This window comes from Mesocricetus auratus, unplaced genomic scaffold (genome assembly GCF_017639785.1).
Source record: "Mesocricetus auratus isolate SY011 unplaced genomic scaffold, BCM_Maur_2.0 Super-Scaffold_100676, whole genome shotgun sequence".
Classification (NCBI taxonomy): Eukaryota; Metazoa; Chordata; class Mammalia; order Rodentia; family Cricetidae; genus Mesocricetus; species Mesocricetus auratus.
This window is the reverse complement of record NW_024429266.1, coordinates 145,188,290-145,259,884: the sequence shown is the minus strand read 5'-3', so window position 1 is coordinate 145,259,884 and position 71,595 is coordinate 145,188,290. Positions and strand designations below refer to the sequence as shown.

The following is a 71,595-nucleotide window of genomic DNA, read 5'->3' as shown; positions in this document are numbered from 1 at the left end:
AGTACACTGGCAAAAGCATGATTCCAGAAACAGGAGCCACCAAGTCTGATATTTCAAGTGACCATGTCCTGTTCAAATACTGAAAAGAGGCTTTTGCCACTCATCACAGTCCATATCAATGTCCAAATGTTTTAAATGGGTCCTTTTTCCCCCAAAGGGAAAAACTGGCAAAATGAATTCTGTTGTTTCAAGTGTGTCAAGGGCAGACAGTCTTTCCAGTTCTCTGTTGGCCTGTTGAGAAACTGGAAATTTGAACCGACTGTTTTCTTTCTTTCTTGGGCTGTAGATTCGATGACATCAAGGGTCAGGAACACTGATTTAGGAGATCTCACTCAAACCGGCTTAGGTAGGCTCCCATGGTCTCAGGTCCAGTTTTTCTCTGCTCCATGCATCTCACCAAATGTTCTGACAGCTGCTGAAGCTTTAGTCTTTTCCTGCAAGAAAACACAAACATGCTCTTGACCCCAAATTAGGGTCTTCTACACTGTCTAGTGCGTGGATGTCTCCATTTGACCTGAGCAATAGTTGCTCAAGTTCCATCATGCCAGAATCTGTCTGAAGCAGATTGCTCACTGGCATTCACATTTTAAAATTTTTAAATGAGGAGTGTATTATTTGATGAGTCATGTGGGGACTGGGGACATTACTCCTCCTTTTTTATTTTCTAAAGTTTTTTTTGAACTGTTGAAGCTGGACCATAACAGTAGAAGGATTTGTCTAACCTCCTTGGTTAACTATCTAGGTGAATTGGAATCACTATCTATATTATTGGTAGATGCTCTTTAAAAAGGACATACCCATTAAGTATTTCCCAAAAACTTCTGAAAATCACTCAAAGAGTGTAACCTATACTGTGTCCCAAATAACTTTTGAAAATTATTTGAAGTCTGTGAGCAGTCTTTCCCAATCTAACCTGTAGAGCTCTCACTAGCTGACAAGGCCTCATTTGTATCCTAACTTTTCTGTTAAAACATTAACAGACTGGCATAGATTTGGTTCCTTTAAGAGAGGCTTCTTGATTCAGTGTTAGCGGCAAAAACCACAAGGCTCTGCTACCAAACAATTAAATGGTGTTTATTGGCAGCCAGTGGCATGCTTCTTGGTGGTGACATGGACCTAGAAACTCTATCAGTGTCTCCACTATGAAGCTAGACTCTCAGGAAGCCAAGGAAGCGGACAGAGCCAGCCACTGCTTTAATTCTAGCCATCATGTTTAGCAGATTAAAGATTCATGTGTTCAGAAAAACAGATATACTGTAGTGGCATCTTGCCTTGCCAGTGAACTTATAGTGGTGGCCACATCTTTTGGGCATGGTTTCAGGTACAGACATGACCCATTATAAGGTAGAGAAGGAGCTGGCTCGCACTCTCTTAGGTTGTGGAGAGCATCAGAAGAACAGAGACTACATCTTCTGGAGCAGGAAGACCATGGCAGTTATTTACTCTTATCTGTGTAAGTCATTCCATAATAAACACCTATTTATCTTGGGTCTGGTAAACTCATTTAAACCCCACCTTCAATTGGCACCCACATGGGTTGATTCCCATGATCATCCCACACCATTGACCAGCCGTGGCATTCCACAATCCAGAGCCAACCTTGAACCAGCCTCACTGCTGGCCCACTGCTTCTGTAGTTTACGCCGAGTCTGCTAAATTACCTGCCAAATAGTTTCTGTGCCTTCAATATACAGTAAAGACTAATTCAGAGGAAAAGAAAAACCTCTAAATGGTTTGCAGTGTGTTTAAAAATATATGTAGGCTTGGAAGAGAAAAGAAAAAGGATAGAGAAAATCCTTTAAAAAGAAATAGAGTAGCTGGGTGTGGTGGCAGATATACTCAGGAGGCAGAGGCAGGTGGATCTCTGTGATTTCAAGGCCAGCCTGGTCTACAGAGTGAGTTCCAGGACAGCAAAAGACACATAGAGAAACCCTGTCTCAAAAAAACAAAAAACTAGAAAATAAGAAAAAAGAATATTATTAAAAATCCACAATGGACTGGAGAGATGGCTTAGCCATTAAAGGCTAGGCTCACAACCCAAAAAAAGCCATGTAAAGATGGAAAATGTCTGGATACTGTATGTTATTGTGTTGTCTTTGAATTGTTTGATGGTTGAGGAAGGAGCAATGGCTGCTAGACATTTGATGATAAATGCTGCTGGATTAATCCAACCTATATATTTTGAAAATGCCATTACTTCAAAATTTAAAGTCAAAAGATATGTTACTTTAGAGAAAAGGTTTTGCTTTGTTTCCACAAGAAATAAGAGTCTGTGGATTTATTCTACATTAAGAAAACTAAAGTTTCATTGAGGAAGACCCTCTGAAAAATCTTCAAAGGGAATGGCCCAGATGATCCAACATTTCAGAGCATGTCTGTTGCAATTTATTCTGAGTTCTGCATCAAGAACAGGCTCAAGGCTGTTGGCTGAGATGATTCAGCCTCACATATTACTCCAGTCAGGACTTGACCATAAGATTACCAGCACCCCAACCAGCAGGAAGTAATCTAGAAAACTACACCCACATTCCACCCCAAAATGGACTGTGAATGTTTGTCTTTGTTTAATGTGTTGATTACAAGTTGTTATGGATAATGGTCAAGAAAAAAATTAAGATTAGAGATTAGATTCAGGGTTCTTGTTTTGAAAAGAAAAATGGGGGATATGATGTGGGATAATGCTCTTGTACACTGTAAAGATTTGTCACTTGTATTGGTTTAATAAAATACTGATTGGTCAGTAGCCAGACAGGAAGTATAATACTGAGAAGAGGAAGGCCTCTAGAGATGCAATCACCAGCCAGATGCAGAGGAAGCGTGAGCAGAGGTACCAAGCCATGTGGCTAAACATAGATAAGAATTATGGGTTAATTTAAGCTGTAAGATTTTTGTTAATAATAAGCTTGAGCAATAGGCCAAACAGTCTATAATTAATATAAACCTCTGTGTGTTTACTTGGGACTGAATGGCTGCAGGACTGGGTGGGACAGAAACTTCCATCTGCGCAGGGCATCTGAAGTCAGACCACTGAACTAAGTCCCAGAGTAGACTGTAGAAACTCATGAGCCACTAGTAAACATTTTACCTTAGTTTGTAATTTCTGGAAGTTCCTTGCATCCACCAATAAGATATTCACAGCAATTTAGATCTGTGTAATCTGACAGAAGTTAGGGTTTAAAAAAAAAAAACAAATGCCAGTGAATTTATTCAGTGAATGAATTGGCAGATGACTGCTAGTTAAAACTGTGGCTGATGGTAACATTTTAGTTGATTTTAAAACCATGTGTATTTTTAACTATGATTAAATTAAAAAGGTCAATACTAGTAGATTTCTAATTGGGAATAGAAGCCATATGTTCCCAGACAAAGTCTGTTTACCTTTGGAAAGAATGCAAGCATGCATTAAGCGCATTTCAAATTGACACCAACAGATAAAACAGTCCTTTGGAAATCACAGGAAATTGTTGGTGCGGTGCCCTAACAACAAACGGTACAGGTGCTGATAGGCAGGAAAAATACCCCACTGTGGCATAAATCTCTCAGGAGCCACAAAAGCCAAGCTGATCTTTTACTTTGATCCTGAAGCACCACACAACCTGAGAACAAATTCGCTATAAACTGACTAAGGAAATTCGGGCTTATTGATGGTCAGAGATGCAACAACTCTTAATAAACATGGGTTCTTCCCAAACACACAGGAATGGTCCAACATATGAAAGTCATTAACACATCAAATAAATGGACTTAAAGACAGAACAAAATCAGTAACAAGATAAGGAGGTCCACTTTCTCCACTCTCATTCAACATTCTTCCTGAAGTCTTAACTAGAGCATTAAGACAAGTAAAAGAAATGAAAGGGGAACAAATAAGAAAGAAAGCCTGGTGTCCATATTTGGAGAGGATAGGAGACTCTATGTGATGTCTAAAGACACCACCAGAAAACTCTTCTGTAGAGCAACACTTCAGTACAACTGAAGAACACAAAATTAACACAGGAAGTGGACATAGAATGCAGGGCAGGGAAGGGAGCAGAGGAACTGCATACTGACTAAGTAACATCCATGAAAACCACCTTTCCACAGGCTGTGTTGGATCAGGAATGCTCACACAAGTCCACGTTTAGTCCCAGCTGAGTTCTATCACAAGGATGGAAACTTTGAAGAGTGAGCTTCTGATAATAGAAAGCTTGTCCTTGGAAGGGACGGAACTCCCCCCCCCCACACACACCATGCACATTCTCTTTATATAGGCAAGATCTCTTGTACTTGCTCTGTACACAAGGATGCCTTTGAACTCTGATCCTCCTGCCTCCACCTTCCAAAAACTGGGATTTTTGAGCACATATCACATGAAGTATTTTAAATTGCTGGAAGCAGAACCAAGGGCTTTGTACACACTAGGCAAGCACACCACCAACTGAACTACACACCTAGGCCCCTCTTTCTTGTTTGTCCAGGCTTGCTTGCTTCACTAAGTGTCCCTTGCATTTGACATCCTCCCTTGCCACAAGAAAATAATGCATAGGACCAAGTAACTTAAACCTTTGACACTCTAAGTTAGATATCTCAGATGTTTTTCATGACAGGGAGTTGACTGTCACACCACAATAAGTTAGGTCTTACTAGACCACCCACCGTCCTGGGCAGCTGTGCATTCTCCTCATATCCATGAGAACACAGGAAAAGAAATTACCATAAATTACAGAAACATCACCTAAGGAGGGTGTGCTCTCATGTGCCTTTAATTCCAGCACCATACAAATATATTGTAGCAACTATTCTTAGCTGAGTGTCTGGGCTCATGGATGAAATTCCAGCTCCCAAGTGGCTGAAGCAGGAGGATTGGTGCTGGTTCATGGCCACTCTAGGATGAATTGTGAGTTATGAGCCACCTCTGGCCACACAGCCTAGGAAATTAGAATTCTTCCAGCACACATACTGCTGACCAGGCTACAAAGGGCTGAGAGACAGCGCTGGGTCCTTTATTTTGTTCCTACCGCCGGAGAACACCAGAGTGTAGAAATCATGGGGCCTCTGTGTTCCTTCAGGAGCATCTTTCAAGCTAAAGCTGCTTCCTCATGGTCACAGTCATTTTCCTCACAGGACACTACTGAACTAGAATCTGGGCCCCTAACTCCAAGTTTGCCCCTGATATATCCTGGGGTTGTGACTTTGCACAGAGTGTTTTCTTTCTTACTAAATGAAGCTTCAATGTGATGGTTTAAAAAAACTTCATTTTATGCTCAGTATCTATCTTGGTACCTACTAGCCATTTGTCTCTGATTCAGTCCCTGGAAGAAAAGTTCCCAGTAACTCTAGACTCAGTGATTCCCACTCAGAAATGCACACATGACCATCTGCTTGCTAGTACATGACGAGCTGCTTTCATTAATTTATTTTGCTGCAGTAAATCTTCTTATGTAGACATTCATTGAATTTTTTAGGTCATCTTGAATATTTAATCTTGGCAAAGCAAAACAATTCTTGTCCTGCTTGTGCAGACACTCAAGCCTTCCAGCAGTTTTTGCCTTTAAGGGTCCCCCTCCTCTCAACTACTGCTTGCAGTAGTCTCTAGTTTGGCTCAGATATTGTTGTCCTGCTAGCAGCTTTGATAAATTTCACCAATTATAATCTTAATTGAGCTGGTGGTCTTTTCCAAAGAGTCTTAAACTCCATAACATTTGGAGGACTCTGTGAGACTCCTGGCAGACCCCAGATTCAGGGCTTGGGATCCCAGGATAAGCCCTAAGTGGGGACAATTCTGAGGTGGACTTGGAGGCCAAGAAGAGCCTGAAACTATGGCTGCCCAAAATCTAAAGAGGTATAGGCCCTAGACAGGGAAAAGTATCACAACTTGGAAGCTCCAGATGATGATGAGCACATTGTGGACTTGGAGGCCCAGGGGAACCTTAGATTGTGACCACTGTAAATTTGTAAATTGAAAACAAAACAAAAGTAAGAATTGTTGGCCAACATACATCTGAAGCTGGACTGGTTGATGAGCTGTACTGTTCTGTTCTGGGAATGTCTGGGGAGAGATGGGGAGATTGGACACAATTGTATGCCTAATCTCCAGGAACAGCAAGAGATGTCTTCCTATCCCCTGGTTCTGGTATCTGAATGAAGGTGGCCTTCACATGTTCATCTTTGTCTGGTCTTCTCTGATCTGTGGACTTGCTTTCTTTTTACATTGTTTTCTTTTGTCTGCTGGATTTGTGTTTTCAAGTTTTGCTGTGGAAATGTGAATTGGATGGAGCACAACCAAGATGCCCTTGAGCTCCATGCTGTTAACACTTTCAAGAATTCTGTTAGGTGAACTACGGAGTTGTCACCCAGTTGTCTTACTCTCTGTGGAATATAACGGCCAACTGTTGATGTGGGCTGGCCAGAAACAAGGTTGTTTGACCCTCAAATTGCCAAGAGAAGCTGTCAAGTGGTCACAGGGAACCCTGGCCACCCAGACCAATTTCTTTAAATTAAACTGACTCTGCTGCCTCCTTGAGCCCTCTCCTTGGCCGGAATGTTGTGACAAGGCTCCTCTGCTTAGTCGCCAAGTTAATGTGTCAGAGGCTGAATAAAAGCCTAAGAGAAATGTCTGGACTCTGTTCTGGCCCCTGCAGAAGAGAAGGCAAGAGACTCCCCTGACAATCTACACATCCAGCCAGTCCTGACTATCCAAAGGGCACCATGTGCTTGCAGTCCCAAGAATCTGGACCTGCCATCACCTCCGCACACCAGGAGCTTGCAGGATTATGCTCCACCCCAGACAAGCCAGGCTTCAGCTGTTCTCCCTGTTAGAGAGGCACCCACTGGTGGGCCCCCACTTGTTGTGTAATATTTTCTTTGTATTTTGATAAATAAAGCTTGCTTGGACTCAGAGGGTGGAGCTAGCCAGCCACTAGTTAACCATAGAGATCTGGAGGACTGTACAGAGAGGAACAGGAAGTGATAAGGCAGGGTGGAGACAGGATCTTGGCCCCTTTTGGACAGAGGAAGACAGGTAGGAAGCAACTGGCAACTGCTTCCAGTTGTCTGATCTTCCAGGTTTTTATCCCCGATATTTTCACTCCTGATTTTTTTATTGATTAAGATACATTAGATTAACATTTCACCCACTTCTACCAGAGAGAGGGACCGATGGGAAGAGGAGGCCTAGACCTCCATTTTCAACATGTGATTTATATAATTGAAAGACCCAGAATCCTCCCCCCTCTAAGAAGCCTCAGGCCCCCATCAGCACATTGGAACCTGTTTTCTTTGCCCATCAACTCACCTGGGCTGGTTTTAAGAATTTTCTAGGTACACTTTTTATTGCAGAGAAGAGGGATCAAATCATGACTGAAGCTAGGGAGGCTGCAAAGGGTCCTGGGGCAAATGGGGTAGATGCTGAAAGAAGAACTCTAGCAAACTGGGATCCCAGCACTCATCAAGGTAAGGGGCATTAGACACCTGTCGCTGGGGCCTCCTGAACAGAATGAGAGAAGCAGCCAAAAGCCAACTAATTCTCAAGGTATCTTGAGAATGACTTAGGGAAATCAGGAATCTCCTGCTGGATTCCCAGATTATTTCAAGAAGCTTACTGGGGATTTGCCCCCATTGATCTGGGTGCTCCAGAAAACAAGCGGGTTATTTATGTTGCTTTTGTCATCCAGTCGGTCCCAGACAGTCATAGGGAGTTACAGAAACTAGACGAGGTCAAGGGAGTGAATAGGTCACAGTCAGTAGAAAGAGCTCAAATGATTTTTAACAATAGAGATCCAGGTGAAAAGACAAGAGGCTATCGAGAATAATGGTGGCTGCATTAGAGAAAGGCCCAATAACAATGAAAAGTATCCGAAGCAACCAAACCAGCCTCAAGTCAGGTCAGAGAATGACCAATGTGCATACTGTAAATGAAAAGGACATTGAAAAGTAGACAGCCAAATCATGGGCAGGAGAGAGGACAAGTCCTCCTTCCAGCAGGCTCAGACTGATGGGGCCAGGGCTCCATACTAATGAGCCACTAGGAATCCATGGTCACAGGAAAAGTAGGAGGTTCCTGGTAAATACAGGGGCAGCCCATTCAGTGCTAACCTAGGTCCTCTCACTAAGAAAAAGACCACCATCCAAGGGGACGCAGGGACTGAGAAGTGAACCTTGGACAAGGTACTGTGACCTGTTTCTTGTTATGCCAGATTGTCCATAACTCCTGCTTGGTAGAGATTTGCAGAGGAAACTTGGTGCCACCATCAAGTTCAGTGAGAATAAAGCCAATCTGGACCTAGGGAGTTCATACTCATCCATTGTAGGCTTCAATGGACGCTGTAACGATACGCGACACACAATTACTGAAAGTAAAGCGAAGTATTTAATGTAGAAATTACTCACAAGATACCAAACAAGTAACCCAGACGATACAAGCCGTTTCCTCTGCCGAGCCGGAAGCCAAACTCCAGGAAAAGAGACCGAGACTTCCTGTGTGCTGTCTTTTATACCTTCCCCCGTAACGCCCCCTAGCCATGCCCAAAAGTGGGCCTGGCTAGTGACGTAGTTCTGCCTACGTACGTACGTATACGTCTTTACGTCCAGCCGTATACGTCTTTAGTCCTGCCTAAAGTGGGTGTGGTTAGCGGTGTGGTAAACCGCCCTTTTATTACCTCATCTGTATGCGCCTCTAATAAGTCACATGTTTAATGGCGGCATCAGACTTCCTCCAACAATCCATCCTTGTCACTTGGCTCTCATCAGAAAAATATCAAATGACAAAAAGGAATACTAAGAAACTGGGAATGGATGATCCCTCCCAAGAGAATTAGTGCTAAAGTTCCCTGGAGTATGGGCAAAGACCACTTCCTCTGGACTGACCTTACACTGGCAGCCAATTGTTTTTTTTTTAATTTTTTTTATTTTAATTTTAAATAGCTTGTTTTACATGTCAATCCCAGTTCCCTCTCCCTCCCTTCCTCCCACACTCCTCCATCCCCCCAGCCTCCCACCCTATTGCCAATTCCTTCCACATAGGGGATATATAGAGTCTGTCATTTCACTCAGGGTAGGGACCAGGCACTCCCCTAAGAGTCCAGGCTGAGAGAGCATCCTCTTTGTGCTATGGGCACATGATGACTGTTTGTATTCCAGGGATAGACACTGATCCACTTCTCAGGGTCCCATAGGTTGCCCAGGCCTTCTCACTGACACTCACATTGGGGCGATCCAGATCAGTCCCATGCTGGCCTCCCCGCTGTCGGTCTGGGGGCCAAGAGCTCTCCCCTGTTCAGATCAGCTGTCTCTGCTGGTTTTGCCAGCCCATTCTTTGCCAATTTGCTCATCACTCCTCTCTCTCTCTGTCACTGGGTTCCTTGGGTTCAGTTCAGTGCTTAATTGTGGGTGTTTGCCTCTGCTTCCATCAGTCTCTGGATGAAGGCTCCCGGATGGTTATAGACATCAAGTTCACTATCAGGAATGGGCATTCAAGATGGTCTCTCCACTACTGCTTAGCTTGCCAATTGGTGTCATCTCTTTAGATCACTAGAGGTCACTCTGGTGCCTGATCTGTCTTCTAACCTATGATTCCCTCTTCCCCCTATTCTACCCCCCCCCCCACTCAACCTTCCTGTTCCCGCATGACCTACTCTCTCTCCCTCTTCTCCCCCTCTCTTCTTCCCAGCTCCCACTCCCCCTGACCCCTCCCCGTGTTCCCCATCCATTCAGAGGATCTTGACTCAATCCTCTTTTCTTGGGTACTATGTATATCTTTTAGGTTCTTTCCTGTTTCCCAGACTCTCTATCAGTGGAAGTGCAGACTGGCACTATCCTGATCCATGTATAAAATCCATATATGAGTGAGTATATACCATGTTTGTCTTTTTGCGACTGGGTTACCTCACTCAGGATGGTTTCTTCCAGTGCTATCCATTTACCTTCGAATTTCAAGATTCCATTGTTTTTTTTCTGCTGAGTAATACTCCATTATGTAAATGTACCACATTTTCTCTATCCACTCTTCAGTTGAGGGGCATCTAGGTTGCTTCCAGGTTCTGGCTATTACAAATAATGCTGCTATGAACATAGTGGAGCAGATGCCTTTGTTGTATGAATTTGCCTCATTTGGATATATGCCTAAGAGTGGAATTGCTGGGTCTTGTGGTACATTGATTCCCATTTTCCTGAGGAATCTCCATACTGATTTCCAAAATGGCTGAATAAGTTGGCACTCCCACCAGCAGTGGAGGAGAGTTCCCCTCTTTCCCCATCCTCTCCAGCATAAATTGTCATTGGTGTTTTTGATTTCAGCCATTCTGACAGGAGTAAGATGGTATCTCAGAGTTGTTTTGATTTGCATTTCCCTGATGGATAAGGATGTTGAGCACTTTCTTAAGTGTCTCTTGGCCATTTTAGCCTCCTCTATTGAGAATTCTCTATTTAGTTCTGCACCCCACCTTTTAATTGGATCCTTTGGTGTTTTGGAGACTTGCTTCTTGAGTTCTTTGTAAATTTTGGAGATCAGCCCTCTGTCAGATGTGGGGTTAGTGAATATCTTTTCCCATTCTGTGGACTGCCTTTTTGTCTTGTTGACTGTGTCCTTTGCCTTACAGAAGCTTTTTAGTTTCAGGAGATCCCATTTGTTAATTGTGGATCTCCGTGTTTGTGCCGCTGGTGTTATGTATAGGAAGTGGTCTCCTGTACCAACTCGTTGAAGAGTATCTCCCACTTTCTTTTCTAAAAGTTTCAGTGTGGCTGGATTTATGTTGAGATCTTTGATCCATTTGGACTTAAGTTTTGTGCAAGGCGATAAACATGGATCTATCTGCAGTCTTCTGCATACCAGTACCCAGTTATGCCAGCACCATTTGTTGAAGATGCTTTCTTTTTTCCATTGTATAGTTTTAGCTTCTTTGTCAAAAATCAAGTGTTCATAGGTGTGTGGGTTAAAATCAGGGTTTTCAATTCTGTTCCATTTTGACTATTTTTGTGCCAATACCAAGCTGTTTTTAGGACTATAGCTCTATAATAGAGCTTGAAGTCAGGTATGGTGATGCCTCCTGAAGTTCCTTTATTGTATAGGGTTGTTTTGGCTATCCTGGGACTTTTGTTTTTCCATATAAAGTTGATTAATGTTCTTTCCAGGTCCTTGAAGAATTGTGATGGAATTTTGATAGGGATTGCATTCTATCTGTAGACAGCTTTTGGCAAGATTGCAATTTTTATTATGTTGATCTTACCAATCCAAGAGCATGGGAGATCTTTCCATTTTCTGGTATCCTCTTTGATTTCTTTCTTTAAAGACTCAAAGTTCTTGATATACAAGCCTTTCACTTCCTTGGTTAACATTATTTGATGCTGTTTATGGCTATTGTAAAGGGTGATGTTTCTATGATTTCTTTCTCAGTCACTTCATCATCTGTATATAATAGGGCCACTGATTTTTTTGAGTTTACCTTGTATCCTGCCACATTGCTGAAGGTGTTTATCAGCTCTAGGAATTCCCTTGCAGAGTTTTTCGGGTCACTTATGTAAACTATCATATCATCTGCAAATAGTGAAAGTTTGACTTCTTCTTTTCCTATTTGTATCCCCTTTGTCTCCTTTTGTTGTCTTATTGCTGTAGCTAGAACTTCAAGTGCAATATTGAAGAGATATGGAGAGAGTGGACAGCCTTGTCTTGTTCCTGATTTTAGAGGAATTGCTTTGAGTTTCTCTCCATTTAGTTTGATGTTAGCTGTTGGTTTACTGTATATTGCTTTTATTATATTCAGGTATATTCCTGTTATCCCTGATCTCTCTAGGACCTTTATCATGAAGGGGTGCTGGATTTTGTCAAAGGCTTTTTCAGCATCTCGTAAGATGATCATGTGGTTTTTCTTTCCCAGTTTGTTTATATGCTGGATTACATTGATAGATTTTCTAATGTTGAACCATCCCTGCATTCCTGGGATGAAGCCTACTTGATCATGGTGGATGATTTTTCTGATGTGTTCTTGAATCTGGTTTGCGAGTATTTTATTGAGTATTTTTGTATCGATGTTCATGAGGGAAATTGGTCTATAGTTCTCTTTCTTAGTTGTGTCTTTGTGTGGCTTGGGTATCAAGGTAATTGTAGCCTCATACAAAGAGTTTGGCAGTGAGCCACCTGCTTCTATTGTGTGGAATACTTTGAGGAGTATTGGGATTAGCTCTTCCTTGAATTTCTGGTAGAATTCTGCACTGAAGCCATCTGAGCCTGGGCTTTTTTGTGTGGGATACTTTTGATGACTGCTTCTATTTCATTAGGGGTTATAGGTCTGTTTAGATTGTTTATCTGCTCTTGATTTAGTTTTGGCAAGTGATATCTATCCAGGAAATTGTCCATTTCCTTTAAATTTTCGAATTTTTTGGAGTAAAGATTTTCAAGTGTGCCCTAATGATTCTCTGGATATCCTCAGAGTCCGTTGTTATGTCCCCCTTTTCATTTCTGATTTTGTTAATTAGCATGCTCTCTCTCTGTCTTTTGGTTAGTTTGGACAGAGGTTTGTCTATTTTGTTGATTTTCTCAAAGAACCAACTCTTTGTTTCATTGATTCTTCTCAATGTTTTCCTGGTTTCTACTTGATTGATTTCAGCCCTCAATTTGGTTATTTCCTGGCATCTGCTCCTCCTGGGTGAGTTTGCTTCTTTTTGTTCTAGAATATTCAGCTGTGCTATTAATTCTCTAGTATCACTGTTCTCCAGTTTCTTCTTGTGGGCACTTAGTGCTATAAACTTTCCTCTCAGCACTGCTTTCAAAGTGTCCCATAAGTTTGTGTATGTTGTGTCTTCATTCTCATTGAATTCCAGGGAGTCTTTAATTTCTTTTTTATTTCTTCCTTTACCCAGGGATGGTGCAATTGTCCACTGTCTGATTTCCATGAGTTTGTAGGGTTTCTGCGATTTGGGTTATTGTTGAATTCTAATTTTAATGCATGGTGGTCTGATAAAATACAGGGGGTTATTCCAATTTTTTTGTATCTGTGGAGATTTGCTATGTTTCCTATTATGTGGTCAACTTTAGAGAAGGTTCCGTGTGGTGCCGAGAAGAAGGTATATCCCTTTGTCTTTGGGTGGAATGTTCTATAGATGTCTGTTAAACCCAGTTGGGTCATAACTTCTATTAGTTCTTTTGTTTCTTTGTTAAGTTTCTGTCTGGAGGTCCTGTCTAGCGGTGAGAGCAGAGTGTGTGAGATTTTATGTGCATTTTGAGCTTTAGTAATGTTTCTTTCACGAATGTAGGTGCCTTTGTATTTGGGGCGGAAATGTTTAAAATTGATACTTCATTTGATGTACTTTTCCTTTGATTAATATGAAGTGTCCTTCTTCATCTCTTTTGATTGATTTTAATTTGAAGTCTAGTTTGTTAGATATTAGGATTGCTACACCTGCTTGTTTCTTGGGACCGTTTGATTGGAAGATCTTTTCCCAACCCTTTACTCTGAGATAACGTCTGTCTTTGATGTTGAGATGTGTTTTTTGTATACAGCAGAAGGAAGGGTTCTGTCTTCGTATCCATTCTGCTAGTCTGTGTCTTTTTATAGGCAAGTTGAGGCCGTTGACATTGAGGGATATTCATGACCATTGATTCATGATTCTTGTTTGTGCTTGATTTATTGTTAGTGAAGTTGTTTTGTGTAGTTTCTCCTCCCTTTTTCTTTTGGTGTTTTGTAAAGTGTGATTATATATTGCCTGTGTCTTTGTGAGTGTAGTTATCTTCCTTGGATCTAGGTTTTCCTTCTAGCACTTTCTGTAGAGCTGGATTCATGGATACGTATTGGCTTTGTCATCGAATATTTTGTTTTCTCCATCTATGGTAATTGAAAGCTTTGCTGGATATAGTAGTCTGGGCTGGCATCTTTGTTCCCTTAGCATTTGTAGGATATCTGTCCAGGATCTTCTGGCTTTCATCATTTCCATTGAGAAGTCAGGTGTAATTCTGATAGGTCTCCCTTTGTATGTTACTTGGCCTTTTTCTTTAGCTGCTCTTAATATTTTCTCTTTACTTTGTAGGTTTGATGTTTTGATTATTATATGGCGAGGTGATTTCTTTTTCTGGTCCAGCCTATTTGGTGTTCTATAAGATTCTTGTATTTTCATAGGCATATATTTCTTTTGGTTAGGGAAGTTTTCTTCTATGATTTTGTTGAATATGTTTTCTATACCTTTGAGTTGTATTTCTTCGACTTCTTCTATACCTATTATTCTCAGGTTTGGCTTCTTCACGGTGTCCCATATTTCCTGGATATTTTGTGTTAAGGATTTGTTGGTTTTGAGATTTTCTTTGGTTGATGACTCTATATCCTCTAATGAGTCTTCAATACCTGAGATTCTCTCTTCTATTTCTTGTATTCTATTGGTGATACTTGCATCTGTAGTTCCTGATCGTTTACCCAGCTTTTCTATTTCAAGCATCCCCTCGTTCTGTGTTTTCTTTATCATTTCTATTTCAGCTTTCAATCCTTCGACTGTTTGAGTTGTTTCCTGTAGGAGGAAGTCTGATGCCGCCATTAAACATGTGACTTAGTAGAGGCGCATACAGATAAGGTAATAAAAGGGCGGTTTACCACACCGCTAACCACACCCACTTTGGGCAGGACTAAAGATGTATACGGCTGGACGTAAAGACGTATACGTACGTAGGCGGAACTACGTCACTAGCCATGCCCACTGTGGGCATGGCTAGGGGGGCGTTACGGGGGAAGGCATAAAAGACAGCACACAGGAAGTCTCGGTCTCTTTTCCTGGAGTTCGGCTTCCGGTCCGACAGCTGAAAACTGCTTGGCTCCTCTGGGTTTGGTATCTTGTGAGTAATTTCTACATTAAATACTTAGCTTTACTTTCAGTAATTGTGTGTCGCGTATCGTTACAGCGTCCATTGAAGCCTACAGTTTCCTTCATTTGTTTGGTTGTTTTTTCTTGGTGTTCTTTAGATTCTTTGAGAGATTTGTTTATTTCTTGATTTTTTCCCCATTTCATGGATTTTTTGTTTGTTTTTTCTTCTATTTCTTTAAGGGATTTCCTCATTTCTTCTTTGAAGGTCTCTATCATCTTCATAAAATAATTTTTAAGGTCTGTCTCCTCTGCTTCGTCTATGTAGTGCTTTTTGGGTCTTGCTGGTGTTGGTTCCCTAGATTCTGGTGGAGTCATGTTGGTCTTTCTATTGCTGAGTGAGCTCTTATTCTGTCTTCTTCCCATCTCTTCTTCCAGTGGGTGCTGGTGGGGTCTTTCCATCTCCACTGGTCTCCTTCCTTCCTGAAGCTGAAGCTGGGGATGCTGACACTGAAGCTTAAGCTGAAGCTGGGGTTGCCAGAGGTTGGGGCCTGGAAGAGCTGATGTCTTTCCTGAAGCTGGGCTCACTGGAGTTTGGGGCCTGGAAGGGCTGATGTCTTTCCTGTGTGGGTGGGTCTTCTGGATACTGGCAGCCAATTGTCATTCAGCTCTCAAGCTCAGTCTTTCCTGTAGGGGTAAAGCAGTACCCTATCTCAAGAACAGCTAAGGCAGATGGTAGAAAGCACCTAACTGCCTTAGGGATGCAGGAAATTTGGTTCCCTGCCACTCCACTGCTCTCTGTCATCGAGTCTTTTCAGGACTTAAGAGACATAAATAGGAAAATGGAAATTATCCCCCAGAGTGTCACAAACCCTTAACACTTTGCTCAGCTTATTAGATCCAGGGAAAACTATATATACTGTCCTGGACTTGAAAGATGCTTTTTTGTATCTACTCCAGGGACCTGTGAGCCAACCTGTATTTGCTTTTGAATGGACAGGGTTCAGTGACCAATTGACCTGGACCTGACTGACTACCACAGGGATTTAAGAACTTCCGTACTCTGGCCAGGCAGTGGTGGCACACTCCTTTAATCCCAGCACTGGGGAGGCAGAGGCAGGTAGATCTCTGTGAGTTCAGGCCAGCCTGGTCTACAGAGTGAGTTGCAGGACATAGTTCAAAACAATACAGAGAAATCCTGTCTCAAATGAAAAAGCAAGCAAACAAACAAAGAACTTCAGTACTCTGCTTCATGAAGCCCTTAGTGCAAACCTGCTTGAGTAACACCAAGGGCACCCAAATGTCATCATCCTGTAGTATGTGGATAATCTTTTCCTCACTGCATGCTCCCTGAAAGAATGCCAACAAGATACCGGGTTGCTGCTTAAAATGCTCTGGAAACTGGGCTACCACATATCTGCCAACAAGGCCCAATTATGTTCGAATAGGGTAATAACTTATCTGGGATATTGCTTAGAGAGTGGCAACAGGACTCTGTCCTCAAGCAGGATACAAGCTATCTTGAATATTCCTGAGTCACAAGATAAAAGGCAGGTGAGTATTCTTGGGTATTGTTGTATACTACAATCTATGGATACCACTTTGCAAAAAAAAAAAATAGCAAGACTATTATACCAGAGTCTAGAAGAGCTGAGGAAACACAGAAGAGGCATTCCAAAAACTCTAGGAGGCTTTGATGTCAGACTCAGCACCCAGGCTACTTGACACTATTATGTCTTTCCACCTGTATGTGGCTAAAGGCATACTGACTCAAACTTTGGGAGCTTGGAAAAGGCCTGTGGCCTATTTACTAAATGCCTAGACCCTGCTGCAGCAGGATGGCCGCTTGCATCGGGACCATTGCCACCACAGCACTATTGCTAAAGGAAACTGATAACCTGATCATGGGACAGGAGCTGGTCGTCACCACTCCCCACTCCATTACAGTGCTCCTTCCGGGAGCTTCTGAGCACTGATTGCGGAACACATGCCTCACCCTTTCAGGCTGTCCTTTTAGATGCACCCAGGATCAGTTTCTCACTGTCAGCAGTGTCGAAACCAGCTTCCTTCCTTCCAGACCCTGAAGAACAGCCAGCCTATAGCTGTGCCCAGGTCATTGACCACCTGCAATATGGAGGACCAGACCTCTGAGGCCAGCTTCTGGCGAAGGCAGATATGATCCTATTCACCGGTGGAAGCAACTATGTCCAAGATGGGGTTACGTATGCAGGGGCAGGGGTAGTGACTCTCATGGAGGTAATCTGGGCCCAGTGTCTTCCCCAAGAGACCTCAGCTCAAAAGGCAGAGCTGACAGCCATGACCCAGGCACTAACGTGGGGAAACAGCCACACGGTCAACATCTACACTGATAACCAGTATGGCTTTGCCATGGCACATTCCATGGTGCTTTGTGCCAGGAGTGGGGCATGTTGACCTCCACAGGAAAGGAGACAAAAAAAAGAGGTCTCTACTCTTCTAACAGCGATTTGGCCTCAGGAGAAGCTTGCTGTTATCTCTTGTTCAGGATCCGGAAAAAGAGACTATGGTGCTTTGAGTATCTGCCTGCAAGGCACCATGCTTCTAACCTTAAGGACAACAGACTAAACCTCTGAAATGTAAGTAAGCCACAATTAAATGCTTCCTCTTATATGAATTGTCTTGGTCAAGGTGCCTCTTCACAGCAATAGAACACTGACTAAGACATGGTCTCAGTTGAAGCCTGAGGAAATAGACTTGTAATAGACATGGCAAGAAGAGCAGCCACAGAGCCAGAGGGGCCCCTGATACCTTTAGGCCCTCCCTCAATCCTCACCCTCCTACCTGAGCCAGACCTACCAGAGCATAGCTCATATCCCACCCAGCAAGAAAGAAAATTGGGCCAGCAGCAGGGGTCCACTAAGAGAACTGGTGGGTCCTTCCAGAGGGCTGCCCCATCACACCAGAAGCCCTGGGGCCGTCCCTTCTCTCACAGCTTCATCAGAGTGCACACCTGGGGTCAACCACGTGGAAAGAATTAGTGAGAGACAGGCACTTTCTATACCAGCTAGATGAGAGGGGTGAACAAGTTACTTTCTACTGTGCAGTCTGTACCCAGGTGAACTCAAGAGGAGGAAAACTGTCGCGTCTGCTGTGCGGCCTGTGTCCGAGAACGTGCGGAGGGTGTCGGGGATTGACAACACAGAGACTTGTTCAACGATGTAAAGAAAACTTTTTTAAGCAGGCCCCAAAAAGGTTCAAGAAAACTTCCTAAGAAAGGCTCCCACCAGAGAAGCTTCTGCTCTCTCCTCTCCCCTGGCTGGTTCTGCTCTGACCCCAGAAACTGATCTGGGCGTGGCAGAAGAGGTGGTTAGTCTTTGGACAAGGTCGAGGTCAGGGTGGTTTCTGTGGGCAGGCCTTTTCCAGGAACTTAATGCCCCCAGGCATTGTATTGTTTTTAGTAAACATGTTTTTAGTAAACATTGTCTTACAGCTGCCTACTCCCAGGCAGAAGGGGAAGTGGGTCTCTGCTCAAGGTCTGGTGTTCCCACAGAAAACCAGCATCTGTGGGTGTTCAAGGAAGAGGACACAGTCCTGGTGAACACTGGGAATTGAACTATACTGATGTTACTTGTAGAGAGCTTCGGAAGTGCCGCACCCTTAAGATGGCGCTGGCTTCCGCCTTCTGGGAGCCCGACAGCAGGTGCTCTCTGTGATAAACAACTCCTTAAGAGCTCCACCTGGTTCGAGGCCAGCCTGGTCTACAAGAGCTAGTTCCAGGACAGCCTCCAAAGCCACAGAGAAACCCTGTCTCGAAAAACCAAAAAAAAAAAAAAAAAAAAGAAAAAGAAAAAGAAAAAAGAAAAAAAAGAGCTCCACCTGTATTTAGTTAAGGCTGGATATCAGGCTTGCTTCCACGTACGTACGTGGACCTATCTGCATGTTCCAAGTCGCATACTGGGGTTGGCCGCCCAAGGGCTTTTAAGGTGTGGGTTGGCACTCCCCAGGGTCAGAAGATTGTTCAGGGTTCCTGAATAAACTGCTTAAAGAAGAGTCCGAGCGTTGCGTCTTCCTTGCTAGTCGAGGTGGTCACGACAGTTACTCTGATAAGGTTTGGTTATTGGTATTTGACAGTATCTATAGATACCTTTTCAGGATGGATAGAAGCCTTTCCCACCAGGTCAGAATCAGCTAATTACTCACTAAGAAGTCACTAATGGGGATCATTCCCTAATCAGGCTTTCCCTCTTCTTTGGGATCTGACAATGGCCTGGTATTCACAGCCAAAGTGTCTTAACAAGTGGCTAAAACTCTAGGAATACATTGGAAATTACATTGTACCCAGAGGCCCCAGAGCTGAGGACAGGTAGAAAGAGTTAAAGAAACCATGAAAGAAACATGCATTAAATTCTGAGCAGAGACTGGGTGAAGTAGACAGGATCAGGGGCTCCCCTACCGGGATAAAACACCATTTGAAATGTTTGGCCTCCTGCCTCCATTTATTTCAACAATGCAAAGATCACAGACTATTGAAGTGTCTAAGTATTCCCTCCTCAAGTCTTCACAGGCATTGCAACAGACCATCTGAGACATCTAGAGTAGTCTGTTACTACCATCACTGGTTTAAACTGAAACAACACACAAGTCCCAACCTGGGGACTTGGAGTGGGTCTCCTGCCTGCCCAACAGAACCCTGGAACCTTCCTGGAAGGGGCTGTAACCCAGTGATCCTAAAAACACCCACAGTTATCAAGGTAGCAAGAACTAAGGCTTGGATCCACCATTCCCATCTAAAAGGAGACACGATGGTCAGGAAAAAAAGATAAAAAGTAGAGGGTAATCTGAGATCTCCAGCACCTTCTAAAGGTACAGTTAGCTCATCTGTATCTCAGAATCAGACTAATAAAAGATTTGGGAATCTTGACAGGTATCTATTATGTTTGACCAGCTGGAAATGTTAAGGTTTGGGGTTGGGAATTGTCCAGGGAACCATGCCTCTTTTATATACATAGTCAACTAGTAGAAAATTAACAGATATTCTCCAGAATATTGCCTCCCAGCCTGTGTTTAAATTTGATTTTTGTGACCTTTTCAAAGGTTATTTAATCACAGCTGACAAAAAGAGACTATGACCAACCACTTCCAAAATGTGGTTTACTAAAGGCAGTATAATTTCCCAGGATATGATGAAAATACACTAAATAAAACTTTTTCCTATATATGCCAGCACATTGCCATCAGGGAAAAAAACTGTGATGCTGGGTTTGTTATCTATTAAGCACCTAGAACCACATATCCTTTTTGGGTGAGAAAGACCACCCAGGATGCACATATGTGACTATGGCCTCTCTAAGAGTCATGACCTGGAATGAATTGAGCACCCACTCCTGAAATAAGGGTCAGAGCTGGGGATTCTGGTTTAACATTACAGGTTATAATTGTAATTGGACTGTGAAATTATCTGCCCAAAAAATGCCACTCTGCCAAGTTAGCCTTACTGGTCCAGGAAAAAGCTGTCTGCTTCAACAAAAGATTAGAATGTCTCCCCTCCTGTCCTCCCCCATAAGACCACTCCACCATGACAATTAAGTCAACTCTTGGTTTCAACCAAGGGGTCTTTGGTAACAGACTCAACCCTAGCCCTAGCACAAGGTCATGAAATAACCTCTCCTGGTGATGTCCCCGAGCTTAAGTTACTACATAGCCGTTTACCTTCCCCATTCTGGGGACTGAATTACTTGTCGCTTTTGCCTAGATCCTAGACTTCCTTTTTATGTGATGATAGGGGTCAACTTTTCTATCACTCCAGACACTACCCCACCAAAGAATTTAAACTGTAAACCACAGAGAACTAATTAACCCTAGGAGACCTCCAAGGAACAAGTACTTGTTTAAACTCTTCCACCAATAATTACTCAACCTTCTTTTTATGGCCAATCCTTCAGTACTCACGTGTATAACAATAAATCGGAATATATTTTCTGGCTCCATTAGGGATATAGTGGGCCTGTACATTTGACTTTGATAGATGTGTAACAGCTGAACATTTAGCACTGGGTCACAGGAAGGAGATCTCTGTATTCTAATCTATATCCTTCCTCAAGTAGACAAACACACTGGAAAGGAAGCTAGAAAAATACTGCCTGCATAAAAACCTCCTACTATGAGGTCCACAGTTAGAAGAAAACTAATAGCAATTTCAGCTATGCCCTTCCTCATGAAAATAGGGATCACAAGCATGACAGGCATGACTGACTGGGGAACATCAGCATTAATTATTCAAGACCAAAAATTTTAAAAACCTAAGTAATGAAGTAGCCAAGATATAGAGCACCTCATGGATTCCATAGGACAGCTCAGAAAACAAGATGATCCCCTGGCAGGGATGGCTTTACAAAAATGTCATGGATGGATTTGTTATTCCTAGAAGAAGGAGGCCCCTGTGCCAACAGCTCAGGAGCCATACAAGACACTTTAGACGTGATCCAGAAAAACTTAGACACAGGATCAAAGGAGCCACACTGAGGCCTCTAATTGGTCCCACTTTATGGCTTACCATCCTTTTATCTGCCATAGCTGGGCCTGTTATTGGTTTACTGTTCCTTGGAGTTGTGATCAACCCCAATATTTTTTTATCATTATGTTTTTCTTCTTTGTGTCTATCACACCATGCATCTTGATCCCACTCATCTCCCCGGCCCTTGGAATCCACTCCTTGCCCTTGTGACTTACCCCTCAAAGTACAGTAAAATAAAATCTAAAGGAAAGAAGAACAAAAAGGGAAAATCTCATCATGGAAGCTTCAGTATGACACAGTAAGTCACTCATAAACCCCTTTGTCCATATATCTTTACTTAAAAATGTTCATTGCAAAGAGTCATTGGTCTGGTTGGAGCCCCCTGGTTTCTGCTATACTATCGATAATGGCCCCTCATTGGGACTGCTCTTGGATATTCTATTGTTGTCCTGTGTCACGGAGATCCCGAAGCTTTGAGTCTGCAAGACTAGCCCCTTCACATGCTTCACAGATCACAGATGAGTTGGATGTTGGGGTGGGACAACTCATAACCCTGGTTCTGGGCCTGGGTAGTTGCAGAATTAGTCCACATGTCAGCTCTCCCCTGTCTTTACCACCAGGGGGAGCTCTCCATCATTGCCCTGGATAGTTCACCCCTTGCAGCAAAGAGCAAGGCAGTTTCCACATTTTAAATTTGTTGCTTACATTAGAAACAAATCAGTTCCATTAAAAGCTCTATAGTCTCAGTACCAGCCTGCACCTAGGCACCAATCAATAATTTAAATCATATGATCTAGAGAATGTGATCCACCTGCCTCTGCCTCCCGAATGCTGGTATTAAAGGCGTATGCCACCAACAGCCAGCCAAAGAAACTCCCTTTTATGTTAAGCATCTATCTTGGTTCCTACTAACCATTTGTCTCTGAATCCTTCCCTGGAAGAAAAGTTCCCAGTCACCCTGACTCAGTAGCCCCCACCCAGAAATGTACAGCCATGACCATCTGTTTGTTGTGATATGACTGCTTTCTTGGCTTCATGAAACTTCTTGTGCAGACATTCAAGAACTATTTTAAAGTCACACTGACTACCTAATCTTGGCAGAGCAGAACATCCTTGACTTGCTTGTGCAGACATTCCAGGTTTTCTCATTTAAGAATCCCTCAGGAAGAACTGTAGGGGCAAAAGGGGTCAAGGACATCACAAGAAAACCCACAGAATTAACTTGGGCTCATAGGGTCTGAACTGACAACCAGGGAGCATGCATGCAACCCTCTTGGGCCTGGGGCTTAGTTAGGACCTGACCTTCAGGAGAGAGAAATGGAACTGTGTTCCCTGTGGTGAGCCTCCAAACAAACTCTCTAAAAGTAGTGTCAGTGCCAGGACTGCTCGTCAGGGGTTACCTCAGCACTTGTGGACTGAGGAAGCTGGGTTACTGTTCTATTCCATGTCCTATTGCTGTGAAGAGACAATGTAGAGTGAAGTCTTCCTGCCAGCCTGGTTCCAGAGCTGCATCAGTCCCAAATGAACACACAGGAGGCTATATTAATTATGAAGCTGTTGGCCGTTTGCTTGGTTTCTTACTGGCTATCTCTGACTTAAGTATTTACCCCATAATTGTTAATCTAAGTATTTCTCTTACTAAAGAAAGGCTCTGGACCTCTTATTTCTATGGCAGCTACATCATGACTGCCTGTGTCTCCTAGTCCCACCTATCTTGCTTCCCTATTGGCCAACAGTGCTTTATTGACAAATACACAGGACTTCCCCATCATCTCCTTTTCATCTAAATAAAAAGAAAGGTTTTAACTTTAACATAGTCAAATTATATATAACAGTTATCAAGTAAGAACATAGTTACAATATTTTGTTCATTAATATTTAGTAATATTTAAGGAAAATATCATCTATCCTATTTTTGTGAGTCTAAAGTCTTATATGTAGCTTATCTTTTATCATAACTAAGGAAAACTATGATTATAACTATCTGTCTTCAACTCCATCAAAGACCACAGAAGGATAATATATAAACACTAGAATTGACAGAGACATCTCAATGCCTGGACAGTCACCTGAAGTTTCTCTGTAATGTTGGGGCATCCATCTTCAGCCCATAGGCCACAATGTGTCCAGAAGACTTCCAAGCAAAGCAGGAAATTTCAAACTGTCCATCTGCATTGGCAGTCTGTCATTTTTCTGTGTCCTGCAGAAAGTCTGGCAGACTCTTCCATGAAGCAGGAACCCTGTAGGACTGTTTGAGTTCAGCAATCACTTTCCTATGGGTCCTGCATGTCCAGTTTATACAGCAATAGTCAAGCAGTCCAGGCAAGAACATTTCTTGCCTAAATGGCTAATCTTGCCATGTTGAAAGCAAACTCCAGTAAATTGGAGCAGTTTTTAAAGTATTATAAAACATGTAACTGGTATACCTTACAATCCCACAGGACAAGCAGTGGTTGAAAGATCTAAGTGAACCTTAAAAGAAATGCTTCATAAACAGCCAGGGGGAACAAAGGCACCCAAACACAGGTTACATAATGCTTTACTAACGTGGAATTTTCTTAATGCTAATGCAAAAGGACAAACTGCTGCAGAATGACACTGGACTACAGAGAAAACTTCTAAACTGAACCAACCGGTGTATTTAAGGATGTTATGACCTCAGTCTGGAAACCAGGATATGTGTTACGTTGGGGAAGGGGTTTTGCCTTTGTTTCCACAGGAGAAGAATAACTTTGGGTTCCATCGAAATTAATCAAGATTTGATCTGAACAGAAGACATCTCAGGAGGAGGAAAGATAACAGCTCATCTACAAAGTCATATTCTACCATGGGTAAAGTGACCTCCTAAAAGGAAAGATAAGTGTTTTGTTTTTTGTCTTCTCAGGAAAACTCAACGAAAAAATACTGGATGTATGGATTCCTGGAGAAGAATGAATAGCTACCCTGAGGACCATCAAACAAACAATAACTCACTGTGTGGTATCAAAGTCTAAATCTCTCTATATTGCTTTTTATAATACCCATTTCTCTTTGTTTCTTAATATGCTTTAGTCTCCATTCATTTAATTGAAGCTGGCTTTGGAGATGGATTGGCTCTCCTACTCTAAATTCAAGCGTATTGTTTAAATACAATTCAGAACTTCTGTATTATATCAAAAGCCATTTATATAAGACAGAAGTAAACAAAATTAGGGACTTTTATCTGTGATTTCTTTTTCTGAAAAGGTTAATCTCCTTCATGTTTACCATCTTCCCTGTTGTCACCTTTTCCAGCATGCATACATATAAAAGTTAAAAATTTCTTTGTTAACATTAATGTTTGCAGAGAACAAGAGATTTCTGACAGCAATCTTCAACTGCTTCTGAAAGAGAAGTGGGCTCCACTTCATCGACCCCACTTGATTCATGCATCTGAACTGCCCTATATCGACTCCACCTGATAAGGACCATCCTGAAACTGGCTTGGAACTACATCACTCTACATCTCCAGACCAAGGAACTGATACAGTGCACCTTCTACAATCTGGCCAGAGCTTCAGACGAGAACTTCAATCAACACTAGGACTCCATTCAGGAACTTCAATCAAGCATCTCCTGCCAAACAGAGACTGTCTAATCTACTTAAGAATTTGTTACACTAACATTTTTGTTCTCACAGGTCCCCATGAGATTGTCATTGTCCCATCTCAGCAGGAAGTAGTTTTGAGAATTCCAGCCCCCCCTTCCCTACTATTGATATTGCAAGATAGTTTACACTTGTTAGTGTTAGTTTTCAATTATTTTAAGGTTGGGACTGGATGGAAGTGTTCAGACTTGGGTATTTCTTTCAGATAAGCTTAGGCTTAGATGGGATAGATGTTTGAGACATTTTTTCATTGACACAAGTTAGTTTTAAGTTTAAATATCTAATTTAGACTAAAAGGGGAATTGTAGGGGGAAACTTAGGACTGCGCCATTAGCCATGTGGTGCTCTACAGGCGCATATGGATGTAGTAACTAAATGGCAGAACAGCGCCGCTAACCACACCCACTTTGGGCATGACTAGAGACAGGGCAGTGAACTATGCCGCTAGCCAGGCCCACTTTTGGGCATAGCCAGAGGTGTGTATGGAAGAAGGGATAAAAGACCAAGTAGCAGAACCTCTTGCCCTCTTTTCAACTTCTGGTTTGGTAGCAAGAGCTTCTTGACTCATCTGGGCTACCCGTTTTCTCTTATAATTTCTACAATAAACAGTTACCTATACCCTCAACAAGTGTGCCATTTATCATCACAACAACAAGATGACATGACCTTGGCAACTCTTAGAAAGGAAAGCATTTAGTTGGGGCTGGCTTACAGTTTCAGAGGCTTATTGCCTTATTGCCACACAGGGAGGCATGGTGGCATGCAGGCAGACATGGTACTGGAGAGGTACCATCTGAATCAACAAGCAGCAGGAAGAGTGAGAGGCATTGGGCCTGCTTGAGCTTCTGAAACCTCAAAACCCACCCCCTAATGACATACTTGCTCCAACAAGGCCACACCTACTCAACAACACCACACTTTCCAATAGTGTCACTCCCTATGAGCCTATGGGGGCCATTTTCATTCAAAACACCACAATCTCCACTAGTTTGTGGCTAGCATCTGTTGCATAATGAGTTCCTAGCAAGCCTAGCCTATAAAGTGAAACCCTATTGTGTTTTAAAGGATTTTTTTCCTTGTGTAAATTCATGTTCTTAAAAAAATCATTAATTCTATTTTTCTATTTTTTTCATTAAAATTGTTTGGATGTGTGTCATTCTGTCATGAAGTTTGTGGCTACAGTCCTGCCTCTGCCATTGAATTACACATTTGCAAGCCCGTGTTATAGTGCTCACTGTGGTCATCACTGTAGCGCTTGTGACAATCTCACACACACACAAAGGAACTTGCTTTCATAACCACTTGCTTATCTGGTGACAGGAAGTAGCCATATTAAATCCTGAACTAGGACCACCAGCAGGTACTACAGAATGTTTGGCGATTAGAGATTGGAAAGTCTCACTACACTTGAAAAAAATGTAATTTGCATACAATCATATGCGGCACATTTAAAGGCTCTGGTGCCTTGTCCTGTGTTTAAATCAGTTGACCCCACTTATTTCTGTCCACGTGGCAACCTCTCACTTCATCCCACATTGCCAGTGGGTCAGAGCAAACAGGTCAATCCTGTGACCAGTTTGTCTTTAGAGTGCATCACACTTCTGCTCTCAGACACCCTCACTCCCGAGCAACGTTCAAGACAACGTTCAACGTTGTGCAGTGCTCTGGCACGTGGAGCTCATTCACGGCTCTCAAAGGAGTGCTTCCTTCCCTGCCTCTCAGCCCTAGGCCAGGCATCCTTAAGCATCAGGGACTGACTTTTCCTTCCTCATTGACCCTCAAGTGCTCCTGCAGACTTCAGCATGACAGGTACTAAGTTAAGGAACACACCCATCACAATGCCTTCTGCTTCTCTCAGGGACTGCACTGTGGGAGACATGAGCTGTGCTCCCTCCAAGCTTAGGTGCTCCCTCACTTCCTCAGTGACTTCAGGAGAAGCCTGTGTGGTGACTGCTGGGTTTATGCTAATGCACAACCCTCTGATGTGTGCACAACCACGAGTAGCTGCTTAAAGTCTTCTAGTGCTAATCTCAATCAATGGCTGTTTGTAAGTTCTGCTCACGTTAAACGCTATCCAAGAGTTCCTTCTCATTGTGTTCCCAAAGGGCACAGACATTCCACCTCCTGCTCTACTACAGTAAGGGTATGCAAGTCCTAGAAAACCTCCATTCTTGGGCATCAAGATGTCAGTCTCCTGCCACAAGAGGGATTCTTGGCCAGAATGTGGAAACAGCAAAGTTTCCTATGTCTCCTACATCAACATGGGGGAAAGCATTCTAGAAATGGCAGCAGCCCTGTATAAACAAGGACATGTAGAAGCCTTCGTGCTATATCACAAGATTTTAACAAGATAACATGCAGTTTCCATTCCTTTTCCTGTGACTGATCCCTCACTCATTCTCTCACCTTTGTGGACATTGAGGAACTTGACAATGCCATTTTATCAGATATCTGGCAGCTCACACACATACTTGTCCTTGTATGTTTATGTGGGGGGGTACCACAGTTGGTACTGTCATGACTCAGGGATCTCGTGAGTAGGATACTTGGGCCTGTCTGTGCCCATGTGGCCAGCTGTTAGAAGAGTTGACAGGTGAGCACGGTGTGTCCTCATTTGTGAGCGTTTCTCTGCTCAGGTAGCCAGTCGCAGGCTTATCACTGGTGTGTGACAGAGTCCAGATTCTTCTGTCTTCATCCTGTTGCCTACTGAATGATATAGCAAAAAGGTTAGCCTTCCCTGTAGCTACACAGTCACCAGAGGACTGTAGACCACTTAAGAAGATGTATATGACTCTCAGGAGCTCAGGCACCGGGGAGCAGTTTCCCAGAGCATGTCACTGATCTTCACAAGGCTGTGTGTGCAGAGTAGGCTCATCACCTTCCTGTTCCACAGAGTGGGAGCAAACTCAGGTTTAGGGATGAGCTCAGGTTCCGCAGTTTGCATTTCCCATGTTGTGCAATTCCTGTATCAGGGTATATTCTAGAACATGGGTTGTTTTTTCATTGTTGGGGTTCTGTAAGATGAAGACAGTCTGTTAAGATCACAGTAAAACTCCTTCTCATTTCCTCCCTGCTCCAAAGACAAGTCACTCTTACCAGGGACTCATGTTCCACCGCAGACATCAGTTTGTCACACTGAGTTATGATCGCACCCTCCTCTCAAGCAGAGTTTCTGACAGTCATGAATCTTTCTTGGCTCTTGGACTGAAGTGCTGAAGCGGTTGGCAGCATCCCTGGGTCCAGCATCCCCTAGGTCTCCACAGCACACCTCCTCCTACCACTGAGCACCCCCATTGTGTCCTGTCATTACTTAATGATCTCTAAGGCGAGGCTGTGTCCTGATGAGACATACAGTAAGGTGCTGGATGAGCAAAGATCCATACTGTTATTGGTGGTGGAAGAAAGAGAACACAGTCTTTATTTCCTGTTTTGAAGTTCAGCAGTATGGCCTCTTTCTTTGAGGTTCTGGAGATGACTAATTCTATCCTCAGACTCCTGAAAGCTGTGATGTCAAGCAAGCACCATGTCAGCTTAGCTATACTTCTTGATAGCTGCTGTCTGCTGAATGTGCTGATTGACTGAAGACAGGCACTGGGACGGAAGGGATTCGGGATTTCAGGGTGTGCCTCTTCTCACTCCAGCCATCTCTGAAACCCCGTGTACAGAGACCACATTTCCTCAGGGCCTCATTTAGACACTTGGACATTTTCTGTACAACTTAGTCACTCTGCTCTGTTCCCTTGGATATTTTGTTGAGAAACAGAATAAAGACAGAAAATATGAAAACCCTCATGGCACTGGGAGAAGAGCATCGTAGTGTGGGTCTTCACCGTCTCTTTGGCCAACCTCAAATATCCAGACAGCACAGAGCTGTGCAGACAGAAGCCTCAGATCCTGAGCCCTGGGTGGGGGAGGAGCTGGTACTGCAGAACAGCAGAGAGGGGTCATGTGTGGGACAAGCGCCTCTCCCGACCTTTCATCTTCTTTCTCCCTCTTCTGACATTAGAACTGTTCACATTTGTCATTTCAGTGCTGTATGTCAGACTGAAAAAGCATTTTCCCAAGCCAAAAGCCTGAAATGTCACCTCCTAAAGAGGTACACCAGGGAGTATGAACATCACCTGACAGACAAGGTCAGTGTGGAGATCACAGAGACAGGAGGATTGTGTGTCAGCTGCTCAGCCTGTGCTGTGCTGCACCAATGGAGTCCGTGATTTTAACGGACTAGTTCACTGGGGACACACACGGACCAGTAACTAAAAACAGTCAACCTCCAATGGTGACATGGAGGATTCTCACATTATGAACCAAAGAGGTGACTTGAAGACAGACATCTGTGAATTTTATACCGTATTTACAGAAAGAGACCTGACCCATGAACACTCTCACTAGAACATGTGGTGTTTCAGATCTCAGGGGTGGGAGATTCAGATCCTATGCTTCTCCCTAAAGCTTCCTGCAGTCATTCATCTTCCCGATGGTATGCAGCGAGTCTTGTTGGGTATAGTTAGTTCTGGCTCCTGGAGATGAGTCTGGAGCTCTGCAGTGCTCCGGTGTTACACAGGAATGTACACTGGAGTCGCTCATACACTGTTGTGTGTCTGGTTGCTGGGCTGTTCTGGTGCTAGTGTTGATGGTCTGCCGAGGGCTGAGCTGCTCTGATCCAAACATTTCTATAGCACTGAATGGAGGGGGTTTGTTACTTGACATTTTGTGCCTTCTGTCACTGAAATCAAGTGATTCCCAGCAATCACCCAGAAATCACCTGAGACAGCCAAGACAAATGTTGTAACTGGAGCTGGTTCAACTGCTCAGCCTTGCTTGGGATACAGAAGACACATCAGCACAGCTACAGAACAGAACTGGGGATGATAGGTTATGGAGGATAAACAAGGAAGGGGCACCAACTTCACAGAATGAAACTGTAGATGGAGGTGATAGGTGACAATGAAGGGGCACCAACTTCACAGAATGAAACTGTAGATGGAGGTGATAGGTGACAATGAAGGGGCACCAACTTCACAGAATGAAACTGTAGATGGAGGTGATAGGTGACAATGAAGGGGCACCAAGATTACAGCAAAGACTAAAAGGAACGCTGGAGGTTCTCAGCCCATAAATTGCTTACCAGGCAAGCATGGGGACCTGAACCTAGCCCAAGGATCCAGCATTAATAATGATAAGAATAAAAAGTAATTCAGGGCTGTAAGTGCTTACAACTCCAGCACAAAGGCGGCAGCTACAGGTTGACCCCTGGGGCTCACTGGCCAGCCAGCAGAGCCAACTGTGTGAGTTTCCAGACCAATTATAGAGACCCTTCCTCAGGAAAGCAAGGTAGCTTGTATCTGAAGAGGACACTAAAACTGTGGCTAACCTCCACACACCTGTATATGCATGCATACAAACCCACCCACCCACACACACACACACACACATCCATCTGGTCCTGAGAAGATTGAGATTTATCTGTTACTGAAGACAACTAACAACTCAGTAAGTGGTGGGGGTTACTGTGTTCCATGGCTCCAGGGATATTGAGGCAAGCATGGATTCTGTGCTAGCATGTCAGACCTGAACAGAACTACACTTTGGATATTTCTACACTGACAAGGCTTTATCTTCTGAGATGGGAAGCATTGGCCTATATCCATTTCTCTTTAATAGAAGAAAAAAAAGAGGAAATGTTACAGAATGTTGCTTCCTGGCCAAAAAAAAAAAAACCTACAAAACCCATCTAAATAATTTACTAAGGGGAGCCCTGGTCCAGGTGGGCCTTTGGATGGTGGAGAAGAAAGAGTGGGGATGTGGCCCCTGGTGCAGCATGGTCACCTGCAAATGCTGAGGCCTCTTCTGTAGGAACTACACCTTTCAAGCCAGTGCTGGTGTGGCCTAGAGGAAGCCTCTGATGAGTTAGCCCCCAGCACATCGGCATCAGTCCCTCAGACTGGGGAAAGTGTGACGCTGACAAGGTCAGGCTAGTCACCACAGGTTCCTGACTTGGAAAACACTTGTGTAGACGTGGTCCCCATTGCATCTGGGTCAGCCATACAGGCATGAGACGAGCTCACTGGTAAGGTGAGGCAGCACTGGTGGACAGGTGTCTGAGTCTGGAGCACTGAGCTCCACAGAGAATGCTGTGTCCCCTTGTCCTTGTCCTCAGGCTTTGCTTCCATGCTCCCACTTACTCTGCTGTGGTGACAGAACCTTGAGTGATTGAGTGCTGTTTGTATGTCCTGCCACCCTGACTGTCGTGTACAACTGGTGTTTAACTTAAGGCAGGTCAGTTTTCTGAAAACTTATTTGAAGTTAGACCCTCACCTTTTAGGGCTCTGTCAAGATTTGAAGACTCCAAAGTATCTACTGAAATCATCTCCATAAGGAATGTGTTGTGCTGCACTGTTATTCTCTGAAAGCCAGACTCTCGGAAAATCTTGTGACTTAGGGAGAGATGTGAAGTCAAGAGAATTTCAGTTGCACGGATTATTTTCAGCATCTGACAGATCCTCATAGGAAACCCTCATATAGCCAGGGAGATGTTGACTCCGTGAATTGAGCAGGAGCAGTGACTGTGTTAGGACCTGGGATGGAAGTTCCAGAAAGCACGTGAACACCAGGTAGGGTTGGCCACCTCTACATACAAAGTTCTCTTAAGGCGTGGGGATGTGGAGACAGAGAGGCCCTGGCTTCTGACTGTACAGCTGGTTGGACAGACACAGCTGCACAGAAGAGACTCTGACCAGAAGCCAGGGAAGGATCGCACTCTAGGCAGAGAGAGGGCTCACATCACCAAGTGTGCTAGAGCACCTGTGTGTCCTTGCTCACACAGTGACATGTTTTCAGAATACACACAAATCCTTAAAACACAGAGAGCACACATAAAGTATTTAAAAAAGAAAGCTGCAAATGTCTCAGGAAAAAACAAAGTTCTGGAATATCTCAGTGAGTTTTCTTGCTGTTCGTTTTGTCTCACTTCTTAGCCCGAGTAGGCTTGACTTGAGATCCTGCTGCCACATATTTATCACCAGGTTTGATTATTTGCAAGTTTCTAAAGGACTGGCTGATCCTTGTCTTACCTTGCATAAGTCAAAACGTCTTCTTGAATAAGCAGCATCTTCAAACTGTATTGCTCGGTCTCAATTAGACATCAGTCAGCCTTCCCTGGGTGTGAGCCTGTGCATTCAGGGACCAGGGCACTTCCTGACACAGGTGAGACGGTCAGCCTTCCCCCGCTGGGAGCCTGTGCACGCAGGAATCCTTACACTTCCAATGCAGGTGAGACAGTCAGATGCCTGCCCCAGCTGGGAGCCTGTGCAAAGTCCACACACTTGCAAACTGCAGTGAAGGAGCAGGAGTGAGCAGTTCAGTTCCTATTCATCTGGGAGAAATAATCAGGAGAGGGGTGACTGGTCCCAGCTATGTCGAGAACCCTGTCACTGTGGCTTTGCTAGGCTTAGCGCACCATCTTCACACACAGTTGGAGACTTGGGCTGCAGCTTTTCAGAGCTGCATGAGCACATTGATCGGCCTGGACTTCCAAGGTCTCAAAGTAATCCCCCATCAATTTGCCCTCAGCATCTGGGGGTTTATACAGTACCCTAGCAAAGAACAAAATAGCCAAGATTGTAAAACACTCAGATGAGGGAGAAAGATGAGAGCCTTTCACTGGGGTGGGGTGGGGCTTCACATGTGTCTATGACAGAGTGGGACTGGGAGTGCCAGGGAAATGTGAATAATTCTTTTAACATATGAAAGAGGAGGAAATCACAATATATGCGATCGTCCCGAGCAGAACAGAGAGTCTGATTATTGTCACGGGAATGTGAGGAAGACCCATTTTGTATGCAGGAAGAACTGGGGCTGCTCACCCTAGGCTGGATCCATGTAAGCAAATCTGACCTCCCTGAGGGCCGGCGTCCTCTTCCCCATCTCTTAGAAGCACACTGGCCAAGTCTTTCTCTTAGCAGAGTCAAGCCATTCCATCTCTTTTGTCCCTGAGCACACATGACTGCTTGTGTCCCAACGTTGAGGGCTTTAACACATTTCTAATCTTCATCTGCTATTAAAAGCAATTCTTCAGCATTCCTGTTCCCACTGAGGTTAGGGTAAAGGATAGCTGTCATAGGACAGGTGCGGCCATGTGCCTAAAAGCTGTGTACATGAAGCACTTAAATAAACCAAGAGAGTTCATTCCGATGATTGCACTTTTTCCTTCAGGGGGCAGCACTTGGCTTTGTGCACACCCAAGAGCTCCTCCATCATCTCTTCAAGTGTTTGCACACAACGTGCACCCTTCGAGGACCTTCACGGAAATGCCGTTCCTTCCTGAGAGTACTTCTGGGTGTTTCTGTTGTTTCAAGACCTGAAACTCACAGAACAAACTGCTGTCTGGGGTGTGACAGCTGTAGCCACAGTCAGGTGTTTTATTTGCATTTGGAGAGATCACAGACACCTGAACTCGGATCTCGGCATGTGCTGACCTGGGAGGCAGGCTCCTGTGCCTTCGTCCTTTTCTGTTCACTTGTATAGATCACTACTGTTTGCGTGTTCCTGGGGACACAAATGGGAGATCACACAGAAAGTGAGCACTTGTTCACATCAGGCAGCATGCCTTATATTCTTCAGGAGGTAAATACAGAGCAAGAGGGTTCAGAGGAAGAGGGCTCACACCTGAGGTGACTTATGGTGGTTGGAAAGAGGGACCCCAGGGGAGTCTCATGGGGGAGGGGTCAGCATTGGCCAGGTGCACTGTGCTCCTGTAGTGAGCCTTCCTCCTGGCTGGGATTTGTGGTTGGGACCAGAAAAGGATGGCTAGATGTGTCCACATGGCCCATCAGAGCCGCGGTCTCCATTGTCGGGTGTGTGCAGGAAGAACAGCGGTGCTTTTGAGGGAAGGGAGGGCTCTTCAGGTTGTTTGTGCAGAACAATAACATGACTGGAGCGGACCCCAGAAGCTAAAATGAGGGGCTTGCAAGGCTGGCTGAGGTGGGGTTTGGGAAGGTTTGGGAGCTGCTAACAATGATGATGAGAGGCTGCGTGTGTGGGAATGTGGGATTTCAGAGACTCAGGGAATGAGGACTAGAGGTTGAGAGTCTGTGACAGGGCAGGCTTGCAGTTGGGCTCATGGGGATGGCAGTGATCCTCTCATAAGCATGAGCAGGGCGTCTAGAGGAGCACTGACTTTGGAAGGGCGTTGAGTGCTGGCATGTGGAGTTTAAGGCACTTGTGAGATATCAAGTCTGCGGGGCCATTGGTGGCAGTTGGCCGGAGGGGAAGCCAGGTGGAGGCAGAAGCAGGATAGGGAGCTGGCCCAGGAAACCTGGGAAGTGGGAGGGCTGACTGCAAGAGAGATGATTCCCTGGCAGCTGAGGGGGAGGTCTACTGAGGGGAGCAGAGCAACAAGGCAGCAAGGGAACTGGTTATGGGGTTCACAGAAGGCACACAGCAGGGGCAGTGGGAAAGGGAACTCAGGATGTGACCCACAACCAGGCTCCAACAGGAAGAGGATTCAGATCTCCTGCTGGAGTTGAAGCTCATTGAGGATGCTGGTTTACTGAGCTTTAGGCCATGGTGGGCAGAGGCTGCAAGGTTTAAAGAAGACATCGCTCTGGGTGTATGACACACTGCTGAGGTCCTACCACTCTGAGGGTGACACTGGAGGATTGTGACTTTTGGACCAAACTCTGCTATACAGCAAACCCTGTCTCTAAGAAAAGCCTTCTGATGGTTGTTTGCATGGTAGTCCCCACTGTTACACCAAGGCTGGGATCTACGGGAAGGGAGTGTGATGAGACTGCTCTCGGCAGAGCTGCCATAACAGCACTGACATGTGTGTGTACTATAAAATTACATGGTCATGCCGGGCGGTGGTGGTGCATGCCTTTAATCCCAGCCCTCGGGAGGCAGAGGCAGGTGGATCTCTGACTTCCAGGCCAGCCTGTTCAACAGAGCAAGTTCCAGGACAGCCTCCAAAACAATACAGAGAAACCCTGTCTCGAAAAACCAATTACATGGTTACAGTGTTAGGGTTTTTGTTTGGTGGTGGTATTTGTTGTCTTTTTTTTTTCTTTTCTTTGACTTGACTTTAGTTATCCAAATGCTTGATATTTTAAAATGTAACTTACTTGTGAGTGTGCACAGACCAGCAGTGTAGTTCAGTGACTCCTTGACCAAACACCGGTGTGCATACACCTCTCTGAGAAGGAAACAGGAACCTGCCAGGAGCCTGGTCCACGTTTCCCACTTCCCTCTGGGATGGATCCCCGTCCCTCCCTTCCTGTCTTTCTCTGGCGCTCACCTCCTAAGTGTGCGCCCCCCCCCCATGCTGTACTTCCTCACTGCTCGGGTCTCACTCTTGATCTGCAGCCTTAGGTGTGTAACTTACATCTGGCCTCCTTCACTTTGCCTCTTTGAGGCTCACCCCCACCCACCCTGGCGTGCACTTATGTGTTTACACCTGGTGAGCCAGTTCAGGAGGGGGAAGACAAGAGGGGTAAGATGCTGTGACAGTAGGGCAGTACCACATCAAAAGAGCAGAAGGGTCTCCTCTTCACACAGGGAGAAATCACACAGATCTCATAGACAGGATTGAAGACGCGGAGCTGGGGACCCCCAGAGACTGCTGAACTCATGTCAGAAGTAGTCACAGGAACTCTTGGTGGAGATGGAGTCATAGTCTGCTGTGAGCAGGAGGGAAGCAGAGAGGGTTTGAGGCTGGAGAACAAAGCTTGGAAGGTTACTGTTTAGACATCAGGCAGAACTAAACATGGATGATAGAGGGATTTGTCCTTAGTGAGGGACCAGTCAGGAAGAAACTGGGAGAAGCTCAGCTTATTTTGAGCTCCATGAATCAGGATCATCCCATTTTCCTTCTCCACCTAGCAGACCTGCGTGTTTCCCGGGCATGATTTAGGGGATCATGGTGGGGCCAGTTGGTGAAGCTAAGCTCCTTGGACCTGCCTACCTGAGCATATCACAGGTGGATGGCTGGGTCACTAGGAATTCTTGGCTTGACTTGGCTTTTCAGACCCAGTCAACTCAGCCTGTCCAGTGTGATTTACACATCCATTTTAGCTACCAAAGAATGCTTCCTGAATCAATTGTATTTCACCCAAATACAAACAGTGAGTATGTGGCATTCAGGTCTAGAAGATACAAGAGCAAAATGCTCCATGGTGCTCAACTGTTTTAAAACTCAATAATACCCAGAGAGTGTCCTAACTGGTTGCTATAGTAGGCTTCCTTTAAGGTGCATAATCTGATTAATATCTGTTGGTCTTAAAAGATATGGTGATACCACTGTTGGTTTTCTAAGATAAACCCTTAAGAGCCAGAGGTTGAAGAAATTCACACCAGACACTGCATATAGTGTAATCTCTTGCTGTTCCCAATGTCAAGTTTACTCTCAATTCCTCAGCAGAGGAAGTGTTGGGAAAGCAATGAACACCCTGATTTCTCTTGTAAAATAATTTTTTTGTGCACTGGAAGTTGTTCCACAGGAAACAGTGGACTCTGGACTTAGAATTTTTTCTGCTCTCCTTTTCCTCACATTGATTCATCTGAACAGACCTATTTCTTTGCTTGATTCCTTTTCCTACTCATTTATACTGTTGACTTCCTCTGCCAGGTTAGGTTATTGTGCAAGAAAGGCACTCAGAGAGATGGAGACAGACAGAAATGGAGGGAGACATACAGGGGGAAGGAGGAGGAGGAGGAGGAAGAGAAAAACGGAGAGGGCGAGTAGCATTCGCACAAGGTTTAGGAAGAGGACAATGATGACTAGGAACAGGAGGAGAAGATCCATAGTCCTAGAGGAGGAGGAGCTGCACAGAGATGAGGATAGGTGGGGGAGGAGAAGAGATAAGAGATGGAAGGAGAGCAGGAAGGTGAGAGAGGAAAGGGAAAGAAGGGAGAGAGGAGGAGAGACAAATGGAGAAGGGAGATGGGGAGGAGATGTGGGGGCATAGCTGCTGACTGTAAATCTGCTTCTTCTCATTTAAGAACTGGAGTTTTCACACTGACACCTTTTGGATTGGAGGAAATAACATCCCGACCACCAAAGGGTTCCACCCCCATAAACAGGACCCATCTCTTCTGTGTACGTATCTATGAGGAACCAAAGCCATGTTTGCAGGCAGGACATGGGGCTGATAATTACCATCCTTTCTGACCCACTTGCAAGTTCAACCGCAGCACTCACCATCCTAGAAATGCACAACAATCGTGTATCTAGGAAGCAGTGGGCAGTGGAAATGGGTTTTCTCAGATTTGAAACCTGGTCATTGGCTGTCTGTGAGGACGCTGACCCTCCTGCCCCTTTTCCTGATATCTGGGGATACTAACACTATGTACTTTACAGGTTGTTGAGAGGATAAAGGATTGGGGTTGAGGTGTGGCTCAGGGGCAGAGTGTGAGCTCAGCATGCTTGAGGCCTGGACTCCATCATGGAAATAAGTAACAGACAAAGTATGGAGTTCATTAGCTTACTTGATGCTTATTAAATGTTACTTTGTTCTTCTTCAATGTCATATAAGATAGGTAAATGTAGAGCAACTCACAAAATAAAGCATTTAATTGAGGTTGCTTACAGTTTTAGAGGTTTAGAGTTCATTATCATCATTGTGGGAGCATGGTGGCATGCAGGCAGACATGGTGCTGGAGAAATAGCTGGATTCTCAGGCAGCAGGAAAATGGAGTCACTGGGCTTGGCATGGACTTTTGAAACCTCAAATACCACTGCTAGTGACATACTTCCTTCAAAGAGCACACATCCTATTCCTTCTCAAGTAGTACCAATCCTAGATGAATGACCAAGTATTCAAATCTATAACCTATGGGGACCATTCTTATTGAAACCATAACAGTCAAGCTATCTGAATGCAAAGGGAAAAACTATGTAAGATGGTAAATTAAACATATTTGATTCTGTGATTTTACCTAGAAAGTGGATCTCACCTGCCTAGGAAGTGGTTTCTTCTCCCAGGTTGTGTTCTTTATAATACACTTAGCAGTGATCAGTTGTTTCTCAAGGTGTAGAATCAATCTCAGATCAATGAGATTCTGGCACTTTACTCCACATCAGCCCAGACTTTTCCACTGAGTTTGGATTCAGAGGAAATGCAGCAACATAGTGAGAGGACCAGAAGCCCATCCCATAAAATATGTAAGAGCCAGGGATGCAGCCACAGAGACCCAAGAAAGGCTGGGATCCTAGAATCAATGTGCTCATTCCAAGAGGTAGAGCTCCTGTGTGTGTGTGTGTGTGTGTGTGTGTGTGTAGAGTGAGAGAGAGAGAGACTTTTCTATATTTGAGCATGGTGTATGTATCTATCTGTGTATATTTTCAACCTGTGTCATATATGTTCACTGGTATGTATGTATGCACACTATGCTCATTCACAGAGCCCAAAGGAAGACACTGAGGTGCCCTCTATTAATGAAGCTTATTTCAAGGTTGAACAGTACATTAGGAGTCCATAGAGACTGGAAATTGATTCTCTTAAAATGGTATTTGTTTAGAGGTTAAAATATTTTCTGGCCAGGAACCAGTATGTTTGTAAGGGCCCAGTGTGCCCACTGCTGGCCCACTTTGGCTGCTTCAGGGTACCTAGAGCACAGGTTTTAAGTGCTCATACATACTAATTGACTGCAGAGGGACAGTGGTCCCAAAGAGTCCCAGACACAAGCCTACATGTGTGACTGCTCAGAGGGCTTCTGTGAGAGACAAAGGTTTGTTAAAGAAGTAAGGCACAGAACTTAAACCTAACTGACGACATGGAAAGTCAAGTTTCTGACTCGAGTGAGCTTGCTTTTTGATTGACTGTAAGCCTGGATGAGGCTTACCACCAACATACAGATTCAGGTAGAAACTGAGGTTCCTGACACAGGCAGCACAGTGTCTCCCTAGGTGAGATACTTGACTAGAGTCTGGTACCCCAACACCATGGAAACTGAGAAAAATATCAGAGTTTACAAGAGAATACCCTACTGATGGTACTGGCTAGGCTCCCACCAGAACCTTAGAGGATGCTGTTTGGGGCTTAAACTCTTCACACTTCGGTCCTTTGGCTTTTTATGATCACTGACTATTGAAGCTCCACAGCATCACTTGTGAGATAACAACTTCCAGAACAAAGTGGACCTCCTCACCAGCTCTGTGAGACAAGAGGATATGGCTGCTGCTCTGTGGTCTGTGTCATATTTGGCTCATGTAGAACAGCATGAGGTAGCCCTCCCTCCTGCCTCAACTCAATGTAAGCTGCTCCAGATTGTCTGGTCTTGCAACCAAGTCATCCTGATGACCATCTTCCTGACTGCGCTGTGGCCACCAAACACAACACAGCACACATAAAAGTCCGTCTGGCCTAGAGAGAGTACTCTGTTTGCCTGAACATGTTTCCTTGAAGTCTGGAATTGCTCTGAAGTTGTGATGACCTCATCATTGAGGGTAGTGTTTGCTTCTGTCCTCCAGTAAACTTGGTGCCCTGCAAAGGGATGACAGGACAAACACAGTGTCAGAGGCAGACCGGCAAGAGCAGCTCACTGTGAACTGTGATTGGTTGTACATTCTCTCCACTGCTTCTGCTAATATTGGCCCTTTGTAAAAGGGGAGCTACCCAGAACACATAGTCATTGCCCATGAAGTTAACAGAAACTCATATTTTATTTACTATTAGTGTAGTTTTAAGCAGATTTGTAATTTCTAAAAATACGTTATTTAATTCTACAATAAAAGTTAACTTCTGTGCCATGCTCTGGAGTATTTTCTCTAATCAGGTATGGCAAACATGTTAAATGCGGATGTGATGCAGGGAAGTGGTGGCGCCCGCCTTTAGTCCCAGCACTTGGGAGGCAGAGGCAGGCGGATCTCAGTGGTCTACGAGTTCCAGGACAGCCAGGAGAAACCCTGTCTTGAGAAAACCAAGGGGAAGAAAATGAGGATGTGATTGTTGGCCAATGGGATTGACAAGGTGCTGGAGGGCAACCTTGTCCCACTTATGCTCTTTTTCCTTCTTTCTTTGTTTCACTTTCCCCCTTTTCTGTTTTTATTGATTTTTTTTATTATGACTGGATCTCGGTGTGATGCAAGGTCTGGCCCTGAACTCAGTATGTAGACCAAGCGGGACTGGAACTTACAAAGATCCACCTGCTTCCACCTCCCAAGAGCTGGGATTAAAGACTCTCCTGGGGCTGTAATTTTTAAAACTTATTCTCTAAGTCTATAATGTATCTTGATCATATTTATTACTCACTGCCCTCTTGCATCCTCCTCCAGCTCCTTCCAGAACCCCTATTCCCAATACCACCCCCACCTTCATGGTTTTAAAAATGTATGCTTATTTACTCCGTGTCTGAAAGAGAGTCATAGAGGAAGGAATGGGGCCGGCCGCTAGGGAAGAATTACTTCTCTGCTTCCACCCTGTGGGATCCCAGGGTTACACTGACAGGCTTGGTGACCAAGGGCCTAGTCCCCTGAAGCCAAGTTTTCTGCCCCATTTTCTGATTTTTGAACAAGTCACTGAGTTTAATCAGGGATTTTTTTTTGTATGTGTACACTTGTGGGATCCTATTGGATCCTAGGCAACATCCCAGTCTGTACACCCCTAAAGAAAAATAGCTCCTCCTCCCCGCAAAGCTTCTCAGTTAGGGGTGGAGCAAGAGTTTCGGCCCCATGAATGCTGTAACACTGAAAGCTGAAACCCCCTTGTGAAGCTTTAGTGGAGTAAGCACAGCTGCTGGACTTTCCTGAGTGTAGTAGCCTTGTCCGGTCTAGAAGGGAGCGTCACAGCACTCTGGCCCAGCCTCCAACCTATTAATTGCTTCTGTGTCATTTTACACCATTCCCTCTGAGCAGTGAGACAGAGGTGTGTGTGTGTGTGTGTGTGTGTGTGTGTGTGTCTGTCTGTCTGTCTGTCTGTCTGTCTGTCTGTCTGTCTTTGCACCCACGGGGGTTTTGTACAAGTATGTGTGGATTGAGTATGTATATGGGTGAGTGTGTTTATGAGTGTCCATGCATGCCTATGTGCATGAGAGAAAGAGAGAAGAGAGAGACAGACAGAGAGAGGGAGAGAGAGAGAGAGACAGAGAGAGACAGAGACAGAGAGAGACAGAGAGAGAAAGAGAGAGTCTATGTGTGTGGAGGCCTGGCTTGTACAGGTATTATTCAGAGAACAGCTTTGGAGTCATTTCTCTTTATCCATCTTGACATGGGTTCAGGAATTGACCTCAGGTAGCCAAGGCTTTCACAAGTTCCTCTACTTGCTAAATGAACCATCAGGAAAAAAAAGTGTACACTAACACAGTTCCATTTGTGTTTATCACAAAGTTCACACTGATCTTGAAACCTGATAAGGATGGCTGGTAGATTAAAAGAAAGTTTACAGTATACTGTCTTCCAGCCAATGCCCTCTCCAACTCCTCCATACCTTAATTCTGTCCTCCATTTCTTGACCAACCCTGCTATTCAGTCCCAGGACCACCTTTCCTTGACTCTGTACCCTCACCCTACCCAACAGAGGACCATTCTATAGAGTCCTCCCAAGGGTCAGATATCAGTGTTTCTATTGCTGTCCTGGGAAACTGTTACCACAGTCAAAAGGTACTAGTACCAGACACAGGAGTGGAGAGGCTGGGCTACACTTGGGAGGTGGGAAGGCCCATTTAAAGAGGGATATTTCTGTGGATTCCTTCTGCAGGACGAGGCTGTGAGCTGCAGTGTCTACTCCTCAGCTATTCTTAGCTCACTCCTCGGCATGCCCAAAACAGCTGTACCCCAATACCATTTGGAGGTGCGCACTGCTATGGATGTGATGCATGTGTGTGCACAGCATGCAGGTGTGGACCTCAGAGGACAAACTTGGGCGCTGGTTTTCGGGCACAGTCCACATTTTAAGACACAGTCTCTTGGTGGCCTGGAACTTTGCCACACGAGCAAGTCTTAGTGTGGTGTCTGGCTTTTCCGTGGATTTCAGAATCCAAACTGATGTCTCCAGGCTCCTAAGGTTGAGCGCTTTGCTGACTGAGCCTTCTCCTCAGCTTCCTATCACCTTCTGGGCTTCCCCAGAGTCCTGCCTTTCTCACAGTCTTCTCTCCTAGATCTCCTACAGATCCCAGGACTGGAGATCAAGGCCCTCCCCAGGTTGTTCATATGCGCCCTTCATCACATCTCTAAACCGGTCACCTGAACTGAGTCAAGTCCCTCAGTATTTGCTCTCCATGCTCTGAGAGCCTTCTGCGCATGTGCTCTGCCACCTCCTGCCTGGGCCCTCTGCATCTGTCTGGACAACAGCAGAACGCCTGCATTGTCTGGTTGGGAAACCATCTTTGCTATCAGAACTTCAGTTTGCCCCCTGGGGCAGTGCCAGGCAAGAGGGATGGGTGCAGCGCCACCTTAGCCTGTGTAGCTGGGAGAGCCAGCGTCCTGTGACTGTTTCCTCTATGGAATGGGGGCCGCTAGAGAAGACCCTCTTGTGGCTAATGTGGGAATTGCAGCCATTGCATAGCACCCAGCCTGGAGTACATCACGTGACTCCCCACGTGGGCGGTGGAGGCAGAAGGATCAGGGAGTAAACTGGCGCCAGCGGCTGCCTGTGTGTCTGTTCCCCTTCTGTTTCTGCTGGAGATGCACTTTTGGCCACTGTGAAGCCTGTGGTATAGCCAAGACAGCCCCCCCCCCCCCGCGCAGCTTACCTGTGGTGCAGGTGCAGGAAGGGGGCGGGGAGAGGAGAAGGTTGACTGTACTGCATTCCTTCTAACCCCGAGTGAAGCAGCAGCTTCCCCGATTTTATCTCATTTTTTGTATCTTCCCCCACTGCCCAGATGTGTGTTGACCTGCCTGTGACTCCAGGACTCTAGAGCCTGAGGATAACTGCCATGTGGGCCTGAACTCTCTTCAGAGCCTAGGTCATGTTGCTGTCTGTCTGTCTGTTTGTGGCATTAATGACTTCTAACAAATCTCTTAGCCAGAAGGTCAGGGCACCACAGTGAAACCCTTGAGTCCCAAACCCAAGACCTTTCACAGAGCCCACAGGAGCATTGTGGAAAGGGGTTTTATGAAATAAGACACTGAACTAAAAAGAAAACAAAAACCTTGAAAGCTTAAAATATTTAAAGCTGGGTTGCACACTCCCAAATCCATGGAAAGAACAAACACCTTTTAAATAAATAAATAAATAAATAAATATATATATATATATACATATATATATATTTATAGGCATCTGTACAGGTCCATCCCATGCCCCTATTGCTTGTGGCCCTTGGAATCTGTTGTCACCTATTACCTACTCACTCATACTAAAGTTCTTAGATTCACTCAGGCATCCCTAACAACTCAGTGGACCCGATATAGATTTTATCCAAAGATTCCCTATTCTACATAGATTTCCTACCACTACCACTGCTCAAGCCATTCATTAGCAATTCAGCCCTGACTCACTTTAGTACTGACACAAGAAGTTTGTGAGAAGCACTAATTGGGGACTTAAAAGCAAAAGGAGCTCACAGTAAGCTGGGCTGCAAATACCTGACCTTGCACTTGAGGCATGGTGTAACTTACCATACTGCATTTCTCAAGAGCCTTTCTTTATTGTTTCCCATAAAGTCCATCAGGTCAAACTGGTTCATGCTGCTTTGAAATCTCACGGGGAAGCACATAGTATGCCTCATGAGAAAGCATGCAGTATGCCTCATGAGAAAACATGCAGTATGCCTCACCATGTTGATTTCCTTAAAAATAGTAATAGAACATGAATAGGAAAACATGCATGTAGTAAAATATGAGCAAAAAACAGTCTTTAAAAGCCAAGTATAAGGTTTTTTTTTTTTAAATAATGGGCATATGAGGACTCTGATTGACCTTGTAGTGAGGTCACAATGTAATAGCACTACTGGGGAGTGACAGAAACTAGCAAGTGGGGTCTTGTTAAATGCACTGTGTTGCAAGCTTTAAAGCTTAGATCTTGGGACTGGAGAGACGACTCAGAGGTTAAGAGCACTGACTGCTCTTCCAGAGGTCGGGAGTGCAATTTCCAGCAACCCCATGGTGGTTCACAACCATCTATAATGAGATCTGGTGCCCTTTTCTGGCCTCAAGGTGTATATTCAGGTAGAATACTGTGAACATAATAAGTCTTATTTTAAAAAGCTTGGATCTTACTCCTGCCCCTTCCAGTCTTTCTACATTAGTCTCCTTCCCCGGCTCCTCCTACTGATGCCCTGCGCCTCACTACTGGTCCAAAGTGAGGAGGACAATGATGCTCTGAAACACCAGCAAGTGTGAGCCACAATAAACTTTTCCTCCTTTCAGTTATCCCCTCTGGTTTTGTCACAGGGATGAAAACTGACTAACACGGCATCCCTTATAGATACATTTGCCTCGGGCCACCAAAGAATCTGGCTAGGTTTAGGATAAAGGCAATCCAGGCTTTCTGTGAAGCAGATATTCCTCTCACAGTGCTTTACCCAGCATTACTCAAGATGAAATTATTTTTATGTCAAGAAGTTTATGTTGGCCAGGTGTGGTGGTGCACGTCTTTAACCCCAGCACTTGGAAGGCAGAGGCTAGCAAATCTCTGAAATGGAGGCCAGCCTGGTCAACAGAGTGAGTTCCAGGACAGTCAGGGATACACAGAGAAACCCTGTCTCGAAACAAAACAAAAAAGAAGATTTTGTTGAGCTGGGACTGTAGCTTATTGATAGAGGACTTGCCTGGTGAGGTCCTGGGTTCAATATCTAGCACCTCAAAAAATTTAAGGATACAGCTAAATGGGTTAAGATAATTAAGTGGATACAGTTAAGATAATGCAGTATCTTTGTTGGGCCTTTTAAGGTTACTAAATATGAACTATGTGTAAATAAATGTCTTTGTGAACCATGAAAAGTGACCTACCGTCTACACACATGCTAATGGAAGACATAACATGAGAAAACATGTTCAGGATTCTCTCCTTCAGTGTGCAGATTTCGTGACTATTTCTGGACTCTCCTGATATATAAAACATCAAATTTCTAGTTCTGAAAATACAAAAGGAGGCAAGGTGCATTGGCTCATTTCCCACAGTAAAACAACAATAAAACAGCCACACAAATCACCTTATTCTGGACCTGAACTTTACCTGGTCTTCACTAATGTCTTCTTTCTCCAATTCTTCCGGTTTTTGCTTGGTCCTGCACCCAGAGTTGGTACAGAATGCTGGAGGGTCAAGATTCTATACTGGCAGTTTGAAAGCAGAAGTTAAGTCAGTTATAACTGCCACACCGGCTGCACCAACTGAAGAGAGACTAGAACTGGGTAGGTGGGTTTACACCTGTGATCCTAGCACTTCTGAGGCTGATGCTGGAGAATGCCTCATGCATTGAGGCCTGCTCAGGCTACCTGGTGAGTCCCAGAGAGCATGTATAAAAAAAGAAGAAGAAAGCATCTCTGATGCTATTCAAGCATGAAAGACCTGAATGGTGGGATGTCTACATGGCTTAGAGAATAAAAAAAACAGCAAAGTACAGGCAGAATTCCACCCAACAGAAGGAAAGCTTGCAGTAGGCCACTTCTGGCTGTCTGCTGCTTACTTCTAGTGGGCAGAGACTATTTTCAGAGCATCTAGATACTCGAAGATGCTTCTGGAAGGTGACAGGAAGTGACATCTATGAGTTTAAAAATGCCAAACAAAGGCTTCTCCAACAAATACTTCCCACAATAAAGGAAGGAAAGATGAAAGTGGAAGAGAATTAGATGCATGCCCAGCCTGACCTAGTCCAGCACAAAGATGGTAGCATTATTAAGAAAGTAAAGGTGACCACATCACCCCCTGAGAGGCACACCCAGTGAACTTCACCATACTCCTGACTCAAGTTAAAGAAACTTAAAAACTTAACCCCATTGTTTGGTTCTTGAAAGCTTTCAGCAGGACATGAATCAGATCAATTCAATCCAGAGTTCTTCCTTTCTCCCCAAGAACAGATTCTGCCATGTGATAGAATGGGGAAAATCTCCCTAACCTAAGAGTCTGGGGGAAAGAGGGTCTGCCATGTCTGTCTTTCACCATCATACCTGGTTTAAGCATTCATTTTAATAAGACAAATACACGTTGAAGAACTTACCAATGAGTGCAAGGCTTAATTTCCTAACTAATTTGTTCTTGGTGACAGGAAAGGCCTGCCTTCAAACAAAACGGAGCTCAGAGCCACAAGCCCATGCCAGTGTTAAGAGTTCTGCACTGGGAGACTTGAGCCAGCTAATTGACATGTGTTCTCTAGCTGGAGAAAAGTATCAGGTATTATTGCCTGCAACAATAGTGCACAAATTCAACACCTTGAACCTTAAAACCACATCTTCTCCCCGAGTGTTCATGACTCACTTTTTTTTTTCTTTTTCAGTCTCTATGGGCTCACAGCAAAGAGGCCAATATTGTGGCCAGTTTGTCTTTAGACTGCATCACAGGTCTCACAAACACTCTCACTCCTCAGCAAAGCCTAAGACAGGCTTGTGCAGTGCTGTGGTACAGGGAGCTCATATTAGCGGATTTCTCTCTGCCGCAGCCCAGCCCTAGTCCCTGGCAGTGTTTCCCAGCAGGAAGATGCCCCTCGAGAGCTCCTGAAGACACTAAATTAACAAGGGTGCACCATCCCATTGCCTTCTGCTCCTAGTTCTGATTGTTTTCATAGAGATTTGGTCCCAAGCACGTAATGATCAGCCTGTCATTGTCTCCACTTTCACAATTGATTAGTCCATCTCTGTATTCTTGGGGACAGTGAGACAACCTTTAACTCAAAAATACCTGCACATCCAAGAATATGTATTGGGTTTGGGACTACAAGCCATTGTGAGCACTGGGGACAGAGCCATAAGTCAGAAAATCTCCCTTCTTTCAAGAAATCGTATTTTAGGAGACTCCCATGGTGGAGGGGACTATAAAGAGAATTAAAGCAGGACCAACATGGGCTGGTGAGATGGGACAGAGGGTAGAAGCACGTGTCGCCAGGTCTGATGACCTGAGTTCAATCCCCAGAACCCATAAGGTATGAAAGAAACTGTCCCACAAATTATCTTCTGACATTCACTATCCCTAGCAGCATGCTCCTGCCCTCAGGCGCACGCGAACACACACACACACGCACACACAGACACACACACAGACACACACACGATAAAAATGAATGTAAGTTAAACAAACACAAAGCCGACTGATAGAGGATGGCTGGGAGGCTGCTTAGATGTATACTCAGTGAAGTTTTGTTTGAAGAGGTATCATCTGACTCCTGAATGTCAAGCTAGACAGCAATCCCCCATGAAATGTTAAATTGCTGTGACTCCGATGGAGGAGCCATTGGCAGGAAACTGCTGATTCAAAATAAATTTTTAAACATACTGGATCGGTCCACAGTTCCATTCCCTCATTCACTAGGTTCCCTTTTCTTCCTGGTTCGTTTTCTTTTACCAAGAGGACCGCTGCAGAGCTCGTTCTCATTGGTGGAAAATTCCAGCCCCACCCACCCGTTCTCCACTCCAGGTCTTAAATCCTTGGAGCGTAATTGAAGGAGTGGCGAGAGTGGGCGTGTCATCGGAGGTGACGTTTCCGGAAGCTCCGACTGTCATCCTTCACGAAAGGTGGGAAGGGTCCTGGGAATGCTGCGGGACGGGGTAACATGGCGCGGTGGGACCCCGCGGGGAGAAGCCATGAGTGTGGGGCCCGTATCCCTGGCCCTGGCCCGCCGTGCGCGAGCTTCGGGATGGCCCTGTCCTCAGGGCTGGCTCCTCACCAGCCAGGCCCGGTTTCAACACTCGTTGCATTTTTGAGAAACCTGACTGAGTGCCTCCTGGAAGGGCGCTGACAGCTGTTACAGGTGGATCCCTCTTCGATGCACACACCCCTATGCTCCTGCCCCTTTCTTTCGCCTCCCTCTGAGCCCCTTCCCCCTTTTTCTCGGACACCGTCTTTCCTCTGCATGGTTGCTGAACCCCATGTTAACCCAAGCCACTCGATAGCTTCCGGAGGAAGGTCCCTGCTCTACCCACACGTGCTTCCCCCAAGAGGTGCCGAGATGCCCAGCATCCCATTTCAGTGAGCTCTGCCGGGCTGTGCCCAGCTCAGCAGTTAGGGACTTGGGCGGGTTTTACACTCGCAGGAGGAGATGTGTTACACTCCCAATGCCTCCACATTCCTAGCAGCCCCCGATGTTGCTAGGAAAGAAGGAGGTTTAGTGGGGAAGAAATGCCACCCAAAGGTTGAAGGAAGCTACAGTAGAATTTGCCTAGAGAAAACGATATCTGAGGACAGGTGAGTAGAATTCAGAAAAACAAACGAGACTAATGGGTGGTTCCGGGCAGGTGGGAATCCTGATGGATGAATGAGGTACAAAAATGGGAAAAACACAAGACGACTGTATTCTAGCATAGGGCTGGCTGGGGTGTGCTGTGGTCTTGTACACAACAACCACCTCCGTTCTGCTCTGGGTTGTGTGGAATGATGATGCCGTGGAGTCCAGCCTGAGTCCAACAGAAGCGACATCTAGAAAGAGCGCAGACTCACTGGAGTTTGGATTCCAATGAGTAGGAACCCCTAGTGTGTCTCATCCCATCTGACACAAGTGACACTTTGCCTGGCTTGTGGAGACAAGTCTACATTGATGCTTCTGAGCGCTGCTTGGCCTGGAAAATGATGAATGCATGGACTGAATCAGAGAGTGGTTTAGTGAGCAAAGTTACGTATGAGTTTTTATCCCAGAAAGAAGCTCCCCACCACCACCACCACACACACGCTGACCTTGTATCCAAAACTGAGGAAGTGTATGATGGTAAATATCACCTATTCTCCGGAAATGAAATGGGCAGCATGAATTAACAGAGCAGTCTTCATGAAGGTTCACTAAACACATTCTGCCAGGTATCTGGGTAGAGGAACAACAGAATAAATAGACTTCCTTACCTCTGCAGTCCTCTAGGTAGGCCTTCCACTGATGAAGAGTGACAAGGGAACAGAAGACCCAACCCACAGTGGCCTATTAATGACTGTATTCCTTGTGTCATCAAATTGTGGGACAAGGGTTGATTTTTCTTTTCTTTTTTCTTTCTTTTTTTTTTTGCCTGTCAGTCCTCAAATCAGAATTTGGGTGTTTTAGGGGGTAGGAGGGATAATTTACTGATCAGAACCACTGCATGTAGTGTTTTATTTTCTCTAGTTTGTGTTTGTCTGTTTTGTACTTTGTTTTTGTTTTGAGACAGGGTCTCTATATATAGCTTTGGCTGTTCTGGAACTTGCTATGTAGAGTATACTGGCCTTGAACTCAGAGATCTGCCTGCCTCTGTTCCTCAAATTCTGGGATTAAAGGTGTACTCAACCCTAACTCATCCTGTGCTAGACCACTGGGAAGATATGACCCTGGCTTTGATGTTATCTGTTTTCTCTTTTCTCTCCCAGGATTTATTGGTCCAATGTCTGACCATGGGGATGTGAGCCTCCCACCCCAAGACCGGGTGAGGATTCTGTCCCAACTTGGGAGTGCAGTTGAATTAAATGAAGACATTCCGCCCCGCCGTTACTTTCGTTCTGGTGTTGAGATCATCCGCATGGCATCCATTTACTCTGAAGAAGGCAACATTGAACATGCCTTTATCCTCTACAACAAGTACATCACGTAAGACACCCACAGTTCTCTTTTTCCTTCCTGTGAGGACACCCCTTGTCTCTTCCCTCTGCTTGCCTATGGTTCTCACAGCTGCTAACAGTAGGGAACTTGACAATGTCAACCAGTAATCAGGTTCCAGGCAGCTTTCACATGTGAGTTGTCCTTGCCATTTAAAGACACAAGACTGAAGGTAGCCTTATTTGACTCAGGAATTTCCTGAGTGGGAGGCTTACTCCTCATTCTGTGCCCACAGGAACCAGCTGTTAGGTACAAGAGTTAGCAGGTAGGCAGGGTGTGTCTGCATTGGTGGGTGTTTTGACTGCACTTTCTCTGCCAATCACAGGACCATTGCTGGTGTGTGGCAAGAGCCCAGATTCCTGTACTCATCCTGTAGCCTATTGCATGGTATAGGGAAGAGGTTTCCTTTTTAGCTGTCACTCTAGTCACATAGCCACCAGATAGCTATGGACCACTCGCTGTCTGACTTATCACAGTAAGACATTTCCTGAGCTGTTTGTTCATCATAGTTGGGTAGGCAGCATAAATACAAGGTTTCAAGGCTGTCACCAGGGAATGACACCTAAAGCCCCAGTGACAAGAGTGCTGTGTGGTTGAGGAAGGGGTGATGGGAAAGGTCTTACTTGTCATTTATAGTCTGAAGTTTAGTACAATAGAACCTAAGGAGTTTCCTGTGACTCAGGGGAATGCAGGGCCCCAGGAGGGGTTTCTCTGGCATCGTTTCCTTGATCTCCACAGGGTGTTGTGTACTAAGTCGGCACATCACCCTCCAGTTCTGTTTTGCAAAGGAGCAAACTCAGGCTTAAGAATGAGCTTGGGTTTCCGTTTTTAGTGACGCCTCCTATTTCAGGCTTCATTCTAGAGCATGAGTTCTTTTTGTTTTCCATTTAGACTTATAGAAAGCAGTCTCTTGAGATCATAGTAAGTCTCCCTCTCCATCCCTCTCTACACAAGAGACACCAGCTCTAACCAGTTCCGCATGTGTCCTCTCGGACAGGCATACACAGATCAGTCAGCACACTGAGTTTCTTATCAATCTATCAGTTACAACACACTGCGTTTATCAGTCTTCTCAAACATGGTTTCTCACACAGTAGGGAATACTTCTGGTTCTGTGACTGATCTGAGGGTTGAAGGTTAGCAGCATCCTTCCCTGGTTTGAGCCCACTAGTTGACAGCAGCACCCCTCCCCTCGCTCTGGCAAGCCCCAGTGTCTGGATTTTTCCTGGTTGTTTTGTTTGTTTCTTTGTTTACAAGAAGAGATGGCTAGCTGCATTTGGCCTACTAGCTTTACTTTGCCAAATCCTGGTGTAGCTGTCTACACCAGTGTTGGTTTTGGATTTGGTTTTTGGGTTTGGGTTTTGTTGTTGTTGGAAGGGTTGCTTTGGGGTTTTTATTTGGTTGGTTTTTGTTTGATTGTTTTAATTTTTCTGAGACAGAGTCTCCCTGAATATCCCTGGCTGTCTTGGAGCTCACTATGTAGACCAGGCTGGCCTTAAACTGAGATTGTGCTGTCCCTGAGTGCTCGGATTAAAGGTGTGCTTACAGTTCTTTGTAGAAACTTGGGTAAGACACAAAGTAGAATAATGAGGAAGTGGCTGAGTGGAGATGAGAAGTGTGACTCTGCTTCTCTACATTTTAAGATGGGAAATTCTAGAGCATGGGTTTGGGTGTTTTCCCCATAAATAAAAGGTCTTGTGAAAAAGGAGAGGCTAATGGTCGAAGAGAGAGAGGGTTAACTGTAACAGCAAGCTCCTAAGAAATAGAATCGGATGTATTAATGCTGTTAAGAGTCCACGGAGTGCTGCAGATACAGCTCAGTGGTACAGAACTTATCTAGCAGGTGGGAGACCCTGGGTTTGGCCCCCAGCAGCAGCAGCAGCAACAGTGATACTGATGGATCTGATGGATGCTTAAGAAATTGGTTTTTGTCTTTTTTTGATGAGACCCTCTGAAAGACAAATATTAGCGTTCGTGGTGAGGCTAACATGGGGTGGAACATCTGCCCCTGTACACAGTGAGGTAGGCCTGGGGTGGAGTTATGAATGGGGTGGGGGTTGCATTTCATTTGCTTGATTTGTTGGGTTTAGGATTTAATTTGGGACTGCATTGGGTTGACTGGGCCTAAAGCAATAGATGCAGCTACCTTCATTGTTCTGGTCCCTGCTTTCCAGAGCTTGACACTGAGTCTGTGAACTGACAAGTGGCTGGCTGCAGAGAAGTTCTAACCCAGCGACTCTCAGACTGATTTTCATTTGGTGTGTTCCTGCCAGTGTACATCAAGTGGCTCACTCTACCAGTTACTACAGCTTGGGGGGAGGGGGCAGGCAGACATCTACCTCACCCCCCCCACCACCCCCACCCCGGCAAGAATCTTGTTCTGGATCTTTCATGGATGCTTTAGTTTTTTAGTTCGGGATTTAAAGGGGACGTCTGTCCTTCCTCCCAGAGCAGTTTAGGTATCTTCATGATCTCAGGCATATCTTCCCGCTTGGTAGTAGTTTTCCTGTGGAAGGAATGTGTTGCCTTTTGCAGACCCCAGTATAGAAGAAAGATCTTGAGCATGTGGGATCAGTACATACTTTCACGATGAGCACAGACAATAAGCCAGGCCATGGATTCTTTCACAGCTTTTTATGGGCATCAGAAGGCTACACAGAGGGGACTTAGCATAGCCAAGCAGTTCCGGTCTGCTGTGCTGTGAGAGTCCTCTGACATAAATCCTCTTTCTGCAAATGGACCATCACCTGTACTGAAGGCATTTATGGGGCCTGGGGTTTACAGACCAAAGAAGGGGTCTCCCGTGCTTAGGTTCACTTTGAAGATTGACTTTGGAAACTGGAAAATATGAGATAAGGATCCTTAATACATCCTTCTATTTATTGAATGCCTGCTTTCTGAATAAGTTGTTTTCATACAAAAACATTTGTTCATAATAATTTTTCTTCACATATTAGAAGGGAGGAATTCAAGTTCAAGCAAAAAAATAAACGACAGGCTGGTGACATGTCTCTGTGGGTAAAGCATTTACCATGAAAGTGGATGGTGTTCAATCCATGGAACCCATGTAAAGGTAGAGGAGAGAACTGACTGTACAATTGTCCTCTACGTCTCGTGTGTACTGTGGCACATGCATGACCACACACACACACACACACACACACACACACACACACACACACACAGACACACACACCAGTAATAATAATAATGTCCCATCCGGCACATGTAACACCATCTATGGACTTGTTCCTACAAGATAGCATTTACGTATATGCAAGCATCTGTGCTTCTTTGTCCTTAAAGCATGAATGTGATCACAGTCTATATGGGACCACATGGGGCCTTCTCCATCTACCCAACAGTCTCCTGGGTCTCCTCATAGCCAGCTGTCTTCCAGTCCTTACTCAGACGCCATCTCACCATCTCATATGCTTCCCTGAGCTACTTCCTCTCAAACCTGTTCTCCAGTCACTGCCTGTCCTCCTTTCCTGTTGATAATGACCTTCCCGACACTGATTCCTTATTTTTTATGTATTTATGTTATGTGTGGTGGTGTTTTGTCTGCTTGTATGTCTGTGAACCACAGGTATGCCTGGCACCAGAGGAAGCCAAAAGAGAGTGTCGGGTCTCAGGGGACTCAGTTGAATAGTTGTGAACCTCCATGTGGATGCTGGGGATCCGTCTCAGGCCCTCTAGGGGATCTGCCATCCAGATGAGCCGTCTCTCCAGCCCTAAATGCACTGATTCTTTGACATACTTTTAAAATGTCTGTTCTCCGTTGTAATGGGCACTCCATAATGAGGGGGAAGCTTGAGTGGATCATTTATGATGTATCCCCGGCCTTCAGAGCCCTACTTGGCACCTTATAGAAATGCCCAGTAAATAGTTTTTGGATGAATGAGTGATTGACAGCATAGTTTCACATTCAGATATGTAATGATTTATTCAATTATCTTGCCTTGATGGACATTGTCATTTCCCCTGCTTTTGTAATTCCATACTGAATCTTCTTGTATACATATCTTGGTGTATGCATATATGCCATAGGCTGATCTCTTCCATAAGTTTCTTGAGGCCAAACTGTGAGTTTCATGGATATTTACATCTTAGGTTTTGAATGATTATCTCCCATTTTCTCCCTGCCAATAAGAAAAAAGGTTAGGCTGGGCAGTGGTGGCACACACCTTTAATCCCAGCACTCAGAGGCAGAGGCAGGCAGATCTCTGTGAGTTCGAGGCCAGGCTGGACTGACAGCCTCCAAAACAATACAGAGAGACCCTGTCTCGTAAAAACCAAAAAAAGAAAAAGAAAAAAGGTTAGATCTGTTTACAATCTTGCTAACACAGGAGAATGCACATTTTTCTACACCTGTGCTTATGCCAGGCACAATCTACCTTGAAGCCTTTGCCAGGCTGATGGTAAAGCTGTTATCTCACCTTTACTTAGAATTTCCTTTATCGAAGGTGAAGCTGAGCACCATTCTCCTTTGTGTTCACTGCCTGTCCCTTCCTGGTTTTGCCTCCTTTCCGGTTATTCTGTGAGGTGGTTTTTGTACATTTGCTGACATGTCTTTGTTTTGATGAATTTGCTTTCTCTCATCTGCAACCAGATAGAACCCCAGACAAAAGCATCCATCTGGCCACCGCTGTGTTGTGTTGGCACCTAGAAAGTTTCCAGCCCTGGTGTTAGATCTCTGTGATAATTCTCGTCCCCACCTTTTGTTCTGGTGTCTACTACTGACTATAATCATATCCACACATGGCAGATATTGGCTATGTGTGCAGGCATTTTTTTTATTTATATTATTATTATTTAGTAGGAGTAGTATGGGGAGTCATATGGATAGCTTGCCAGGTACATGTACAGAGGTCAGAGGGCAACTTCCAAGAGTCACTTCCCTCCTCCTGGATGATCCCAGCTTGGCTTGACAGGCTTGCACAGCTTGGGATTTACCCACGGAGCTATCGCCTCTTGTCGGCATGTGTACTTTATCGGCTTATGATTTTGTGTCGGGCTGTCTTCGTAGTTAGCCTTAGTTGCATCTGCCTGCAGACCACAGGCTGCACATGCCTGGAAGCATTCCCATACTTGGTTTGATACAAAATATTCTCCTCTGAAGGATTACGAGTCCCAGGAAACCTTGTAGTGGTCAAGGTCACAAGAGCAATAGTGGCCATGGTTTTCTCTTAGCCTCCTACCCCTGGCTGCCAGTAGCCTCTTTTTCTTAGCATCTTTGTTGCTGTGGTAAACCACTCTGACTGAAAGCAGCTTGGAGAGAAAAGGATTTGTGTAGCTTATAGGAAGTCAAGGCAGCAATCTGAAGAGGAAACCAACAGAGGACTACTGCTTACTGGCCTGCTCCCTCGCTCATGTTTATCTACCTTTTTTATACTGTAAAGGCCCATCTGCCTAGGGGTAGTACCACTCACAGTGGACTAGGTCCTCCTTTGTCAATTAGCAACCAATACAATGTCCCATAGACAGGCCCATCTGATGGAGGTAATTCCTCAATTGAGGTTCCCTCTTCCCAGGTGTGTCAAGTACGCAACCCAGATCAGTCAGCACAGAGCGAAGGATGTCTGATGACAGAAGCCCTTTCTGTCATGTCACAAGGAAAAGACCTTTTTCTTTGGAGTTACAATTTGGACATATCACAGGCTTTTATTTGCATTTCGTTTGGGGTTTGGAGGGCCTATTTTTCTGTCATAAGACATTTTCACTAAGTAGTTCAGTCTAGTTTAAAACTCTCCATGCCTCCTCAAGGATGGAATTACAGACATCAATGGATGCTACATCCTTCTTGACCATTTTTTAATTTACATAATATTGCTGTTGTTGTTGTTGTTGTTAGGGTGGGAGTGCCTGCAATGTGGCTCTTGTGGAGAGTGGTCAAGTACTTGGATGAATCAGTTCTCTTCCTCCACCATGTGAATACTAAGGGTTAAACTCCAGTCCTCAGCCTTAGCTGCAAGTGCCTTCACCTACCAGCCATCTTACTCACCCAGGCAGGCCGGCAGGCGGCCCTCCTTTTTGATGTAGGAATCTGGTGTTTGCCGTTACTCCCTGTTTGGGGGGAAGTGATCAGGACTTATGCTGGTCTCCCCAGCACCCCTAGAAACTCTTCTTGCAATGTTGGCGTTGCCTCAGGGTCTCACGTGGCATTTTCTGTGTACCCTAATCATTCTGGTCTGTTTCCTTAGGCTGTTCATTGAAAAACTTCCAAAACACCGAGACTACAAATCAGCCATCATTCCTGAGAAGAAAGATGCGGTCAAGGTGGGTCCCTGTTTTCATTGGTGCCCATCTCTAAGAAGAGCAAGGAGCAACTGACACACAACCATGGGGCATTCACATGCCCATCAGAGCCAGAAAGATCTGGGCTTCCCCTCCAGCATAGGAATGGGTAATGAGATGGCAGGGTGGAGGGGTTCAAATCATGTATGGCAGGGACACTGCTGTCACTCTTGACTTGTCCTCTTTCTCTCTTCCTTGGCTGACATTATAATGTTCTGATTCTTAGGTTTGGTTTTGTATTTCAGAAATTAAAGAATGTTGCTTTCCCTAAAGCCGAAGAACTTAAGGCAGAACTCTTGAAAAGATATACCAAAGAATATGAGCAGTATAAAGAACAAAAGGTCAGTGTGAGCAGTGAAGATACAGGAGGGCGGTGTGTGAGCTTCTCAGGCAGTCCCAGGGCTGTGCTATGCCATAGCATATGGAGTCTGTGACTTTTCACAGGCTGGTTTGTTTGGGGTTCGGGCGGCACACAAAGGCCAGTGACTCAAAAGAGTTGCCAATGAGTGGGGATACGGAGGATTCTAGCAGATTGAGCCTATGTGTCCAAGAGGATGACTTGAGGACAAACAGTTGTGACTTTCTGTCATATCAAGAGAAAGAAACCTGACCACAGGGAAGATTGTCACTAGCACATAAGGAGTTTTAGCTTTCAGGAGTGGGAAGTGTTGGTCATGCGCTTTTATCCCTAAAGCTTTGCATGGGCACTAACCTTCCCAGTGATGTGCAATGGGTCTTGTTTAGAATAGTTTCAGCTTGTAGAGAAACACATAGGGCCCTACAATGCTCCTTTGTAGAGCAGAAATACACACTGGAGGTGTTCCTACATGCTAGAGTGTACCTACTGCACCGTTCTGCACTCGGGTGCTGACAATCAGTAGATGGTTTAATAGTTCTGAGCCATATATTTCTAATGCATTAAAGGGGTTTGTTAATTGATATTAGTTTAAATGGCACTGTATTTAAGTAATCACTAGAAGAGTTTGGAGACTCCCAAAAGTTGTCTTCTGAGCACCACACATGAGCCTTGGCACATGTCCCCACTCTAGTAAACATCTAAGTAAATGTAATTTTAAAAATTAAAAACGAAACAAACAGCATGAATACTTGCACGCTGGTGCTCAACTCCCTATCTTGTACACTCCAGATCCACTGCACAGGGAATAGTCCCATCCACAATTAAAATGGGGCAAGTTCATCTTCTACAGACATGCCCCAGAGCCTTGTTCTCAAAGTGACTCTAGAGTCCATCAAGTTGGCAATGAGCACTGGCTTTCACACTGAGGTGTCTTGAAGATATGGGCTCTAGCTGTTCTTGACAATAGGTATATGGTGACGTGGTAGAACAGGGTGGTGACTACTCCATGGCTTTAGGGGTGTCTAGCGAAGCATGAATTCTGGATTTGGAAATCAGACCAGAGCAAAACTGTATTTGGGGCATCTCTGTGCTCAGAAGGCTTTCTTCTGAGGGGTGATGTATGAGCCAAGACCCTTTTCTTCCTCTGTAGAAAAAGGAAGAGGAGGAACTTGCCCGGAACATTGCCATCCAGCAAGAGTTGGAAAAAGAAAAGCAGAGAGTTGCCCAGCAAAAGCAGAAGCAGCTAGAGCAGGAGCAGTTCCATGCCTTTGAGGAGATGATCCAGAAGCAGGAGCTGGAAAAAGAGCGGCTAAAAATTGTCCAAGAGTTCAGGAAGGTGGATCCTGGCCCCTGTGGGCCTCTGCTGCCTGACCTGGAAAAGCCTTGCGTAGACACAGTCCCCACCTCACCCAGGCAGACATCAGACTGTAACAGAACCGTGAGGCCAGCTAAGCCCCCGGTGGTGGACAGGTCCTTGAAACCTGGAGCACTAAGCATCATAGAAAATGGTGAGTCCCGCTGCTGACGCCTGCTTCCATGTCTCTTGCTTCTGTGTTCCTCTTGGCTCTGGCAACAGAACCTTGAGTGATGAGTACTGTCTTTTTCTGTCCTGCCATCCTTCCTGTCTTGTAAAGTGGCTTTTAACTTAGGTTAATCTGAGCCAGGTCCTGGAAGACAGACCCTCAGCTTTTAAAGGTTTTGCAGAAATGAGACGTGTTCAGCGAACTAGAGGTCACAGGTGGCACTTCCTGGAAGTAGTCTTAAAATGTTTAGTGCCACATGCAATTTCGTGATGGGCTTTTTTTAAGGCCACTGAATCACTATGCCCTGGAATGCTCCTCGTCTTGACCAACAAGAGTGCTGTGCATTGCAGGTGCTTGCTTGGGTCATTCAGAAAACCTTGTGACCCATCTTCAAATGTCTGTAAGAAAGGAAGGAGGACTGTGCCCTGAAGGTTGGCCTTCAGACCTTCTACTCCGTTCCCGAGTTCTCTCTCCCTGTACTGCTCCTTCCTGCACATCCTGTGCTCTGGGGACACTTTCTAATGACTAACCACAGCTTTGGTAGCTCTCACCTAGCCTTAGCATCTGCCTTCCCTGCTTTTCTTGAAGCTTCTCCAGTTCCTCTTTGTTCAGTCAGATTGATTCAACCCTCATAAAACTCCCAGAGATCATCTTATCCTCAGTATTTTTGAAATCGTTTCCAATAGTGCCATCATTTTTCAATAACTAGATTCTAACTTCCTGCAGGCAAGGCCTTGAGTCTTTCTCATTTTGTGTCTCCTGTGGGCTGAGAGACATGCCTTCTGAGAATAGACTGAGTGGCCGCTGGCTTGAAAGGAAGGGTGTGACAAACCTTAACCCATCATCCACAGATGCAGCTGTCAAGCTGCTGTCGCTTTGTCTGCAGGTCTGCGCTGTCCCCTCTGGCAGTTCCGGTCTAGCAGACCAAGATGCTGATGTGTCACATCTGCTTGACTCTTTGTTCATAATATGAAAAGGTGACGGAGGAAGTTCCTGCTCCTCTCGCTTGCTGGGTCTCACACAGCTTGTCTGTGGAGTTCATGGAAGGATTCACTCTTGGCATCCTGGATAAGTTTTACAAGCCGCTTTGGTGACACCTTCTCAGACAGCATAACATATAAACTTTCTTCCACGGCACACCAGGTGGTCAGATGACAACCTTGAGGGTCAATCCGCAGCTTCCATCTTGTTTGAAACAGAGCCTCTTTGTTGCCGGCCATGAGCTCTCACGACCCTCCTGTGCTTGCCTCTCTCCTTCTCGTAGGAGCAGCAAGCCTGTAGATGTGCCCTACTGTACCTGTGTTTTGTGTGGCTTCTGGGGGGTTTGAACCCAGGGCCTCATGCTTGTGAAGCAGCCTCTATACCTAAGATCCTGGGTCCCTTTTGTTGTTTTGTTTTCTGAGCCTCACCATATGGACTGGCTAGCACAGAGCATGTGATTCCCCTGCCTCAGTGTTGTGAGTGCCATAATGCCTTTCTTTTCAAACATACACACACACACACACACACACACACACACACACACACACACACACAAAACTTTTAAAAAGCAGGTCCTTACCTTGAATGATTAAACTTCCTGTTCTTGAAGGATCTTGATCATAAAACAAGAATCCAGCCGGGCGGTGGTGGCACACGCCTTTAATCCCAGCACTCGGGAGGCAGAGGCAGGCAGATCTCTGAGGCCGGGCTGGGCCGATAGCCTCCAAAACAATACAGAGAAACCCTGTCTCGTAAAAACCAAAAAAACAAAAACAAAAACAAAACAAGAATCCATAGTTCCATCGAAATCAGCTCGAGATGAGGGGGTCAGCCTCCTCCAGCTGTGAGCATGTGCAGCCATGAGTCCACACTTCCAAAAGGAAAAAACAAAAAACAAAAAACAAAAACAGACAGCGGAGAGGCAAGAGTGAGATGGCACCAGTCAGCAGGGGAAAGAGCGGGGAGGGGTGACTGGTCTCGACTAAGTCGAGAATCCTATCTCGCTGGCTCTGCTGGACTCGGTCACAGCTGTACTCAGCTGGGGTCCCAGGCTGAGGTGCGTACTGGTTGCCCACAACTCCAGGCTCCTAAGACACTGCCCCCTTCCTACCACACTGCCCTAAAGGGGGAATCTCTGTGGAACTCTGCCCTTGAGACAAGCTTCTGTGTGTGTTTCCAGGCAGTCTGGAACGTCCTTTAAAGTTCAAGTGGAGTTTCCCATGGTTGTAGAGCTCTTAGGGGAAGAGGCCAATGTGGCTGAGTATTCCCACGACAGGCTTTGTGCAAGGTGGAAGCTCGGCATTACTGGTAGCTGGGCTCAGTCTGTCTGAAAGCAGAGACCAGGGAAGCCACCTGTGTGAGCCTCGGGCTGAGGCCAGAGATCTGAGGACCCAGCACAAGTCCACAACCCAGAGTCCAGAGCCCAGCTGACCTGGAGTCTAAGGACAGAGACAGAGCATGCATGTCCCAGGAGATCTTTACTCTGTTCCCTACAGCCCCCGGCTGGCTGCATGCTGTCCACCCATGTCGAGAGTGGACCCTGCCCACAGAGCTCAGGCACCACTCACATACATACCAGTCCTTAGAAATTCCTCGTGGTCACATCCAGAAATAATGCTCCATCCAGTCTGGTTGGCTCTAAAATATGTGGTCACAGCTCCCAGTCAGCTGTGGTCAGATGTTGGAGAAGAGACTTTGTATCTCCACCGTGGTGCCATCGGGAAGAGAGGGGTTCACAGAGAGAATCCCAGTGATGTAGCATTTCTCCTCATGCTGTCAGCTCTGATTTCTGCTCAGGGACTCCTGGCCCTTAAAGCCTCAGATTTTTCCCTCTTGTCAATTTCAGTTCCCACCATCGAAGGCCTACGCCACATTGTTGTGCCCCGCAACTTGTGCTCGGAATTTCTCCAGCTTGCCTGTGCCAATACTGCCAAAGGCATTGAAACTTGTGGAGTCCTCTGTGGAAAATTGGTAAGGAACTGTAACTTGCCTGAACTGGGGCTGTTTCCTCTGAGCATGCTGTAACTCTCAGACTGGATATCCGGGGTCTGACTCTGCACCAGTCTCTCCCTCCACAAAGAGTGCATGGCATGGTCACTGGGGAGGTGGAGAGGCAGATCCCTGAAGTTTATGGGTCAGACAGACAACCTACTTTACAATCTCCAGGCCAATAAGAGGCTACATCTTTAAAAATAAACTAATTGGGGCTGGAGAGATGGCTCATCAGTTAAGAGCACTGACTGTTCATCCAGAGGACCAGGGTTCAATTCCCAGTACCTACATGGCAGCTAACAACTATCTGTAACTCCAAGGTTTGACACCCTCACACAGACATACATGCAGGCAAAACGCCAATGCAAATAAAATAGAAAATATGTTTAAAAAAAGTAATTGAACATGAAGAATAACACACATGTGCACGCACACACACACACACACACACACAGACACACACACGCTGTAGTACTAGTCAGGAGTAGTGTCTAGCCTCATGCCTTAATCCTACCCCTTGGGAATCCAAGACAAAAGGCTTTCCCCAAGTTTGAGGTCAGCTTGAACTACATAGTGAGTTCTGACCAGTATTGACTATGGAATAAGACTTTGTCTCAGGAAAGAAAAGACGGGAAGGAGTAAAGAAGGAAGCAAGCAAGGAAGGAAGGAAGCCAGGAAGCAGGAAGGCTTAATTCTTAACTGAGCAGGTTATTTTCTCTTCTCCTGTTCTGAGCTCCCCCTGAGTGGTGGGCCTGGGAATATAAATCATCTAAGGTCTTCGTATGTGTCCATACAGTGTGGAGTCCTTTGCAGAGATGGGAGGAACCCTGGGATAGAGAGTGCTGAGCAGTGTGTCCACTAGGAGATGTAGGAACTGTGAGGAAGGCAAGGCCAGGCCACTGAGGGAGAGCGTGAGCCCATTCCTCACTTCCAAACAAGCCAGCGAGGGATGTGACGCAAACCCCACCTAGACTTAACGAGGAGGCTGGAGCAGGAAGCTGCTTTAGGCAGCAGAGGGGTGAGGCTCTTTCCAGAACACCTCAAGAACCCTGAGTAGACCTGTTGGCTTCTACAAGAAAGCCCTTGGGCTATGCCATTGGCCGAGCTTGTGCTAAGAGGGAGATCTGGGGTTTGTTTCAGTACCAGTGGCTTCATCGACCCAAGCAAAGCACATGAACACTCACTGTTGTGAAAATAAGGGATTCAGGGAGGAGGAGTGAGCATCATGCTCAGGCTGGAGAGGGAGTGGGGTTGATAGCCCCAGGGAATTATGGCCTCTTGTTTTCTCCTTTGCAGATGAGAAATGAATTCACAATCACACATGTTCTCATCCCCAGACAAAATGGTGGGCCCGATTATTGTCATACAGAGAATGAAGAAGAAATTTTCTTTATGCAGGATGATCTTGGACTCCTCACTCTTGGCTGGATCCATGTAAGAAGATCTGACTCCCCTGAGGGTGGGGCTCCTCTTTGGTTAGAAACACAATGGTGGCTTCACTCCCTGAGCAGAGTAAAACCTATCCAAGTGATTTGTTTCTCTGCACACATGACTACCAGTGCTCCAGGATGAACTCAGAGCACTGCTGAGAGCTTTCCCAGTTTTCCTCAACTTTGTCTTTTACTAAAAATAATTCTCCAAAGTTCTGATATGTCTGGTGAAGGCAAGCTGGCCTAGGATATTTGTGGACATGGCACAGAGACCATGTACCTAAAGCCATATAAATGAAACTACTTTAAATAGTTAAGGGAGTTCATTTGGATAGTTGCACTCTGACTTTACCAAACAGCACTTGCCTTTGACACAGTTTTCAAGTGTTTGCAAACACCATGCATACTTCTGATGATGTTCAAGGAAGCACATTCCTTCCCTAAGGAATACTTCTGGATGTTTCTCTCATTTTTTTTAAGGCCTCTGATTCACTGAGCAAGCTGCTTTCCTTGGCATATGACAGGTACAAGCCACAGTCAGGTGGTTTATTTTTAGATTGGGAGCAGGGGTCATACACACTTGTACTCAGAACTAGGGAAGTGGCGACATGTGGGCCAGTCTCCTGCCCTTTGATCCTTTTCAGTTCAATTATGTAAATACTTTCTGGCTTGCCTAACTCAAGAATATGAGATGGCAGCTATAATATTTGCCCTGTTGGGCCTGGGGACACAGTGGAGGATTTCTCAGAAAGCAAGCACCTATTCACATGAGGCAGCACACATTATATTCCTCAGCCAGGGAGCACAGGGCACTGTAGGTTTCGGAGCATGGTGGGGACGGGGTCACACCTGAGTGACTTATGATGACCTGTAATTAGGGGCCAAAGGAAGAGTCTCTTGGGGGAGGGGTCAGCATTGGATAGTTCTGCATCAGTGAGCAGTTCTTTTGGCTGGAATTTGTGGGTTTTCCTCAGAAAAAGATGCAGGAGAACGATCTGGAAGGCCTTTGTATTAAACTAGGCCAGGCAACCCTGGAAGTGGGGAGAGTGGACAGCAAGGGAAGTCATTTACTGGCAGCTGGGGAGGCAGGCTGCTATGGGGGCAGAAGACGGAGTGGGTGGTTAAAGGAAGCAGTAGTGTGGGAGGCTGAGGAGTGTGTAAGGCGCCGGGAGCCACAGGGCGGGAACAGCACCAGAGGGGATTCAGGGTGCTCACCTGCACTGGGCTCTAGCATGAAGAAGACCTGCTAGAGTTGGTGAGCAGTGGAAGAGGGGAGAAAAGGCAGGCAGGGCAAGATACTGTGACAGCGGACAGTGCCACATCAGAAGTGCACAAGGGACTCGCATTTGCATAGGGACAAAGCACACAGCTCTCAGAGTCAGGACTGAGGTCAGAGCTGAAGACACAGAGAGATGGTTGAGCTGATGTGGAAGGAGTCAAGGATGCTCTCGTCAGGCCCTCGTCACCTAGCTGAGGTTGGAGTGGGGGTCTGCTGCCAGGAGGCGGGGGTGGGGCGGGAAGCAGAGGAGGTTAGAAGCTGGGGGAGGCTCAGTGGTTAAGAGCTCTTGTTGCTCTTCTAGGGGATCTGAGTTTGGTTCCCAAAACTCCTTCTGGGCAGCATACAGTCTCTTATAATTCCAGCACCCAGGAATCTGACACCAACTTCTAGCCTACCCTGAACACCTGCACACATGCAACATATTCACATAGACGTGTGCACATAAACATAAGTAAAACCATTTTGTTTAAGTAAATCTCTTTTAAGAATAAAAAAGAAACTAAAGGAGAGGACAGGCTCCAAAAAAAGCTACTGCTCAGACTCCAGCTAGAACTAAGCATGGATGGATGAGGGCCCAGCTCGGAACACATGGAGGGAAGTTTGGCTTATTTTACCTCTGTGACATTTCTGCACCATTTCTTCATAGTTTGGAATTGAAAACAACAAAAAAGGACTGGCCAGATGGTTCAGTATGTAAAAGCATTTGCTGCCAAGTCTCTCAACTGAGTTCAGTTTCTGTGGCTCACTTGGTGGAAGGAGAAAACTGACTCTCATAAGTTGTCCTCTGACCTGCACACACACGTATGATATAGACAGGCAGATACACATTTGTGAGGTTGTACACACATACATGTAATTTATAAAAAACAAAAACTGTCGTCTGTAGGTCTTCTTGGATCTTTAAATTTCAAGAGGAAGATGCAAAAGTCAGTTCTTTTGCTCCTTCAGAGCTCCGTCTATTCCCACCCAACATCCCCAACCTTGGCCTTACATCTCTGTGCTCAACTTCTTCTTCTTGTTTCTCAGAGCCTTTTTAAGCTGGTTTTATGCCTTGTTTGCAAGGCATAAAATTGACAAATAATACAAGCCTGTATATGTTATATAACATGTTTTGAGATATGTATACATTGTGAATGCTGAGTTGACTATGAGTCTTTGTATGAGAAGAACACTTAAAAGTCTGTGCTCGCACTGTGCCTGGTAGCTCACATCTGTACCACAGTACTTAGAAGCCTGGGGCAGGAGGTGTCTGGGGTCAGCCATGGTTACATAGTGAGTTCCAGTGCAGCCTGAGCTACAGAGTTAGACCCTGATTCTAGATAAAAAAAAAAAAATCTGTCTCAGCAATTTTCAAGTAAATGGCACATGGTCTTGAACTCTACAGGCTGCATGCTGTATTAAAAATCTCTTGATCTTTCAAGGACCTTTAGAGTTTCCACATACTGATGTTAGACTCCACTTGTTTACAGTGCTGGGAAGGAACTCACTATGAGGGTCAAGTATGTTCCTCATGGCTGCAAATAGCTCTATACTTGAAGAAGGGGTTGGAGCCTGATCTTGGAACCTCCTTGGAACAGCCTTCCTTAGTGGGCCAGGCATGGCTGCTGGGTCACTGGAAATTCTCTGACCTGCTTCATCTTTTCAGACTCACCCAACCCAAACGGCCTTTCTGTCCAGTGTGGATCTGCACACTCACTGCTCCTATCAAATGATGTTACCAGAATCCATAGCAATTGTCTGCTCCCCCAAGTTCCAGGAGTAAGTACCAACCAAAGTTCTCTATTACTGAAACCAAACGTGTGTGTGTGTGTGTGTGTGTGTGTGTGTGTGTTTGCTTAAATGTGTGCATGAGTATAGGATGGTGCCTGTTCACAAGTGTTCACGTGTGTGTGGAGGCCAGAGGTTGAGATGAGATATCTCTCTCTGTTGCTTTTCTACCTTACTGTTTTTGACACAGGTCTCTGACTGAACCTGGGGACCACTGGTTTGGCTGGAGAGTGCCACTCTCTGCCTCCCTAGCTTGGGGATTTTAGATGTATACCATCACACCAAACTCTTTGGTAGATGCTGGGGATACAATCTCAGGTCCTCCTGTTGTATATCAAGCATTTTACCAACTGAACCATCCTCCAGGCCCCAAGACCTTTTACAAACTAAAAATCATAAGCTGCCTTCACTAGCTGTTCTAAAAGGCTTCCTTTAAGTTCTATATTCTGATAAGCATAACCTAGTCTTTAAAAGTTATGTTAATAATGTTGGTTTTCTAAGAAAAACATTCAAGAAATTTGAACTATTTAACTTAAAGTGATAGGATCTCAAGAGCCTGAGGTTAAAGATTTAAAAATTCCATTAGACAGTATCTCCCAGTGTCAATTCTTTCCATTCCGAATGTCCTCTTTACTCTGAAGTCCCCAGCAGAGCTAATAATAATGGGGACAGTGATGACCTAGCCGTTTTAATTTTTGTTGTTTTGAGATTTCACTCTTGTGCATTTGGTGTTATCCCACAGGGCTTCGTGACTCTGTTCTTGCCATTTCCCCCTCTATTCCTCAGACTGTAGAATCTTAATTGACCTAAGTAATTGTTCACTGGTCCCTTTTTAATTCCCACTTAAACCTGTTGTTGATTTGCTCAAAGGAATTTTCATTTTTAGTTTTAATTCTCAAGTAGAGAATTCCTTTTTGGAGCTTGGAAAGATGGCTCAGCAGCTTATGCCTGTGCAGAGGACCAGAGGACGTAGGTTCAATTCCATTCCCAGCACTCACACGGAGGTTCATGACCACCTGTAACTCCAAGGATTCCAACACCCTCTTTTGACCTCACTGTGCACCGGGCATGTTAGGCAAAGTACTCATAAAATAGAGTAAACAAGTCTAGAAAAAAATTTCCTGTTTAGTTCCTATTTATAATCAGATAATTTATTCTTTAACTATGACCCATTCGCCAGAAGAGAGCTATAAGCCAGTGAAAACTGTCTCAAAATTGCTCTGCCCTGCTGAGTCAGTGTGTTTGCCTGGAATGTGTGAGTATGAGACGGGCGAAGGCAGGGAGAGTGTTGGGACTGAGGGGAAGTCCCTGAGGGAAGCCTTGACTCTGAGCCGGCCCTTTCTTATTTCAGAACTGGATTCTTTAAGTTAACTGACTATGGCCTGCAAGAGATCTCAACCTGCCGGCAGAAAGGCTTTCACCCTCACGGCAGAGACCCCCCTCTGTTCTGCGTAAGTGTCTATGTAGAAGTCAGCTAGCGCGTGAAGCCCTCGAAGTGCGCGGTGTTTCTAAGGCACCTGACTTCAGCCCGGTCACTCACCTTCCCAGAGTTCCACAGCCAGCATGGACACTGAAACAGTGGGCGGTGGAGCTAGGTTGGGATCTCACCCCGTTACTTCCGGTCTCTGAAGCCTGACCCTTCCTGGGTCTTTCACCTGATATGTGGGATAATAATGATACTTACTTCACAGGGTCGTTGAGAGGTTGAAATAAGTGGGACGTTGTGTAGCCCCAGCAGAGGGTGTTCAGCATGCTTGAGGCCCGGGGAAAAGGAAGTCATAACAGAAATACCTAATGCACTATCTGCTTGTTAAATGTTACTTTGCTCAGTGTCAGTTACTAAGTTTCAGTCAGCGATCTGAACACAAAGAGAAAAGCCGTGTAAACTAGGTAAATTCAGCGAATTCCATTCTGGAATTTTGCATAGAAAATAGGGTTCTCACCCCTCACTAGGACGTGGTTTCTTCTCCCAGCTTGTGTCCATGACAGCTGTTTTCGCTAATCAGATCTCAGGGTGACAGATCAGCCTCAGATCAATGAGATTCTGGTTCTTACTCCACACCAGCCTGAACTTTTCCCTCTTTTGTTGGGCATGCGGGGGCGGAGGGGGGCGGTGGTCCAGAGAAAAGCAAGCAACAGAGAGGAGGGCACCAGAATCCTGGGCCATAAAGCATGAAGAGCAGGAATGTATCAAAGAGAACCACAGAAGGCTAGGATCATGGGCTCTGAGAGCTGATTTTGTATGATAGAACAGTTATTTTATACACACACACACACACACACACACACATGTATGTATGCATGTATATGTGTGTGTTGGTGTACCTCATACTTTTCCAAACATAAAAACTTAAGCTTCATAGAATAATAGCTTCTGAAAATGTATATGCATTATTTGTTTATCACGTTTATTGTTTTTTTTACTGAACTTTATTTTCAGTCTTATGGATCAAACTCAGATAATAGGTTTTAGCTGAAAGTGAGGAAGAAAATAAATCTTAAAAAAAAAATAAAAATAAATAGGGCCAGGAGGGATGGCATGTACCTTTAATCCTAGCACTCAGAGAGGCAGACAGGTGGATCTCTGGAGGTTTGAGGCCAGCCTGGTCTATAGTATGTTCCAGGTAGACTCTATCTCTATCTCTGTCTCTGTCTCTCTCTCTCTCCCTCTGTCTCTGTCTCTCTCTCTCTCTCTATCTATATATCTAATATCTATATTTGTCTTGGGATATAATAATGTTTAGATGCCAGAATGTTGAAATAAAGATTGTATCATCAAATAGGCCAGGGACATCAACGTCCAGGTTTCTAGCTATAAAGAGTCTTTCTGAAGTTGAACATGGTGCATCACACCTGTAGTGCAAGCCCTCAGGAGGTTGCAATGGGAAGATCACCAGTTTGAGGCCAGCCTGAGCTACATGGCTAGACCCTGTCAACTCCAATAAATAAATAAGCAAGACTTTTTAATGCCAGAGTGAGAACCTGCCCCCCCAGGTGGTAGTAGGTGGCCTTTATTATCTAGATGATATAATTCCATCAATATTACAACAAGCCTACTAATTCTTCTGGATAAAGGAATATGTAAGTGACTCTAGAAAATATACAGGAAGATGGTGATTCAGACCTTAAGTAGATTGGTGGGAGTGATGAGTCCTAGACCCGTTACTGTAATTACCACTGACATCATGGTCTGGTTTCCAGATTAGACATCATGACCTTGAGCCATCATTGATTTACTTACTTATTTTTCAAAGAGTGCTGCATCTGTATCTCCCACACCTTCCTTCCCCCTTCAAGTCCTCCCGTGTCCCCTCTTCTCCCTCCCAAATTCACGATCTCTTCTTTAATATTACACACACACACACACACACACACACACACTCGTATACAGCCTACTGAGACCATTAAGCTTTGATCATATATACATGTGTCCTGGGATGACCCCTTGGGATTAGACAATGTATCTAGGAGCTCATCCCTTGAGGAAACTTCTCAGCACACAATGACCTGTAGCTTTCATCTAGGTTTGGAGCCATCTGAAATTTTCTTCCATTCATGTTGGCAGGTTAAATTGGTGTTGCCAAATATTTTGTTTTGTCTGTGTACCCCGTATTGTTATTTCATGGGTGCATTTTCCCTGTCAAGTCTAGGGGTCACTGGTGTGCACAATCTTTCTGTTCTCTTCTACTGAAATTTGCCCTAAGCCTTGCGTTTCCTGGTTGCATTGTAGCTCTCTCTCTTATTTTTGTACATTGATCTGTTGTAGTTCTCTAACGGTCTTCATCTGTTACAAAATGAAGCTTTATTCATGAAGGGTCTGAGCTACACTTACTTGTTGGTAACAGGGTAAGAGTTTAGAATGCAGTCGGAAACTATATTAGTTTAGGAAAATGGCAGAAGTAGGTTCTTCTTTCAGGTCTATGACCTCTCCAGCCATGGCTAGATTTACAGTAACAAGTATGAATCCCCCGCCTCACTGAGAAGGCTTTTTGTCCAATTAGAAAGCTGTTAATCATCCCAAAGATAAAAACACCACTGTTGCACCACTGTGGAATCTTACCTGTCTGGTCATTATTGTGAGTCGTAGGCTGTACAGCTGGGTAGGACATCCAATTGCTCCTCTTCCATAGCAAGTTTCAATTCAGTAAGAGCCAGTCCTCTGCAAGGAGACTTCCCAAGTCAGTTCTGGCTCGAATCCTCCAAATACTGCATCCAAAAGAATGTGGTGTCTTCAGCAATAATGTCTTACATTTGAGTTCTTGAAGGCAACCAAAGTCAATGTCAGTAGGTCATATTGTTTGGGAAGACTTGTATTCATCCAACCAATGACCAGCCATATGTATTTGTGGCAGAGAGTAGAGACAGGGTCTCAGTAGCCTAGTACTCACTATGTAGACCAGGCAGCCTCAAACTCACAGAGATTTACTTGCCTTCTGCCTCCCAAATGCTTGGATTAAGCGTGTATGACACCATACCTAGCATATTGAGTGTGTTTTTAAAGTAAACTTATAAAATAATGTATTCCCTATGTTTTCAGGTGCCCTTAGTGTTACTTAGTTCTTCTTCTCTCTCTACCTGAATTATCCTTCCTCCCCCTCACCAGATGAATCTCCTGTTATTCTCTTAAACCTCTTTGCAATACTTGACTCCTACTACTCCACTCTCTAGAGCTTCTTGTCCACCCTCCCTGCCATGGTCCCTTTCTGCTTTCCTGGCTTCCTTTGACACATCAGGGTGTATACTCAAAGTAAAGATTCAGAGCTACGATTCACAAATAAGGGGCAACATTTGACATTTGTCTTTCTGGGTCTGGGTTACCACTTGAGTGGGCATTTAGAGTGAGAGGTTTAGGTCTGGGGATGTAGCTCAGCTGGTGGAGCTCTTTCTTCACACGCCCCTGACCCTGGGTCCAATCCCCAGTACTGATGAACGGAGCAGAGGACTGTATACTTATGCCAACACTCTGACAGAGCAGCAGGAGGACCGAGGCCATCCTCAGCTACCTAGGGAGTTTGAAGCCTTCCACACAACCCAGACTCAAATAAAAAATAAATGTTTTCACTTTTTAATGACTCTAAAGGGTTTTCCACAAGCTCATTGTTCTTCCTTTTTCTCTGTTTCAGGACTGCAGCCATGTCACTGTCAAGGACAGAATTGTGACCATCACAGACCTTCGATAAATCTCAGTCATGATCCTGGGAGATAGCTCATTGGGTAAAGGCACTTGCCCCCAAGCCCAGTAGCCCGAGTTCAATTCCTGGGACCCACATGATGGAAGAAGAGCATCAGCTTCCCCAGGTTGTCCTCTGACCTCCACTTGTGCACCGTGGTATGTGCGCACACGCACGCGCGCGCGCGCGCACACACACACACATGAAACAAACAAATAGATGTAATTTACAAAAGGAGTCTTACCCTCCTCCTGAGTTAAACACCTTAATCAGTTTGCTCTCCCCCTCCCCACATGGAATTAAGCTTTTAAGACAGAATAGGAAAGGGTCAATACTATTGGGACACTGTTGGTCTTTTTAATTTATTATTTGAAAATAAGTAATTTTATTTTTTAAGGCAAATCTTAAAGGGAGCAAATCACACCAAGCAACTAACTCAAAAATTAGGGTGCAAGAGAAAGCACATTCCTATCTGTTTTATACCCGACCACTGGCCTTTGGCCTTTTGTCCCTCTTGTAATTTGCCTACCAACTTGTTCATCTCTACCTTTGGCTAGAATAAGGGCATCTGCAAAACTGTGAAAGCCATTTTGAAGAATTTGGCTTTTTCTTGTTTATGGCATCACTAAGGGAGCTTATCATTCTGGTGGGAAATGCATGAGGAACTCACAGCCCCCCATAAGTTGATTCTGTTAAAAAAAAAGTGAATTATTTAAAAGGTTAGGATGTTATTTTCTTCTGTAATAAACAGCTCACTGTGTTGTGCTCTAGAGTGATCTGTCTGATCGTGAACATTTTAAATGGAAACTCTGAAGTCAAACGGATGGTGTGTCCTGCAGTGAGCTGCAACTCGGCTCACTTGTGATTAGCTGGGGCGGTTTGCCTGCCCACTGTCCCCCTCCATGGGCAGAAGTCGTCTTTTGTTCTGGTGTCGTCTCTAGTGGGTCTCCCCACTTTCTCCCTAAGCCTCACAACCTTTAGCCAAGACACTGAGTCTTTCAGAGTCCCAAGTCAATCGTGTGGTTGCCTAGCTACCCACCCTGCTAAGTTCACTGCTTCGTGTTCTTCAGAAATGTCTAGGATGGTGTAGAACTCACTTTTCTTCACAAACCAAGCAGGTGCTTAAAGGTAGCCTAGAAATCTGTGACACCAACATGAGAGAAGAGTAAATATGTTGGATAGTAAAATTATTTTTAACCTGTGTGTGTGTGTGTGTGTGTGTGTTGTGCACCATGTGCATACAGTTGCCTGCAAAGCCAAACAGGGCTTTCGATTCTCTAGAACTGAGC

The 71,595-nt window shown here is 45.0% G+C and overlaps 1 protein-coding gene and 1 long non-coding RNA gene across 4 annotated transcripts; one reads left to right on the top strand and one right to left on the bottom strand.

Annotated features, from left to right (window-relative positions):
• Window positions 1–37,554: 37,554 nt before the first annotated feature.
• LOC121136639 lies at window positions 37,555–45,058 on the bottom strand. The gene is made up of 3 exons (XR_005873681.1): window positions 44,984–45,058; window positions 44,758–44,882; window positions 37,555–39,352 (listed from the first exon to the last, which is right to left on the bottom strand). It is a non-coding gene; the product is annotated as an uncharacterized LOC121136639 (long non-coding RNA).
• Window positions 45,059–47,380: 2,322 nt separating this feature from the next.
• On the top strand, window positions 47,381–71,076 carry LOC101836801 (STAM binding protein). Of its 3 annotated transcripts, none has more exons than XM_013114119.3 (10): window positions 47,381–47,472; window positions 49,283–49,499; window positions 55,712–55,787; window positions 56,051–56,146; window positions 57,314–57,671; window positions 60,514–60,638; window positions 61,956–62,093; window positions 65,014–65,126; window positions 66,487–66,586; window positions 70,259–71,076. In XM_013114119.3, exons 2-10 carry the CDS (start codon window positions 49,297–49,299, stop codon window positions 70,313–70,315), a joined length of 1,266 nt encoding a protein of 421 aa, XP_012969573.1. In that variant the 5' UTR covers window positions 47,381–47,472; window positions 49,283–49,296; the 3' UTR covers window positions 70,316–71,076. The 3 variants fall into 3 exon arrangements, with proteins under 3 accessions (XP_012969573.1, XP_040593251.1, XP_012969575.1); XM_040737317.1 differs by lacking the exon at window positions 47,381–47,472 and adding an exon at window positions 47,504–47,708; XM_013114121.3 differs by lacking the exon at window positions 47,381–47,472 and adding an exon at window positions 47,755–48,142.
• The last annotated feature ends 519 nt before the right edge of the window (window positions 71,077–71,595 follow it).

Coding starts and splice junctions, on each gene's coding strand:
- LOC101836801 (XM_013114119.3), top strand. CDS start 49,297: ATGTCTGACCATGGGGATGTGAGCCTCCCACCCCAAGACCGGGTGAGG. Junction 49,500..55,711: donor CTCTACAACAAGTACATCAC/GTAAGACACCCA, acceptor CTGTTTCCTTAG/GCTGTTCATTGAAAAACTTC. Junction 65,127..66,486: donor TGCTCCCCCAAGTTCCAGGA/GTAAGTACCAAC, acceptor TTCTTATTTCAG/AACTGGATTCTTTAAGTTAA.